At 39.9% G+C, this 65,072-nt stretch overlaps 2 protein-coding genes, 1 long non-coding RNA gene and 1 other non-coding gene across 14 annotated transcripts in view; 1 reads left to right on the top strand and 3 right to left on the bottom strand.

Moving 5' to 3' along the window:
• Positions 1-4,900: 4,900 nt before the first annotated feature.
• On the bottom strand, positions 4,901-60,352 carry GALNT11 (polypeptide N-acetylgalactosaminyltransferase 11). 9 transcript variants are annotated; one of them, XM_034639795.1, is made up of 13 exons: positions 60,159-60,351; positions 36,697-36,743; positions 34,548-34,880; positions 27,390-27,513; positions 25,498-25,664; positions 23,135-23,260; positions 19,138-19,387; positions 13,959-14,076; positions 12,449-12,601; positions 9,401-9,619; positions 8,001-8,105; positions 5,769-6,013; positions 4,901-5,640 (listed from the first exon to the last, which is right to left on the bottom strand). In XM_034639795.1, exons 3-13 carry the CDS (start codon positions 34,840-34,842, stop codon positions 5,598-5,600), a joined length of 1,845 nt encoding a protein of 614 aa, XP_034495686.1. In that variant the 5' UTR covers positions 34,843-34,880; positions 36,697-36,743; positions 60,159-60,351; the 3' UTR covers positions 4,901-5,597. The 9 variants fall into 9 exon arrangements, 6 of the variants coding, with proteins under 6 accessions (XP_034495686.1, XP_034495691.1, XP_034495672.1 ...); XM_034639800.1 differs by lacking the exon at positions 60,159-60,351 and adding an exon at positions 59,812-60,078; XM_034639781.1 differs by lacking the exon at positions 36,697-36,743.
• Positions 8,192-23,162, top strand: LOC117795399. The gene is made up of 3 exons (XR_004619383.1): positions 8,192-8,827; positions 10,077-10,208; positions 22,854-23,162. It is a non-coding gene; the product is annotated as an uncharacterized LOC117795399 (long non-coding RNA).
• LOC117795541 lies at positions 30,855-30,973 on the bottom strand. The gene has a single exon (XR_004619601.1). It is a non-coding gene; the product is annotated as a small nucleolar RNA SNORA15 (small nucleolar RNA).
• A 3,017-nt stretch (positions 60,353-63,369) lies between the features above and the next one.
• The window catches only part of GALNTL5 (polypeptide N-acetylgalactosaminyltransferase like 5), a 59,786-nt gene continuing 58,083 nt past the window's right edge, over positions 63,370-65,072 (bottom strand). For all 3 annotated transcript variants that reach the window (XM_019795554.2, XM_034639746.1, XM_034639752.1), the window contains one exon: positions 63,370-63,663. In XM_019795554.2, coding sequence (XP_019651113.1) covers positions 63,508-63,663 — 156 coding nt within the window. In that variant the 3' untranslated portion in view covers positions 63,370-63,507. The remainder of the gene's footprint in view (positions 63,664-65,072) is intronic.

The following is a 65,072-nucleotide window of genomic DNA, read 5'->3' as shown; positions in this document are numbered from 1 at the left end:
TCCTAGTTCTTATGTTCCATAGATGAGAGAAATCATATGATAATTGTCTTTCTCTGCTTGACTTATTTCACTTAGCATTATCTCCTCCAGTGCCGTCCATGTTGCAGCAAATGTTGAGAATTCGTTCTTTCTGATAGCTGAGTAATATTCCATTGTATATATGGACTCTTTGCTCTTCTAACCACTTCCTCTATTTTCTTTTTTTTTTATAAAGATTTTATTTGACAGAGACAGCCAGCGAGAGAGAACACAAGCAGGGGGAGTGGGAGAGGAAGAAGCAGGCTCATAGTGGAGAAGCCTGATGTGGGGCTCGATCCCAGAACCCGGGACCACGCCCTGAGCCGAAGGCAGATGCTTAATAACTCTGCCACCCAGGCGCCCCAACTCTGCCACCCAGGCGCCCCTCTTTTTCTATTTTCTTAAGGTGGAAGTTTAAGTCCTTGATTTTAAGCTTTTATCCTTTTCTAATAAAGGTGCTTAGTGCTATAAAATTCCAATTACTGCATTAGCTGCATCCTTCAGTCTTTGGTAGGTTGTACTTTCAGTCAGTACAAAATAGCTTTATAACCCTTTGACAACCACAGGATATTGGGAAGTGTGTTATTGGTAGATTTTCAAATTATTTGAAGATCTTCCAGGTATGATATTACTGACTTATATTATTGTTGGTTTCTAATATAATTTGCACAAGTTGGATTTGTATAAATTTATTGAGACTTACTATCCCAGGACATAACCTATCTTGGTAGATGTTTCATGTGTAATTGAAAAGGTGGCATATTCTGTCTGGTCTTGTCAGGTAGAATGTTCCATAACTTAATCATGTCAGATTGGTAGATAGTATTGTCAAGTCTACTATATCCTGATTTTTTTTTTTCTGTCTGCTTATTTCCTCAATTACTGAGAGGTATGTTGAAGTTTTACTATAGTTGTAGATTATGTCTTTCCTGGCAGTTCAGTCGGCTTTTGTGGCACGTACTTTGAAGTTCTGTTATTAGGTATTATTGTAATGTTGGGATTATTTCCTCTTAATTAATGGACTCCTTCACCCCTAGGAAACAACCCTTTCCATCCCTAGTAATGCTCTTTGCTTTGAAATCTTGTGTAATATTAATACAGCTGCCTCAGATGGCTTTTAATTAGTGTCCCACGTGCGTATTTTACCATACGTGCCTTCGTATTTAAAGTGAGTTTCTTGGGACACCTGGGGGGCTCAGTCAGTGAAGTGCCTGCCTTCAGCTCGGGTCACGATCCCAGAGTTCTGGGATCGAGCCTCACTCAGGCTCCCTGCTCAGCGGGAAATCTACTTCTCCCTCTCCCTCTGTCCCCACCCGCGTCCCCCACTTGTGCAGTCTCTCAAAATCTTTAAATGCCATCTTGCTGCTTTCTGTATGTACCATCTGGTCTTTGAAATTGAATGACAAAAGACAAAATAACTGAGAAAGGACTCTATAAAACTGTGTCTCCTCTGAGATGCAATTTTGGTGGAAAAAACTGCCCATTATATTTGGACATCTACAGTATGCAAAGATGATTCCTAAATTTGTATTTATTTTTTTCATTATGGTAAATGTACTCTTTAATCCCCCTCACCTATTTCAGCCATCCCCCCACCCACCTCCTGATAAACAGCTGTTTGTTCTCTGTATTAAGAGTCTGTCCTTGGTTTGTCTTTTTTTTTTTTCCGGCCTTTGCTCATTTGTTTTTAAATTCCACATGAGTGAGATCACGTGATATTTGTCTTTCTGACTTATTTCACTTAGCATTATATTCTCTAGCTCTATAAGTTGTTGCAGATGGCAGGATTTCATTCCTTTTTTATGGATGAATAATTCAGTGTGTGTACATACACACCACATCTTTATTCATCTATTGGTGGACAGCTGGGCTGCTTCCATAGTATGGCAACTGTAAATAATGCAGTAAACATGGGGATAACATGTATCCTTTCAATGTAGTGTTTGTGTATTCTCTGGTAACCAAGAAGTGGAATTACTGCATCATACGGTAATTCTATTTTTAATTTTCTGAGGAACCTCAATACTGTTTTCCACAGTGGCTGTACCAGTTTGCATTCCCACCAACAGTGCACGAGCACATCTTCTCCAACATTTGTTTCCTGTGTTTTTGGTATTAGCTATTCTGTCTCACCGCAGTTTTGATTTGCATTTCATTGATGATGAGTGATGCTGGGCATCTTTTCATGTGTCTGTGGGCCATCTGGATGTCTTCTTAAGAAGAATGTCTGTTTGAGTCTTCTGCCCATTTCTAATTGCATTGTTTTTTGGATGTTGTGTTCTTTATAGATTTTGGATACTAACCCTTTATCGGATATGCCATTTCCAAAAATCTTCTCCCATTCAGTACGCTTTTAGTTTTACTATTTCTTTCGCTGTGCAGAAGCCTTTTATTTTGATGTACTCCCAATAATATATTTTTACTTTTAATTCCCTTGCCTCAGGAAACTGCATCTGCAAAAATGGTACTGTGACCATTGTCAAGGAAATTACTGCCTGTGTTCTCTTCCAAGGATTTTTATGGTTTTAGGTCTCACATTTAGGTCTTTAATCCACTTTGACTTTATTTTTGTGTATTGTGAAGAAAGTGGTTCAATTTCATTCTTTTGCGTAGCTAACCAGTTTGCCCAACACCATTTGTTGAAGAGACTTTTTCCCTTTGTTATATTTATTCCTTCTTTGTTGAAGATTGATTTACCATATAACTGCAGGTTTATTTCTACGTTTTCTATTCTGTTCCATTGATCTATGTGTCTGTTTTTATGCCAGTACCATATTGTTTTAATTACTACCACTTTGTAATACAACTTGAAATCTGGAATTGTGATACCTCCAGTTTTTTCTTTTTCATGACTGTTTTGGCTATTTGGGGTCTTTTATAGTTTCATACAAATTTTAGGACTGTTCTAGTTTTGTGAAAAATGCTTTTGTTAGTTTGATAGGGATTGCATTAAATCTGTAGGTTGCTTTAGGTAGTGCAGACATTTTAACAATATTTGTTCTTCCAATCCACGAGCATGGGATAGCCTTCCACTTCTTTGGTTTATTACTAGGTGTTTTATTGTTTGGGGTGCAATTATAAATGGGATTTTCTTAATTTCACTTTTTGCTGCTTCATTATTAGTGTATAGGAATGCAACAGATCTGTACATTGACTTTGTATCCTGTGACTTTACTGAATTCATTTATCAGTTCTAATGGTTTTTTGGTAATCTGCTGGGTGTCCTATATGTAGTATCGTGTTATCTGCAAATAGTTTTACTTCTTCCTTACCAATTGGGATGCTTTTTATTTCTTTGTTGTCTAACTGCTGCAGCTACAACTTCCAGTACTAATGTCGAATAAAAGTAGTGAGAGTGGACATCCTTGTCTTGTTCCTGACCGTACGGGAAAAGCTCTGTTTTTTACCACTGAGTGTGATGTTAGCTGTGGATTTTTCATATAAGGCCTTTATTAAGGTATGTTCCCTCTAGACCTACTCTGTTGAGGGTTTTTATCATGAATGGATGTTGTACTTTACTTTGTCAAATGCTGTTTTCTTCGTCTACTGAAAGGATCCCATGATTTTTATCCTTTCTCTTACTGATGTGATGTATCATGTTGTTGTTTTGTGAATACCGAACCCCTTGCATCCCAAGAATAAATCCCACTTGATCATGGTGTATGATTTTTCAATGTATTGTTCGGTTTGGTTTGCTAACATTTTGTTGAGGATTTTTTGCATCTACATTCATCAGAGATATTGGCTTATAGTTAGTTCTCTTTTTGTGGTGTCTATCTGGTTGTGGTGTCATGGTGATACTGGCCTCACAGAATGAATTTGGTAGTTCTCCTTTCTCTTCTATTTTTTTTCTGAATAAAAGTTTGAGAATAGGTGTTAACTCGTCTTTAAATGTTTGGTTGAATTTGCCTGTGAAGCTGTCTCATCTGACTTTCATTTTTTGGGAGTTTTTCTGATTACAGATTCAATTTCATGGAGGTTAAATACATCAAGGTAAATAACATGCTACTAAAGAAATGAACGGGTCAACCAAAAAATCACTGAAGAAATAAAAAATTATATGGAACCAAATGAACATGAAAACACAACAGTCCAAAATCCTTGGGATGCAGCAAAAGTGCTTCTAAGAGGGAAGTATAGCAATACAGGCCCACCCCAAGAAGCAAGAAAAATCTCAAACAACCTAACCTTACACCAAAAGGAAATAGAGAAGAACAAACAAAACCCCAAACCCAGCAAAAGGAAATAATAAAGATCAGGGCAGAAATAAAGGATATGGAAACTAAAAAAACAGAAAAGCACAATGAAACCAGGAACTGGTTCTTTGAAAAGATCAACAAAATTGATAAATCTCTAGTCACACTCATTGCGGGGGGGGGGGGGGGGGGGGGGGGGGGGAAGACCCAAATTAACAAAGTCACTAATGAAAGAGGAGAAATAACAACCAATACCACAGAAATACAAACAACTCTAACAGATAACAAAAGCCTATATGCCAACAAATTAGACATCTTAGAAGAAATGGATAAATTCCTAGAAACACATACTGAAGCAGGAGTAGAAAATTTGAACAGACCGATTACCCACAATGAAACTGAATCGGTAATCTAAATTTGTATTTCTGAGCTCTATCTTCTGGGATCCTGACCTTGTACCAGATGCCTATTTAACAAGGCTACCTGGATGACTCATAGGCAGCTTTAGTGGAAACTATCCAAATTCACAGACTTTCAGCACCAAATTCACACAGTTAAACTAAGGAATGGTGCGCTGTGACCTAGCTTACTGGCTCATCAGCTGAACCCAGGTATCCTGCTGACCACGTGATACACAGCGCAGATCACAGACCCCGTCACAGGAAGAGCAGACAAAAAGTCCCACGTAAATCATCAAAAGGACCCTTTATTTGAATGTCGATAGTACCATAATTCATCAAAATAATTTATAATAGTTAACTGCCTCTTAAATATATAATCTTACAAATGAGGCCTTCTGAAGTTAAAAGTAATATGGATTCAGTTTGTTTAAAATTATTTAGGATATAACAGAAGTAAAAAAAATTTGTTTCCTATGAAGTCCTTCTAAAAAAGAAAATCATGACAAGTTCCTGATCAGACAAATGCCATTCTATTATTAAAGGTATTAAAAAGCATAAATAAGTTTGAACAGAAATGTCAATTTCCTGGGTTTGTCCTTCTGTGCAAACCTGACCTTTGCAGAGTTAAAACTGTATTCTAGTTTCTCACCATAAGCAAGAAATTCCTTAGCAGCTCAGAAATAATGTGAATGTCTTGGTAAAACAGGAGCCCTCACTTTCTGATGATCACTCTGTGCTCCAGTCTCTAGTGTACCCGCCGTCTCATCCTCTCAGAAATGGTTCTACTCAGGAAATCAGTTCAGGGATTTTCTTGTACCAGCAACTTCCCAAGCCTCACACCTTACAGAGGCGGTGAACGCCGATGAATTACCCTGCCAGGCACAGCATCCACTTTAACCTTCCAGGTGCCACTGCTGGGAGGAAGAGCCATCACAGATTGCCATCGCAACATAGCCTTTGTGACTCAGCGGATCGACCACTCTCAGGCACTGTCCAACTGACACCTGGTACAGCCGATTACTCTTCTGGAAAACAGGTACCAAGAAAAATATACCAGTTAATTGCTTTAACTTAAAAAACCTGCTGCCAGAATGTGGACAAGAGGCTACAGACACCCAGAAGAGGCACAGACCAGCTCCGATGTTTTACTTACTCGTGGATGCTGCCCACTTGGGACCTCCCGCTACGAGGTAAACTAGGAGTGCGCCCGCCGGGCTCCACCCTTAGCTCCGCCTGCCTCCTCCCCGACAAGCTCCTCACCCCGAAGGTCCACTGCTGGGATCCTCCTGACCCATGGCACTTCATGAGTCGTGGCGGGTCTGACGAGCGAGTCTCTGACATGTCCAGGCAAAGGAGGTTATTTAAAACCAACTCATGCTCTTCATTGTAAATCCAAATCTAAGGAAGAAAATAAAAAATCAAAACTCCTTAGATTTTGAAATTCAGACTGCACCCCAGTCACGTATCTGTGGAAGAAAAATGGGGTCCCGGTACGTGGTCTCACAAAGCAGGGAACGACCACCGGACCTGAGTTACGTGCAGGCAGCATCAGCGCAGCCACCTGAGGATGGAATGAACTGAACAGACACAGGAAAATGAAGTGTGCTCCCAGGACGACACCGCAACAGTGGTTAACCTTTGTTCATTGAGTTTCACCTGACTCAATAACTGACCACACCACTGTAGACATTTTCCAGTTCTAGGATTTCACCATCACACAGTGCTCACCATCCGCAGAAGGCACAACGCCGGGTCTGCGGGCTGGCTTCCTGCGGACAGAAACACACGGGCTGCCCTCATCAGACGTCATCTGCCGTGCAGTGCTGACGTGCAGGATCCTGGGGAAAGTTCTACTCTCCTCCCAGAGCACGACAGCATTTGGGCTGAGATGATTTCATCTGAGGGCCAAGAAGCAGGGTTTTCTTTAGATGTGATCTTTCAGGACAGTCTTCTCTATGGTCTCTCAGATTATTTTCAGGAACAAAGGCCTAAAACTGGCTGAACTGGGACAGGTGCCAGGGATAACTTACTCTCCAAACTGCACCTTCACTAAATCCACAAGAAATATATTTTTGGGGGCGCCTGGGTGGCACAGCGGTTAAAGCGTCTGCCTTCAGCTCAGGGCGTGATCCCGGCGTTCTGGGATCGAGTCCCACATCAGGCTCCTCCACTATGAGCCTGCTTCTTCCTCTCCCACTCCCCCTGCTTGTGTTCCCTCTTGCTGGCTGTCTCTATCTTTGTCAAATAAATAAATAAAATCTTTAAAAAAAAAAAAAAAAAGAAAGAAATATATTTTTGTCTCTGAATTCTTTTACTCACTAGTATTTCTACCTCCAGGCCCAAAATATGTGTGTGCTGTCTCCATTAACATGAAGAATTCTATAAATAGAACTTTCTGCAACGATGCTAATGTTTTACATCTGTGTTGTCCAACATGAGAGCCACGTGTGGCTAGAATGACTGAGGGAATGGTTCATTTATTTCGTTGTAATTAAATTTAAAGAGCTCCATGTGGCTGGTGGTTACAGTATTAGTACAAACCTACTTGATCCCAAACAAATAGGAGTGTAACTCCATCTCCTCAAATTTCTTCCATTTTCTGGAACAAATCTCAGTGAGCTCATCCCACTGTGACCGAAACACCAAAGTGTTCACTGCAGTGTCCACGATCCTGATACCTCTCAGACACAGCACAAAACTCCTTTTAAATCCTATTTTCCAGTGTGGACATCTTCCATCCTTTGCAAGCTCCCCTAGAAATAAATGGTCTTCTGTGAAATTTCAGAGGACACATACGACCTATCCTTTTTAGTCTTGAGTGATGCCATCCCCGGCACTCAAGCAGGAATGATCATCACCTCCTTGTGCCGTGTGTTCACTGCACAGGCTTGAGGCTGCACAGCTAGGGTATTAGACTGCTACCAGATACGAATCCGTTTGAAATTATAGTCCCAAACTAAGTTTTTTGCTTATTTTTAGGTCTACTTTAACACCACTGAAAAGATTACGTGAATGAAATGAACTGATACTCTGTTGTGGTTTCTTCTGATGGACTACTAAGGCTCAGAGATTTTGATTTCAGAGAAAACTCTACGAAAGCTGTTCTCTCCCGCAGAGTTAATGTGCTTGCCGAGGACGGCGCACTCACCTTGCCACTTGTGACCTTCACTGAGCGTTCAGTGCGTGGTGTGTAACTGCAAAGTACAAATAATGCTTCTAACAAACAGCAGTGTGAAAGGGGACAGAAACAGTTGTATCCCGTGATCTCTAGTGTCATTCCCAATTTAAACCATATCATCTAAGGAAAGTCAGATTAAAATCTTCAGGTCTTCCCTTCCCTGAAGGACACTTTCCAAGGTTGGCTGAGCCCAGAGGCATGACTCACCTGACCTGGGTCACTGTAGTCACACGCCTTAAGCACCACCAGGCCTCCTTTCTGACTTGGACGGCCCTGGGCCACCAAACACTTGTCGGTCTGGAGGTGATAGAGCTGTAAAAGGAGAGATTGCTCTTGTCAGAAGATACCTTAGAATGCCAAGTAATGTGAAAATATTACTCCAAAGCTATGAATTTCAAAGGTCATAAAAATATCAGCATGTTTTTATTCCTAATTCTAGCTTCAGTACATAGGGTATCATAACAGACTTCAAGGTCATAGGCAATTTGAACAATACATGCAAGCACTGTCAAGTCGAAATTCTACCTAAAGATACAGGTTTACTAATCTACTACCATAGAGGAGGAAGGAAATTAAAACCTCTCTGCCCTCAAGAACCTTAAAATGAAATCAAGGAAATAAGAATAAAAGGTACAAACCAGACAGTACATAACCGAATGTAATGTACATGTGAAACTGGGATGAACACCAATTAGGAACTGCAAAGGTGAGATGCAGAAAAGCGAGAGAGAGTATCTAGTTTGGTAAAGGATTAGTGGGAGTGTTGAAAGAGCTTAGACGTGCGAGGCAAGAATAATGGAAAGGATTTCCACTAGATGGACAAACCATGGTATGCATTTTTACTTAAAAAGAAAATACCTTGACTCTGTTTTTCATCTCATAAAAAGAAGGGAAAGCTCTATGGAGGAACAGCTGGCATCCTGAAAGATCCTAAGGAGCGCTGCCTTCTTAACACAAAAGCAGAGAAAACTGGGCAACAATCAGAATATCTACACTTTCAGAAAGCAAATTCTAAGAAATGATTCAGAAAAAAGGTATGATTTTATGACTGGACCCCTAAAATTTAAACATGATACAGAATTGTGAAGAAATTCCTTCAGAAACAAAAGGGAAGACCTAGAAAAACGTGGCTGGTCATGGGTTTTCCGGGCAGCCCAGATGACCGCGCGGCCCACCGGGTGTGAGCCGTAAGGCCACGCCACCGTCACTTGCTCTCTGGAGTCGGTTCCCAGGGCTTTGGCCCAACAGCAGAGAGCGGCCCCATTTCTCCTTCTGTTTTCCTTTTGGGAATGGTCTCTGCCAAACTAGTTTTATACTCACTACAGTGCCTTTAGTGGTCTGTTCACACTGATATCCACCCTCCTGGAAACTAGCATGTAACTTACAGAAGTCATGCGCTCTTTACTGCAGGCAGGTGAAGGATGTTATTAACAGTGAAGATATTAACATTTCTAAGGTCTTAATACTTGAGCGGAGGAAGGTCCCACCAAAACAATACAATGGAAGCAAGCTAAAGTCTATCACTAAAATGATACTTTAAGTCTAAAATGTCATTAACTTTATCATACAACTTTTAATGAAACACTTTGATGACAGTATTTCCTTACCCTTCCACGCTGAAGGACTTTGGGGCGTTTTGGCCCTCTATTGATAAAAATGGGTTGCTGGGGTTTGGCGTTGGGCCCAGATATCTGCATCTCTGGGTAAATATTATCCAGATACCATTTAAATGATTTACAACCCAACTTCCTCCTCAATTCAACACGCTCACTGATATTTCCATAGCTTTTGGTCCTCAGGTCAGGTCTTAAGGAAAAATACTGCTCCTGAATTTTAAAAAGAAAAATGAAAAATAAGAGAATAGCTTTTTTGTTTAAAATGATTATCAGCAAAAATATTTTTCATGCCAGTGTTTTCTTGATGTTGCCAAAAAATGTCAACATGAAGTTTTCACACAGGTCCATCATTCACAAGAAGACATCTTAAATCCCCCATCACTGTCTCTCAAATAAATAAATAAAATCTCTAAAAAGAAAAGAAGAGGAGTGCCTGGGTGGGCTCAGCTGCCTAAGCGTCTGCCTTCAGCTCAGGTCAAGATCCCAGGGTCCTGGGATGGAGCCCCATGTCCGGCTCCCTGCTCAGTGGGGAGCCTGCTTCTCCTTCTCCCTTTGCCCCTTCTCGTGTGCTCTCTTTCCCTTTCTCTCTCTCGATCACTCTGTCTCTCAAATAAATAAATAAAATCTTTAAAGACATCTTAAATTCTAAGATACATCCCAATTTCAGAAATGGCGAAACACGTAAAACGTGATCTCAGAACTGATGACACACGCCACGTTTGAGGCTGGCAGTTCTCGGACTCCATCAGGACTCTGGAATCTCAAAGATTACTGAAGACTCCCAGAAGCTTCTGTTTATGTGAGTTGTATCCACTGGTATTTACCATATGAAAAGTTAAAACATTCATTAATTCGTTAAAAATATCTCATTACCTATCAGCATAAACATGCTTCGAACAAGAATGGTGACACTGCTTTACAGTTTCACAAATCTCTTCAATGTCTAGCTAAAAGGAAGTCAGCTGAATTCTCATTTCTGCATTTGACCTGTTACTATTATATTGTTTGGTTAAATATATTTTTAAAAATATGAGTGTATGAAAATATATAGTTTAAAATGGAAGGAACTTTTTTTTGGAAGGAATATTTTAATAGCAGTTTCAGAGGATTATGGCTTTTCTTTTTTGACATATTTTTTAAAGATTTTATTATTTATTTGACAAAGTGAGAGAACACAAGCACAGGAAGCATCAGAGGGAAAGGGAGAAGATGATTCCCCGCTGAGCGGGAGCCCAATGTGGGACTGGATCCCAGGACCCTAGGATCATGACCTGAGCTGAAGCCAGACACTTAACCAAATGAGCCACCCAGGCATCCCTCTTTTTTTGATATTTTACCATCACTCTTATTTTTCATATTCCACACTGTAACCTTTAAATCATATCACTGAGTTTTTTGTACCGATGCATTGCGATCTTCTGCTCTGTCCTGCTCTTTGAGTGGATCTCTACCCATCGAAGATTCGTGCACCTCATGCATTAGTCATTCGGAAAATACTGCTCCCTGGGTTGTGAAGTTCAAATACTGACAAATGTCACTACATAATATAAAAAGTTATATTCATAAATATTCCAAATCTCATCACAAAAGCAGTTAAGTACTGGAAGCCATCAAGCTCAAGGAATGGATTCAAGTTTTCCACTTGCAACATGCTATCAGTTGAAGTGAGAGGCTCAATTGGTTCATTTTTAAGAATGTCTGCCAAATATCCAAATATAAATAACCATGGTTTGTGAGCCATTCTTTTATATAAAAAGTGTTCCACGGAGAAAAGTGACCAGTTCAGCTCACAACTCAAACAACTGCACACGCTCTCCCCTGAAACGAGCACTGTATTTCCGTCTACAGCAAATGGTGCTTTCTGTGCACTTAGCGCGTCTCACAGCACTCGGAGCGCATTGAGATTTAACACAATTATTCCTACAACTCAGCTGCTTTTGCAGCATCAGTGCAGAGTCAACACGGTGAAAATGGCAGATACTGTGTTATCCGGACCACGAAAAGAGCTTTGCCCTGGCAAACCTCCTGAAAGAGTGGCGAGGATTGACGTGGGTCTGTGAACCACTTTCTGAGAGCTCCTGGGAGACTGTGTGACTCAAAGCTGAGGAACACGGAGAATGAGCCTGGAGTCTACAAGAGGGAGAAGGGAGGAGACCTGCAGTGTGGCAGGAGCATGACCACAAGCCCCCACTTCTGCTCCCCGAACAGTGATGTTCTCCCCACAGCACACGGCACACACCTCCACGCCCAGTACCGCACAGTGTGAAGTCACTGCATCTCCCAAAACCTAACAGGGTCTGGTACAGACACTCAAATGCTCGTTTAAAAAAATTAATTGTACACAAATATTCACACAGCATTTCCCATAACTCATGAACGGATAAAATGTGTATTCACATAATGGAATATTATTTGGCAATAAAAAAGAATGAAGTAACGCTACATGGTACAATATGGATGAACCTGAAAGCATCATACTTACTGAGATGGTCACAAAAGACCATGTGTTGCAGGATTCCATTTGTAGGAAATGTCCAGAATAGGCAAACCTAGAGAGTCAGGAGGGAGACTGGTAGTTGCCTAGGCTGTGGGAGATGAGGGGGTGATGGCTGAAGGATATGGAGTTTCTTTTTGGGGTGATAAAATGCCTTGTGAATTATACCTCAATAAAGATGTTACAAAGGAAATAGCAAATTTGGGCACAACAGAAGACAAAGTGGGAAGGAATACTGCATGTGCAGAGTCGAACGGGAAGAAAGGAGCAAAGAGAAGGAGCCACATTCTGTGGGAGTCAGAGGAACAAAGACCCTGAAGAGAGAATTTCTTCTGATGTCGGCTGCATTTCCTTTTATAGAGTAGTCACTTGGAAATTAAAAGAAGGGTCACAACAAAAAATGAGAGGAAAAAGAAATGCAGAAAGGGATGGCCCTAAAGCATAGGTCCCACAGAAGCGTGCCAGAGTGAAAAGACAGGGAACAGAGCCATCTGCAAAGGAGCAACTGCCCAGTGGACGCGCCCAACAGAATCACTTCATCTCACCTTATATTCATCCAGCCAAACGTGCGCCAGCCTCAAGGAGTTGTGGGTCATAGTGTCCTGGCCTTCAGGAGAACCGTATGGTCGCCTTTTTCGGAAAATGTGTCCGACTCTAGAGCAAGGGATGATGAAGAGTTTACCTCCACACATCCAAATCTGGTCAGGAGCAAAATAGGTATTAATAGTTGCCTCACACTGCTATGAAGTCAAAGTATGCATTTTCATGAAATTAATCTTTGTTAATCAAGATTAATCCTCAGGACTTAGGGACAAAGAATGCTTACTAGCTGGTCCTCTAATCTCAGTTTACTGGTACTTTCTTGTAACATGTATATATACAGAAATGATGAAATATACTGAATAACTGTAGATTAAGATTCAAAAGATCCTTGGGGTGCCTGGGTGGCACAGCGGTTAAGCGTCTGCCTTCGGCTCAGGGCGTGATCCCGGCGTTATGGGATCGAGCCCCACATCAGGCTCCTCCACTATGAGCCTGCTTCTTCCTCTCCCACTCCCCCTGCTTGTGTTCCTTCTCTCGCTGGCTGTCTCTATCTCTGTCAAATAAATAAATAAAATCTTAAAAAAAAAAAAAAAAAAGATTCAAAAGATCTTAGTTCTCGTCTAAATTTTGCCCTTGGCCATCTGGGTTACTTTATATGGTTTTTTTTAGTTTTTGTGGGACTCCATTAGCTTATGTCCAAAATAAGACTGAACCAACAATATCTATTCTTTCTTTCAACTTTAAAATTCTAAAGATTATGTAGGAAAAACTACCTTTTAAATTAAAACATTGTGGTCAATACATTGCAAAAATACCAAATGACACATACACAACGGACTGTGGTATTGTGTGGATGGGGGTTCTGCTGTGGAGCCCAGGAGCTGGAAGGTGGGGAGTGAGGACATCTGCTAGCATGGAGAAGTCTGGGTTCTTTCCCTTGCCTCATTCTGTCCTTTGCAAAGACTGTCTTCCACCCCCCCACACACAGTTCCGAGTCCCAGACCCCACCTACAGCACCACCTTTCCAACATTAACAGCTGGAGAGAAGGACTGATTATGAAAGATTAATTCCTTCCTCAGGTTGGAGGGACTTGTATATATAAAGGATTCTGCTAGCTACTTCTGAAAGTGAAATGGGGAGCTATTAATAATTTTCCTGGGAGAACAGGTGTGAACTAGGATGGTCTTAACAATCAGGGAAATCTAATCACCCTAAACATGTATGTCTAGGATTAGCAAATAAGATTAACAAACTGACAACAAAACTCCAGATTAAATGCACATTTAGACATCTGAAGTTATACCAAACTTTTAAATTCTTATAAAATAAGGCTGCTTAAATACTTTCCACACTTTGAATGGATATTATCCACATCAAGGATTATGGTAAAGCAGTATTCATTAAGGACAATTTATTAACAAAGATAATCAAAGACAATTTATAGAAAATATGAGATTGTAGATGAATATTATAGTCTACTACACAAAGTTGATTAAACATGAAAAAATTACCCGAAATGATATTTCTAAGTTTTCTCCTCCCCAGATATCCATGCCACTGTCGTACTGTCCAAGTTCATTGAAATAGTGTCTGTTCATGGCAAACAATCCTCCAGCCATTGTAGGTGACCTAGAAAAGGAAATAATTACTGTACCAATTCTATAGAGCCAATTATCTACCATCTTCGTTTTAAAAAAAATTCAGTGCACCTTTGGAATATCACTAACAAAAACCAGATTAACTATTATGAAACATTTTACCTAACATCAGGGAATGAGCTGGGCCACATAACGGAATTTTCTAGATTGCCAATGATATACTACATATCTGGCAAATGAAGGCTACCTTTCTAAGCATCAAAAGTACTTTTTAAATTATAACACTGTTATCAGAAATGTACCTGATATCAATTAATTCCCTTTGACAGTCTTACAGAACAGTGGAATAAAAACTGGACTCCAGAGCCTACCAAGGGGAGACCACAAACTTTGACTTAGACCAGTGGCTCTCAAATAGGATGATTTTGTCCCCAAGCAAACATTTCATTAATGTCCGGAAACATATTTAGCTATCACAATGGGGTAAGGGGAGGGGGGGTTCCACTGGCAACTGATGGGCTGAAGCCAAGCACACTACTACATATTCTAAAATGCACAAGAGAGCACCCACAACAGAGAAGTATCTGGCCCATAATTCAACACTGCCAAGACTGAGACTGTTAAATGAGAGAATCTGAAGGAGACTGGTCCTCAAAGAGAGACAAGCCCAGCTTCCAGCTTCTCACTTCTTGAAACTGAGTTAAGGCGATGGTGGAGTCTAGCATCCCAAGCTCCCTGCCAGAAGTGAAGCCAGGGAGAAAACACCATCTCAGGTAGGAATGTATTTCCATAGTTTTTCATGACAGTGTCTGCCACCAAACAAAAGTAAATAAGTAACCAAACAAATAACCAGTCAATCAGGAAGATAAATCACATGAAAGAAAAACAAGAGAAACAATCTACAACAGAAACAGATGTGCAGGGGTTTCAGACAACACAGTTATTAGGCAGGGACTTTAAAATAACTGCTCAGTATATGCAAGGATAAAAGACAAGATGCAGGGGCGCCTGGGTGGCACAGCGGTTAAGCGTCTGCCTTCAGCTCAGGGTGTGATCCTGGCGTTCTGGGATCGAGCCCCACATCAGGCTCTTCTGCTGGGAGCCTGCTTCTTTCTCCCACTCCCCCTGCTTGTGTTCCCTCTCTAGCTGGCTGTCTCTATCTCTGTCAAATAAATTAAAAAATCTTAAAAAAAAAAAAAAAGACAAGATGCAAAATCTGGCAGACAGATCTGATCAAAAAAGAAACCAAATTTATGCATATCTGAAAAACCCTTCTGACAGAGACAAGAAATTGAAGCAGCCAATGAGAGAGGCTGCCTTCAAAAATAAGACTGTTGCTGGCTTCTCCCCACAAACAGAGGAAACCAGCGGTTCTTTCATGATACCTTCCAAGTCCCAAGAATCTACTTACCAACCTAGAATGGGTATCAAGTAAGACTGTATTTCAAAGTAATGGTATAAGTAAGATTTTTACAAAAAGGCAGAGAGAAGTAATCACCAGAAGGTCCAGCCAAAGGATACACATTTAAAATGTCTTCTTTAGTCAGAATGAAAATAATCCCAGATGGAAGTTTGCAGATTCAGACAGAATAAAGAAGAACATATAAAGGGGAAAATATGTGGGTAAACCTAGATGAATAATGGCCATATAAAATATGTCTTGTAGGGTTAAAACACACACACACACACACACACTTCAACAATATAATCCAAGGGGAGATAAACTGGAGAATGAACAGTCTCAGATCCCTGCATTGTTTGAAGTACCAAATTATGTTGCAAGAATGTACGCTGTATTCTCTGCGGTAATCACTACAAGTACAGTTTTAAGAACACATAACATCTAATAATGGGGTGGCAGCTGGGAACAGAATAATAAAAAATTCAAACTCAAGACCAAAAGAAATCAAGAGAGGAAGGGGAAAAAAAGAACAGAGAACAGACAGAATACAAACAGTACCACTGTACTCATAAGCACAAAATACAAGTAATACTCAATATAATCAACTAAATTAAAAGGAAGTTTTTCACACTGGTTTAACAACAAATCATAATGCAAAAGTAACTACATGCTCCTTGCAAGGGACACAGAGACTGACAACAAAAGGAAAGTTACACAATGTGAATATTAAAACAAAGCTAGAACAGCCATATTAATATCACTATAATGCAAAAGTTTTACTATTCTGAAAGTCTAGAAGAAATGGTTTCATTCACGAGATTTAATAATAATTCCAAATTTTCAGACATCTATGAAGATAGAAGACAGCCTCAAAATATATGAAGAAAATATATAAAGAACTACAAGGGGAAGCATAATACACAATCGTAGTGGGAAACTTTTAATATACCATATTTAATAACTGATACAAGGTGGAAATTAAAAAACAGAAGTGTAACTACACTCGTCACGGTGCACACTATGGAATGTGCAGAACTGCTGAACTGTCATGCACCTGAAACTAATGTAACACTACATGTCAACTATCCTGCCATGATTTTTTTGAAGAATTAAAAGTATGAAATATATGAATAATAAACTTCACTGAACTGATACAGAATCCCATTTTTAACAATCACAGAAAATACAAATTTTCCAGGCACACAAGGAATATTTACAAAAATTACTCATGTGCTTGGCTATAAAGCAAATCTCACCAATATTCAAAGAATTAAAATCATACAGAATATTTTTTGATCACAGTGTAAATTAAGCTAGGAATAATTACAAAATTCTCATATGTCTGGGAAATAATAATGTACTGCTAAATAGCCTATGGGTCAGAAAAGCTGCCACAGTGAAAATATTTTAAAATAAATGACAAGAAATAGTAGTTTGTGGGATGCAGCTAAAGCCATGATTAGAAGAAAGTTTACCACCTTAAATACATATATTACGAAAAGAAAAAGGATGAAAAATTAAAAAATCTAAACATGCAACTTAGGTTAGCAACCCTGATATCCTAAAAGAGCTCACAGAAGAAGGGGCAGGAAGGTGGGGGAAAGCGGCAGGGGGAGGAAGAGGCGCTAATGTCCTTGCCGCGCAAGGAGGAGGGTCAGGTGGTGCTGTCACAGCCCACGAGTGCAGCCTTCTCCAAGTACCACAGTGAACTAATACCACAACAGAAACACCCACGCTACACCGCCAGCCCAGAGAGAAGACGACAGTGACATAAAGGAACAAAATCTTCACTTTTCCCACAGAAAGGACCTAAAGTCAGTTTGACATTGAAAAGAATATGTTCATCTAGAGGGAAAGAAGCAATGAACAGAAGACCCAAAATAAAAATAGTGGTAAGAATTAGCCTCTGGGGAGAAGGACTGAGAATAGGGAGCAAAGAGGGAGTCAGCCACTCCTCATCCAAAGTTCTATCCTATTTTGTTACTGAATACATGTTTGTGATTAAAAGTCTTAAAAACTAAACGATGAAAACCAAAGCCCACAAAGATGGTGAAACAGGCAAGACCTGGCAGGAGCACGAACACGGAGAGCAGGCAGCGGCCGGGCCACCATCTTCACCTTCTCACAGAGAATACCGCGAACAGTGAAGAAGAAAAAATGGAGGCACTGCTGTCTACCTCCAATCACAGGACATGGGACTGTAGGGACCAGAAACAAAGACAGTCCCCGGATGCAGCCCTGCTTTCCTGAGAGAGGGGAGGGTGGGTCGTGACCCACCCAGGTTCTGACATTGAACTTAGCAGGAACCGCAACAGATTCTCACACAAAGCCTGAGCGAGCAGATGACGGCCCCACTCGGCCAGCAGACCGCATCAGACCCCAGGAACTGGCCGAGGTCTCCCCTCCAAGTCTGGGTCAGATGAAAGGAAGCTGGCAAGTCCCCACAGGCCAGCTGCAGAGCCACCCGAGGTGCTGGGAAAACATCATCTCCTAAAGGTAGAGAGACGCGTGCCCTACAACCAGGCGGTTTCCCTCTTGTAAACTAGAGGCAGGAAGAACAGTGCTGGTAACAGCACCATCTGTGACACTGAACACACAAACCTGAAAACCACCCAACCTCCCCGCCAACAGTAAGCTGGATAAATGAGCTATGATATATTAATAGAACATGATCCTCTCCCACTGCTCTATAAAGTAGAGCCACACACCGTAACACAGATGAATTTTTTAAAGCAATGTTGAGTAAAAGCAACAAGACAAAATGAGTTCAATGGCTTCATTTTATATAAAGTCCAAGAACAGGCAAAACTGAACTATATTGTTTAGAGACGCACACAGAGATGGTTAAACTACAGGAAGGCGAGGAAATGATCAGCAGGTCAGGGTAATGACAGCTCTAGAGGCAGGGGCCATGACCAGGAACAGGTGTGCGGAAGGCATCTGGGTGCTGTGTCTTGACCTGGGTGGTAGCTGCAAAGGTGTTCATATTATAACCATTTATTAAATTGTGTGTGTGTGCGTAATACATATATATGTATGTGTACTTTTCACATATGCTATTTTGTCATAAGTAAAAAAAAAATATATATATATATATATAGATCCAAAAATGTTAAAAAGTAAAAACACACAAACCTCTCTGAAATCCACATGAGAAATTTAAAACAAAAAATAAATATATAAGCAGATCTGTAATATTGAGAATATGGATGAGAACTGAAAACAATTTCTACACAGTGACTTGTAACTGTACGAGGAGGAATCCACCCTAAAAATCCTAATTATAGAAAAGGCTTATATAGCTGTGTTCTTCACAGCACCACTCATACTAGCAAAGAACTGAAGGTAAGTAAATGACAAAAGCAATAAACCACGATCATCAGCATAAAACACAGCACATGGGGTACTCCTACCATATCCTATGCAACAACTATCCCAAGATACTGCTCTCATTTGTCTGCCTTTCTCAGTGATCCATCCTTGAGGACATGAATAATTCCTAATTCACGAATCTTTCCTTAAGAGTTGGCACAGCATATAAAATTCAGTGAGCACTCAAGAATTTCTAATGGACAAATTAAGCCAACAAACACTTCTGCTCCCTGCAAAGAAGGGATTCTCTTTAAAATATTTTTTCTTTTTTGAAGAAATACTGATGGGAATTTTTCAAATCTAGAGGAGAAATCTCACTTTATCGGTGCAGTAGCTCCTTCTGGTCCTCCAAGCTCAGAAAGGGGAACAAGATCCCACTTGAAGTGTAGCCCCCAGTTGAAACCTCCCCGCACGACAGGGGACGAGCTGTAGGCGAGCGTGTCCGCGCTGATAATATCGATGACAGGGCACACCACGGTCCGCTGGTCCTGCTGGATGGCAGCCAGCAAGGGCTGCAGCCACATCACATTGACTTCACAGTGGCTGTCCAGGAACACCAGCACTTCTCCTGAGGAGGCAAGCACTCCATTGAGGTATGGCTGCCAGTTCCGTCAGATGATGTGCTCACATGGCATGAAATACAACCGCTGCCCTTCCAGCCCAGTAATTATTCCATTATTCTACTGCCAATCAGGAAGAGAGGACTTTTAGCCAGGAATTCTGCCTCAAGTGTACTGCTATGACTGAGAAACAAGTACAAATAAATTCAGATTCTCCTCAGTGAAAAGATTCAAAGCCTCACAGGAATAATTCTGTTCCAAATTGGACAGAAAGGTATGGAGTGCAGGGCAAAGACAGTGGCCATTTGTGTGTAGATATTTTTATTACACAAAAGATTTCTAAATTTAGGGGCACCCGGGTGGCACAGTTGGTTAGGCATCTGACTCTTGGTTTCGCCTCAGGTCATGATCTCAGGGTTGAGAATCGCCTCGAGTTGGACTCTGCACTCAGCACGGAGTCTGCTTGAGATTCTCTCTCCCTCTCCCTCCACCCCTCCCCCTTCTCTAAAAAAAATTCTAAATTTAGGATACATTCCCTGCCTTAATAAACAGAGGCTACAGAACATAGTTGTTTTCACTGGTGACTGAGAAACACGACCACATTATCAATCATCACTACAACACAGCAGTTCTCTCAGGAGTGAGAGAACCATGTACCCCTTCCGCCATGCAGGTGACACGGGCTCCCTTCTCCTCTTAAGTCACCATTCAGTGGCCATGTGCTCATTTCTTCTTCTTCCAGTTTCCGCCTTTCCTTCCTAATTCCCCAACCTGGTTGGCTGTAGAGGCTCTCATGAGCCAATGGGATATCTTTCCTTCTAGCTAGTAAAATAAAAATCATAATGATTTTACCCTACATTTTTAACTTCTTCTGATAAATGTAAGAAGTGCTAGTTTCTTTGATAATTCCAAATTTCTTTGATAACTTTATGGTGATTCTTAGCAACTGAGAAACTTAGAATCTCATCATCAGGTAGCATTATTATTGTTCTAAAGGTTTATCCATGAAATGTGTCAATACAGATTTTACATGAATTCCTTAAAAGCACCTATTTTAATAATATGCATCCTACTTCAACTAATGATAGCAGAAATGCCTCGGGCAAGAAAAGTTCTCCACAATGACAGATAAGCTCAATGCCTATAAATGACCTTCGAGGATGTAAAAAGTGTATAGCTCACCAGATGTCCTTTAATACAGAAAGGCAAAATGCCCAGCCTATACACTATTCAACGTGAAGTGAAATCAATTTAATCAAGGTTCCTTTGAGGAGAAAATGTATTCATAGCTTTTCTTAATTCTAAAAATGTTACTTTTTTTGATTTAACTAAAGGAAGTAAGATTACACCTGGTTACGCTGAACCTGACTTCCCCAAAACCGGCTTGCTTTTTTTAATTTTTAAAAATTTATTTACATTCAATTAGCCAACATATAGTACATCAGTTTCAGATGTAGTGGTCAATGATTCATCAGTTGCATATAACACCAGTGCTTATCACACCTTGTGCCTTCCCTAATGCCCATCACCCAGTTACCCCATCCTCCAAACTGCCTCCCCTTCCCCAACCCTCAATTGCTTCTGACAAACCTTAACTATATTTGAACAAGGACCAATAGATCATAAAGAAAAAAAACTAAATACGGTTATCTGAAAAATATAAACTTTCAGTAATAATGTATCTTAACAGTACATTTTGAATGGCATCATCTTGCCATTCCCCAAGATTTTCTCTTTATCTCAACTCAGCCAAGTCATTACGTACTTCTTTGACTAGAATTCTAAAGAAAAAATCAGAGGCCTTGAATTCATTCTACATATGACTATAGACCGGATGCTTATGAATTACTTCAGTTCACTGTGGCTTTAAGAGAAAAGAGGGAAGACAGACTAAAAAATGAAGTCCTGGCTACCCTCAGCAAGTAGGACAGTGGGTATACAGGAGGGGTGGTAGAGAGAGCAGTGCCAGCCACCGTAAACCCTCATGACTGGTTATCTTGAAGCAAGGGGCAGACAGGGAAGATGGGAGATATCACTACAAGCCCCCACACCCCAAGTTCTGTAATTCTCAAATTACCTTCATGATTGTTTTTTGCCATATCCATACACTACCTCCAATATTATATATCTAATATTTTAAAACCAATTCATTAAACTTAAATAAATTTATTTTGAAAGGAAATTATATCAACACCATAAATGAAAAATCAGGATCACTAACCTTACACAGATAACCATAAAAAGAAATACAGTGGATTCAATATCATGTAACTGAGGACTAACCAGATTTTTTTCTGCAAAAGACTAAATCTGATACCTGGGTTTTTTTTTAAGATTTCATTTATTTATTTGAGAGAGAGCGAAAAAGAGAAAGCATGAGTAGGGGTGAGGGGCAGGGGGAGAGGGAGAAGCAGGCTCCCTGCTTACACAGGACTCAATCCCAGGACCCTGGGATCATGACCTGCGCCGAAGGCAGACGCTTAACCAACTGAGCCACCCAGGCGCCCCCTGTTCTTTCTTTTTCAAAGGGGAGATGAATACATGCTGGCAATGTTTTAAAGATATATTTGTAATGGAAACTTTGTCTCTGATGGAATCAGAAGGATTGAGAGAGAATTTTAAAGAAAGTACCTTTATAGTTTTATAAATTTTTTTTTATTTTTTAAATATTTTATTTTTAAAGATTATATTTTTTAAGTAATCTCCACACCCAGCGTGGGGCTTGAACTTAACAACCCAGAGATCAAGAGTCGCACACTCTACCGACTGAGCCAGCCAGGTGGCTCTATAAGTCAATTTTCAGTATTTGTCCATTTATCCAACAAAAAATGATGATGCGTTATCACCAGAGGTATGTATTTGAACTTAAGAATTACTGGCATAATTCAAATCAAACAGTTTGAGTACACATATTTTAAACTTTGTATTAAAAAATTAGTGGGGTGGGGCACCTGGCTGGCTCAGTTGTTAAGTGTCTGCCTTCGGCCCAGGGCGTGATCCCAGGGTTCTGGAATCAAGCCCCACATCAGGCTCCTCTGCTGCGAGCCTGCTTCTTCCTCTCCCACTCCTCCTGCTTGTGTTCCCCCTCTTGCTGGCTGTGTGTGTGTGTGTGTGTGTGTGTGTGTGTGTGTGTGTGTGTGTCTCTCTCTCTCTGTCAAATAAATAAATAAATAGATCTTCAAAAAAAAAAAAAATTAGAGGGGCACCTGGGTGGCTCAATCTGTTGAGGGGCCATCTGACTCCTGTTTTCAGCTCAGGTCATGATTTCACGGTCATGGGACTGAACCCTGTCATCAGGCTCTGTGCTCAGTACGGAGTCGGCTACAGATTCTCTCTCTCCCTTCGCCCTCTGCGCCTACCCCCTGCACACTTGCTCACTCTCTTTCAAATAAATAAACCTTTAAAAAAAATTTAATAGTAAAAAAAATTACAGAAGTTCAGTTACATTTTGTTTTACTCTTCTCCTTATATAAGGAAACAAGATACAGACCTACATGAGGAACAGTAATTCGCAATAAGGGCCACTATGAAAACAGACCAACTTGGACTCTAGAGCTCACCTCCCTGGAATCTGTTTTGGGACAAGGGTGGAGTTATAAAGAAACCCTTCCTGAAGTGAACAAGCCTCATCTCTCCTGCTGACAATGCCCATTTAAGACATCACTTTTCACAGATCTCTGCACAATCAGGAAAGGCTCCAAGGACAAAGCCCTTGTCACTCAACACCCACTGAGAAGAGCAGCAGGAAGTTATACCTGTAGCGTGGGCTGCTCCAATCATCCTTCCTCGAATCAATCCCTCACGCTTTGTGTTTCTTATGACTTTAATTTTTCCAGGGAGATATTTTTGGACATATTCCTCTAGTTCTCCTTTCAAATCATCTGAAAAAAAAAGTCCCATAATAAACCACAGAAGACATATACAAAGACTTTTTTATAGCTACTCTAAGATTGTATCTGGTACTTGCAACAACAAATTACCGAGTAAATATTATAGACTCTTCTGCTGCTTTATTTTTAAAAAATATTATAGCTTATCCTGTAATGAAGAAAAAGTAAAGAAATTAAGGGTAAGAGCTGAAACACTAGCCAAGAAGAATTCTTACCTCACAGACTTATTCGTATTTCCACAGCAACTAGCACAAGGCTTTGCATAAAGAATGTTTGAAGTGAGTATCTTGAGTGAATGAATGTTCAGCTGACTGCATTAAATCAGATTTAAAACCCAAAAAATGAGGTATGTCTTTTGTTTCAAAGTAATTTACTGTTACGCCATTTCAGAATAGTTGTAACAACTTCTATTGCTCCTACCAAGAATTATATCATAACAGCAATAAATATGTCCTTTTAATTTAGTACCTTCCAATGGCACTAAATATTTTTTATAAATTCTAGCTCCTTTAAATTACATAACTTCAAAGATCATATAATTTTTTCCATTGTTAGATAAACCATTGTAAGTTACCATGAATTTTCACTTTAAAAAAAATAGCTACAAACCGAAAAACAAAATACAGATTAAAAAAAAATTCAACACCATAAATTCTATTATTTAGTACTCAGCCAATCTTCTATTTGATCCAGACTCACAATCTTGTTTTTTTTTATAATTATTCATTTTTGAAATTAAGTTTTGTTTTGTATTAACCTTTCTAAATTCTTTCTTGTGCTTTTTCAGTATGTGCAGGTTTAAGCACTTTGTTCCCACTGGGCTAAGTGTACATTTCCTTGCTTTATATATTCAACTGGTAGACCAATTCTGTTGTTGATAACAGGAGCTAATAAACTCTTGAGTAATGAAAAATCTGTACCTGGCACACAGTTTATCATGCACACAGTTTACTAATGTACTTCTGCAGCTTGCTGCAATGAAAAGAGCAGAAGGCTTAGAACTATATGTGGATCAGGGGTCTAATTTCAGCTCCACCACTTAACAGCTACAGGACCTCGAGCAAATTATTTAATATTTCCTCCTCTATAAAATGAGGATTCAACCTATCTCTCATTTAGCTGAGAGCCAAATGAGTAGCATATATAAAGAGCCTTCTGTCCTGTGTGTACATGAAACCATTCTGAGGAAGTCTATGTTAAACTGAAGAAAGGTATATAAAGTGCAAATTTCCAGTTATAACATAAGTAAGTCACAGAGATGAAAAAGTACAGCAGAGGGAATATTGTCAATATACCGTAGTAACACTGTACGGTGACAGATGGTGACTATACTTATTGTAGTGAGCACTAAGTAATGTACAGAACTGTTGAATCAATGTTGTACAACTAAAACAAATCTAACACTGTGTCGATTGTACTTCAATAATAAATTTTTTTTAATGTATAATATATATACTGAATCATAAAACACTGGCATTCAGAGATCATCTAAGAGCTATCACAATGCAATCCACTTTTGTCTGGGGAGAGTCAGTGTAACAGACTCATTAGATAAATATAAGCCCGAGGCATTACACCAAGAAAAAAGCCAAGGTCGAAAGGTTACATACTGTAGGACTCCAGTGATGTAACCATTCTTAAAGGTACAAAATCACAGAGATTAAGGCTCCCAGGGATTGGGGATGGAGTGGGTCAGGGGGTGGATGTGAATATTAAACAGTAGCACGAGGGAGATTTTTGCAGTCACGGAGTCGTCTTTATCCTGATCACAGTGGTGATTACGGGAACGTACACACAGGACAAAATGATACAGAACTGTACACACAATGTACTGACGTCAGATTCCTGGTTTTGATGTTGCACTATAATCATGTCAGATACACCAATGGGGGAAACTAGTGAAGGCCAACAGGACCTCTCTGTAACCCACTGTTACTAATCTACAGTTATTTTGAAATAATTTTTTTTTTAAAAAGGTTAAGCCAAGGGAAAAACCTCAAAGGCCAAACTTAAATAGCACAGTCTGTAAAAAGATCACAAAGCTAATGCTGTTTCCTCAAAATTATCCTCTCATCAACAAACAGATACTTGTTGCTGACTCCACTGCAACTGCGTGGACCAGAGTCCTACACCCGCCATACGTCTGAACTATCAGTTCATGCGGCTGATGGTAATCCTACTGCGACCAACAGCCCAGATCCCACAGTATCGGCTACAACATCCCTTACCGAAGTCACTGTCATCATCCACAAGGATGATTTCATGAAGGAGCTGGGCTGGCGTGCGGTCTAGGACGCTGTGCACTGTACGGAGCAAGGCAGACAAGGCTTCGTTGTAGAAACAGATAACAACGCTAGCGACTGGCAGGTCCACAGGGTACGACTTGTCTTTACATCTGTAAAGACACACGTAAGAAAACGTGACATCTTAAAAGGCTCAAATGTTCACTAAACATTAACTGCCTCCTGCTCAGCCTCTTTCCGACATTATAACAAAAGTTTCTTAAAAAGCATTTAAGAATACATTGTGGTGTTATACTCAAGAGTTTTACAGTTTGTTAATAACTTCTCTCTCCAATACCTGCTACTCTGCTTATTTTTAGATTAACATTTAAAAAATGATTTTTTTTCTCTCTTTGGTACAGAGGTTACATAAAAATGTGTTATTTGTATGAAATCACCAGAAGTTTTTAATGCAGTATTCATAAGCTAATGTTTAGTTTCTTCACAATGAACATTCAAAAGGAAGTAACAGAAATACAAAACTTTATATTTGAAAATTTTATTTCTTGCCCAATAATAGAAAAAGATTTGAGTAAGCTAGGACATAAATCAAGATCATGGAAGAGCTTCTACTGAGTAACTATGTGATAAGGGTTAGGTGGCTTCAAGCAATAATAAAAAATAATATAAATTTTATATTTATAAATTATAAATCATATATAAATATAAATTATTAAATATCTTTATATTTTTATATTTTAAAATGTTTCATATTTATATAAAATATTATTTTATAATGTATATTTATAAATATATAATATATATNTTATGTATTTTATATTTAATAATATTTTATTATTATAAAATAATAAAAATCACTAACTTAAAGAATAAAATCCAGAATTCCATGTTCTTTTGCATGGCATACAAAACGTTCCAACATCTGGGCCCTGGCTACCTCCAGTCTCCTGGCGTTCCTCAACTACGGCCCTAGTGAATGGTTTCAGTGCCTTTCCAAGTACAGTAATGCCTCCATCTGTTCCCCATGCACGGGAGGCCTTCCCTTATCACCCTGGTTTCAGAGTCCCCACGTGACCAGTTCCTACCACAGCCCTCATTCTTTTTTTTTTTTTTTTTTTTTTATTTTTTTTTAATTTATTTATTTGACAGAGACAGAGACAGTCAGCGAGAGAGGGAACACAAGCAGGGGGAGTGGGAGAGGAAGAAGCAGGCTGCTAACGGAGGAGCCTGGTGGGGCTCGATCCCATAACGCTGGGATCACGCCCTGAGCCGAAGGCAGACGCTTAACCACTGTGCCACCCAGGCGCCCCCACAGCCCTCATTCTTGTACTACTGCAATTACCCATTCCCTTATCAATCTCGCCAGTTAGACCCTAAACCCCGTGATCCTAGGGACTATGTCTTACTCTACTTATTTCCAAGACCTTATACAGTGTCTAGAAAGAAAAGGTGTTCAAAAAGTCTGTCGAATGACTGAGTGACCAATCATATGAATGAAAAGCCTTTGAAACAACAAAAATGATGAAGACAGAAAAGTGAAATGAGTAATATTCTTCCACTGATTTTTAATTCCTTTGCCACAAATAAACATTTAAAACAAATTTATGCTCAGAAGTTTATCTAGTTATATGCACTTAATACCTCTTGCCTTTTCCCTATGATTTTAAATTTCAAAAGAGACAGAGCAAGCTCTAGAACTTTGTTAGTACAATCTCAAGCTTCCAGTGTCAGAGGAGTGGAAATCTGTCTTAAGTTTTCTAGTGTCCTGAATAATGAAGCCTAAATGCAACTTATTAACACCATCCTCATGACTTACTATAATGCCACTAAAAGCACTGTCATTAAAACACAGCAGCATAAACTAAGGAGAAACGTACGCAGCATTCCTTGTGTCTGGCACATCCCTGTGGTAGCCCAAGCGGTTACTGATAAGCATGTTGAAGGCATGTTTCTGATAGCCCAAGTCTCTCAATTCCTGATCACGTTCATTAAAAATCATACCTGCAAAAGATTGAAGTTACAGTCAGTATGTTGAATCTGGAAAGGATTGCTACAGTTACTGTTATATTATGATCCTAAGAAAATCTTGACTTTAACCTCTTACAATCAAATAGCCATGTTTCTCAAATCTAGCTTGTCTCCGTTTTCAAAAAACTAAATTGAAGTTAAGAGTCAAATTTTTGTCAGTCTAGCTCAAAAAGCAGGTATACCTTCACCATAAATGATACCTGCTCACTAGGCATAATCTTAAGAATATTTTCAAGAGAAAAACTTACATATGACCAAGAAAAAAAAGATTTTAATGATGATTTTTCCATAAAAGCCATAGATTATAGAACCCATATGGACAACAGGTCCCAACGACAGGCAAGTTTTTATAGGTGCCCTTCCCCTAAAAATGAGATTATTGATAAGCCTTTCTATAAAATGTCTCTGATTTCAGACTTTAATCAGCTTTATAGTCAAGAAAGCCAAGAAATTCCATCAGAGATCCCATCAAAATCACTACAATTTAACATTCTTGCTCTAACATTAAGAAACCTTACCTTTACATAGAAGGATAAGAAGGATAAGAAGGATAATGTCTCTTTTCGCTCTCTTTCCCATATCAAACCTTTAACCTCTGCTCATAGAATGACTCCCTTGTCCCAGCATTTCCCAAAGTCTGGTCACAGAAATCTAATTCCACAGGACATTAACAGATGTTAAAAAGAAAAAAAGGATTTCATGGTCAAACAATTAGGGAAACAATGGATTTTGAAAGTTGAATAGGTTTTGTTTTATTTGGAATGGAAGGACAATCCTGATCCTTTAATAATGTTGACTGTTTACAGATACCCAGGTGTGAGGGGATGGGATACAGAACGCATTGCTTCCACAATTTATTTGACCACAGGTGACTAGAGTCCCCAGATCCACTTTGGGAAACACTAACTCTTAATATGCTTTTTCTATGAGCTTTTAAAGCTGGAGTACATCTTTTTTTTTTTTTTTGACGGAATATTTTTATTACAATTCTCGAAACTTCATTTTAAAGCAATATTTAGTGTCCTTGCATATTCTCTTCTTACTGGCTGTATATTAATGAAAACAGAATTCCCTGTTCTGCTTCTATTATACAGTGTTTTCCATGTATTAAGATACCCCTGAACAGTGACTCTCAATCACCTGAGGATTACTTTCAGTCCTTGTCAATAACCGACAGAATTGTGCTGACATTTTAACTGTTACTAGTTAACTTTTCATGGTTTGAGATTGTAATACAGACTTTTAAAAGGAAATTCTAATACAGTTAACATACAGTGTTGTATTAGTTTGTGTACAATATTCCTTACTCAGTGCTCATCATAAATGTATTCTTAATCCCCTTCACCGATTTCACCCATCCCCACCCACCTCCTGTGACAACCACCAGTTTGTTCTCATTAAGAGTCTGTTTCTTGGTTTGTCTCTTTTCTGTTTCTTAAATTTCACACAAGTGAAATCATATGGTATTTGTCTTTCTCTGACTTATTTCACTTATACCCTCTAGATCCATCCATATTGTTGCAAATGGCAAGATTTTCTTTTTTTTAAGGCTGAATAATATTCCATTGTGTGTATATACACCACATCATCTTTATCCATTTGTCTATCAATGAACACCTGGGTTGCTTCTATAATTCGGCTATTATAATAATGCTTCAATAAACATATGGGTAACATGTATCCTTTCAGTGTAGTGTTTTTGTATTCTTTGGTATACACCAAGAAGTGGAATTAGTGGGGGCACCTGGGTGGCACAGTGGTTAAGCGTCTGCCTTCGGCTCAGGGCGTGATCCCGGCGTTGTGGGATCGAGCCCCAACATCAGGCTCCTCTGCTGTGAGCCTGCTTCTTCCTCTCCCATTCCCCCTGCTTGTGTTCCCTCTCTCGCTGGCTGTCTCTATCTCTGTCAAATAAATAATAAAAAAATCTTAAAAAAAAAAAAAAAAAAAAAGAAGTGGAATTAGTGGATCATATGGTAATTCTACTTTTAATTTTTTGAGGAACTTCCATACTGTTTTCCACACTGGCTGAACCAGTGCATGAGGGTTCCTTTTTCTCCACATCCTCACCAACAATTGTTTCTTGTGTTTTTGAGGTTAGCCTGACAGGCGTGAAGTGACAGCTCATTGTGGTTTTGATTTGCATTTCCCTGATGATGAGTGATGCTGAACATCTATTCGTGAGTCTGTTGGCCATCTGGATGTCTTCTTTGGAGAAATGTCTGTTCATATCTTCTGTCCTTTTTAAAATTACATTATTTGGGTTTTTTGGTGTGGAGTACATCCTTTTTTAAATACAAAAGAATGATGGTCTATTAACATTTTATAAGAGGATGCAAACTCCATGAGAGCAGAGACTTTGATCATGTTCAAAACATAAAATAAAAACTGCCTGATACCCAGCACCTAGGATGGTGCCTTGCACAAACTAGATTCTCAATAAATACTCCTTGATTCAATAAATCAAAGGACTAGCTTATACTGGATACTGAAAGGATTATTTTCTAATCTATATCTCTTGATGAAAAATAATTCCATATTAAAAGATCACTTCATGTCCACTGATAGGTGAATGGATAAAGTGTAGTACACACACAGAAATATTATTCAGCCATGAAAGAAGGGAAATCCTGCCATTGTGACAACATGGATGGACCCTGAGGGCATTATGCTATGTGAAATAGAGAAAGACAAATACTGTAATACTGTATGGTCTCACTTATATGTGGAATCTAAAAAAACGAGAACTCCTAGAGATAGAGAACAGATGTGGTTTCCAGAGGCGAGGTGGGGAGAGGTGCAGACTGGGTGAAGTCTGGTTACAAGGTACAAAAGTTCTGGGGATGTAAGGAACAGCATGGTGACGGTGGGTAGTAATACTGCATTGTATTATTTGAAAGGGGCTAAGAGTAGATCTTAGAAGTTCTCACCACAAGAAAAAGATATTTTTAACTATGTGAGGTGATCAATTTTAACTTATTGTAGTAATCATTTCACAATATATACTTATATGAAGTCATTATGTTATATACCTTAAACTAATACAATGTTATATATGTCAACTTTATCTCAATAAAACTGGGGGGGGGGGAATCACTTTAGCTTACTTTTGTCCTTCCCCTGCTCATATAAAATCACAGCCAATTTACTACCATGCCAGAGGAGCTATGTTTTTTAACTTAAAAATTTTTTTTCAGTTATGACCACAGCAATTTTAATACCACATTTGAAAGTAAGATACGCAACGTATCAAATAGCAAAATGATTCAGTTAAACTAGTACTTGGAAGCTCCTGCAAGCTTAATATTAGTTCATTTATTCGTATCCACTTTAGAAAACGATAAGCTATGGAAGAACTCCCCACACCATCATAGGCATTTGCATGGTGTCTGGCTGTGTAAACTATGGATAAAAAGAACACGGTATTCAGCCACGCCTCAGAGGAGCTAGTTCAAGTTCTTTTATAATTAACTGCAGATTAAATTAGAAAATCTATTTTTAATTTTAAATTTATTGTTGATAATCTTTCTAAAATGTACAAGTTCTTCCCCCTGACTGTTTAATGATAATGCCCTATTCAACAATCACCATACTTTATTACTATATTAATTTATATTAATTCCTTCTAAATCACGTATTCTTTACAGAAGTTGAGTAGGTTTTTCATTTTTGTCATTGTGGTAAAGGTACATAACATACAGTTTACCTTCAGTGACACTGAGCACATTTATAACGTGGCACAGCCAGCATATCCAGTTGCAGCTACTCTCACCCCCCAAATGAAACTCCATACCCATTAAAGCAACCCCCCTCCCCCCTCCCCAGCCCCCTTAGTCACTAATCTGCTTCTAGTCTCCATGCATCTGCCTACTCCAGACATTGAAATGTCTAGAAATGAATGAAATCACACAGTATTTGACCTTTTGTCCTGCTTCTTTCACGTATCATAACATTTTCAAGGTTCCTCCTTGTTACAGCATGTGTTGGAACTTCATTCCTTTCTTTGCCTGAATAAATCCCTGTATGGAAAGACATTTTGCTCATCCTTTCATCAACTGATGGACCTTTGGGTTCTCTCCACCTTGTTCATTGAGAATAGTGCTGCTATGAACACTCGTATACAAATTTTTGTTTGAACGTCTGTCTGCAATTCTTTTGGGTATATACCCAGGAGTGGAATTGCTGGATCATATGGTAACTCTAACTTACTGAGGAACCAGCAAAGAATGAAGGTTCCAGTTTCTCTGTATCCTGGCCAACACCTGTTGTTTTCCTTTTTAAAAAATTGTAATCATCCTAGCAAGTGTAAAATAGTATCTCACTGTGGTTCTGATTTGCATTTCCGTAATAACTATGCTGAACATCTTATGTGCTTGTTCGTCTCTGGAGAAATGTCTATCAGATTCTTCGCCCATTTTTAAATTGGGCTATTTCTCTTTTTATTGTTGAACTGTAGTTCTTTATATATTCTGGATAACAGACCCCCATTAGAGACAGGATGCGCAAACATTTTCTCCCATTCTGTGGGTTGTCTTTTTTCACTTTCCCGTCTTCTTTGATGTACAGAAGTTTTTAATTTCAATGAAGTCCAATTTATTTTTTTTGTTCTGTTACTTGTACTTTTGGTGTCATGTAAGAAATCACTACCGGGGCACCTGGGTGGCACAGCGGTTAAGCGTCTGCCTTCAGCTCAGGGCGTGATCCCGGCGTTATGGGATCAAGCCCCACGTCAGGCTCCTCCGCTGTGAGCCTGCTTCTTCCTCTCCCACTCCCCCTGCTTGTGTTCCCTCTCTCGCTGGCTGTCTCTCTCTCTGTCGAATAAATAAATAAAAAAATCTTTAAAAAAAAAAAAAAAAGAAAAGAAATCACTACCAAACCCGAGGTCAAGAAGATTTATCTCTAGGATTTTTAAGGGTTTTATGGTTTTAGCTTTTATATTTAGGTCCTCAATTCATTTTGAGTTAATTTTTACATATAAGGGTTCAACTTCACTCCTCTATATGTGGATATCTATTTATCCCAACAGCATTTGTTGAAGAGACTATTTTTCCCCCATTAAATAGTCTTGCCATATTTTTGAAAAATTAAGTGGCCAGAAATGTCACAGGTTTGTTTCTACCCACTGATATATATGTCTGTCCTTAGGCCAATATATCACAACTCTTTTGATTACTGTAGCTTTGTAGAGTTTTGAAATTGGGAAGTGTGAGCCTTTCACCTCCGTACTTTTCCTAGATTGTTTTGCTTATGCAGAGCCCCTTGCAATTCCACATTAATTTTAGAATCAGCCTTTCCATCTTTTCAACAAAGGTCATTGGTATTTTGATAAGGTTTGCACTGAATTTATGGATTGCTTTGGGTAGTACTAGTACCCTAACAGTATTTAGTATTCCAATCCATGAACCTAACATGTCTTTCCATTAATTTTGGTCTACTTTTCTTTCTTTCAGCAGTTTTGTAGTTTCCAGTGTACAAATCTCACACCTCCTTGGTTAAATTTATTAAGTATTTTATTCCATTTGATACTATTGTAAATGGAACTGTTCTCTTAGCTTTATTTTCAGACTGTTCGTTGCTAATGTACAGAAATACAATTGGTTTTTGTGTGTTGATCTTGTGCCCTGCAACTTAGTTGAATTCATTTATTAGCTATAACAGATTTTTTGTCTGTTATAAAGCATTTCGTTTTTCAGTGAGTTTGTCACACTTCGAATATCTACAATTTTCTCTTTACTTTCAAAGGCAAATACAAGGTCCATTAAAAATAGTAAGCTCAACGTTACTTCTTTATACAAGTTTTTTTTTACCAAAGTAAGATTAAATAAAGCTAGAAATTCTATTGTTTTTAAAGCATCTAAATAAAAGTAAATTGAGGTATTAGCTTCCATTTCCTCATATAATTTTCAACTCCGTGTATTAGAAAATCATTAAGTCCTAGAAACTGATTTTATTTCTTTGAAACTATTAACATTTCCTTTATATTTTATGGATCTTTCAATCTCTAAAAATCTCTTTTACTCCTAAATTACTTATAATTTGAGATTTCTAGGACAAGATTAAAGATCTTTCTAAGTTTTAAGGATAACCAAAATGGCTCATTTATCCCTTAAAGTACAATTTGGTAAAAACAGGATTCTAAAATTATAGTACACAAAAAATATATAGATTCTTGCTTCCAAACTGAGAATGTAATTTTTTGAAGAAAAGTTTCCCTTTTATACTAAAATTTTATAAACTCCTATATTTAATATACGCTAGCATCTTAACAATTCTTTTTTTTTTTTAAGATTTTATTTATTTATTTGACAGAGATAGAGACAGGCAGCTAGAGTGGGAACACAAGCAGGGGGAGTGGGAGAGGAAGAAGCAGGCTCCCAGCAGAGGAGCCTGATGTGGGGCTCGATCCCAGAACACCGGGATCACGCCCTGAGCCGAAGGCAGACGCTTAACCGCTGTGCCACCCGGGCGCCCCAACAATTCTTCTAAGTAGAAATCTTATTAGATGTAATTTCAGCTTACCTCTAAACCTAATAGTGTATGATCTGTTTTAATTAACTCTGCCTTTCCAAATATGTTATATATAGTCAAGTGAGCTTTTGACCACCTCTTTCCCTTATTATAAATAATGCTAACAATTAAAATCTTCCCCTATAGGTTCCATTTTCCTTCTTTCTTTTTTCTTTTCTTTCCTTTCCTTTTCCTTCCTTCCTTCTTGCTTCCTTCCTTCCTCTCTCTCTCTCTCTCTCTCTCTCTTTCTATTCTGGACCTTATTACTTTCTCCCAAGTCCTCATAAAATATTGAAATCAGAAATGGATAAACTAGAATATAACAACTCCCCACTGAATCTGCAAAATCCTAGAATCTCAGCTAGTTCATTAACAAAATAAACTGGAGGGGGAAAATGACCCATTTCTAATCCCCTGAGCAACAAGTGATTTAAAGAATAAATGAATTTAAACTTCCAATGATTAAATACTCTGAAATGCTACCAGAAGTGCAATACACTTACCCAATTCAGACGAGAATTTCATGTTGCCTTTTTCTGGATCTTCAACATGACTATCTATCATATCATCAATTCTGTTTACTTTGAACTGTGACTCTAACACTCGACTTGGCCCTCGAGTGAAACGGGGATAAAATTTTTTGGGAAATGGTCCATGGGGCCCGGACCCCTTGATGGGCACATTCTTAAGCGGCTGAGTCACTTCACTGAAGTTGAAATAAATAAAAAGCAAAACCGTCCAGGTCGCAGATGTGAAAAGGCATCCATAACAGAAATATCGAACTGTGACACTTCCCATTATAGACCTAGCATAGCTGAAGGGCCATCTTCAATCTCCTGAAAGAGAAGGACAGCTGTGTTAGACCCTTCGGGACACCTGTAAATCATCCACCAAGTTCACCGTCACTGTTTTCCACACAACCAAGCAGAACTTCTCAGCTATTTATTTAGGACCCCTAGGCATACCGTTAACAAAGACTCAAATAAAATAAGATATACGGATAGTGAATTTAAAAAAAAAAGGATTCAACTATTAAAACCACAGGCCAATGTGTTAGTGCTTGGAAAACCAACGGCAGCAAAATAGCTGACTTCTTCATTTGCCCATGTTAATGGTTATTTTACCTTTGCTCTGGATTGCTTTCGGTTTGGTAATTTTTTTTCAGATTCTGGCTTTTCATGAATACAAGTACCCCATGTATCATGACAGTCTATCTAAAGTCCGGATTTCCACTGTAAAATTAGAGGACTCTTTCAACCCAAGGATCTTAAATTAAAATCTGTTATTAAAAATAAGCAACCTGAAGAAAACAGTTCTACTTTCCAATCAAAGATTAAACCTTCCCTAATGCCTACTCTAGATTCAACAGTTACAGTTTAAATTTATAACTGAGAGTAGAGATAAGGTTAAGGAATCTAGAGCTTTGATAATAAGCTTCTTAGGGAACTCAGATGCACAGCCAGATTTGGGAACCAATGGTATAATGAAAAGACAAGATTAAATTCTAATCCCATTCTATCACATAATGGCTATGCAACTTTAGACAAATTACCAAATTTTCTTAGCCTCACTTTCATCAACTGTATTCCCAGTTAATAATACTGTCTATCTTGCTGGATACTTAAAATTAAGTGAAATACTCAGAATAAGATATGTAAAGTATCAAGTACAATGATTAACACACAAAACACGGTGATTTGCACTGGATCAAGAGAACCCCCACAAACTCCGTGGCTAGCTTTTGTTTCATTTGTTCACTGTATTCCCTCACTTAGCACAATGAATGGTACATAAAACCTGTTGAACGATATCTATAGAATGAAAGAATACAACACAAATTCAACGCTAATTTTCCTCCTTCTCATTAGGTCTAAACTTAATATATAATAGGAATATTATACATGACCATCTGTTCCTTACAATGACCCACAAGTCCCTACCTAATCTGGAATTACCTCTCTGATCATATCTTCCATTACTTCCCTCCTCATTCATTCCATTCTAGACACGGGTCTCTTTATGGGTCACCAAATGTGTCAATCATACTCCCACTGAGGGATTATCCATTGGTTCTTCCTTCTGCCTAGAATACTTTTCATTCCAGCTAACTTCACCTCTGTTGAATCTTTGCTCAAACAGCACCCTCTAAGTTTCTACACTACCATATTTAAAACTACAACTCAACCACCAAACACTAGCACTTCTGATTTTCCCTGCTTTGTGCAACTTCCACCTTCCTACATACTACATAATTACTTATTATTTCTTGTCCATCCCCCCTGCTAGAATGTAAGCTTCATTAGAGCAAGAGCTTTTGTTCATTTCCTGTAGTATCCCGAATTTACAACAATGCCTGGAATGTAGCAAACATTTAATAAATATTCATGGCAGTTAATGAATCAATTACTGTAATACAGTTATCAATATGTTAAAAAAATGTTGGGTATTTATAAGCAAATGTATTCCTGTCACATTCGAGCCAAGCAGTACCTTATGCTATACAAAAAGATCATGACCACCTTATTTCAATAATATGAAACAGAACAACAATCATAGTTAATATTCGAAAAGGTACAAAAAACAAAAGGCTCTCATTGACCAATATCACAAATTAAATAAAGGTCTTTTTGATAAAAACAGGAGACTACTTTCCATTTTGTCCACTGCATGCTCTTAGGTTCCCTCTTGGCTGCCAGGACCTATGGGCGAAATGAAAAGGTTTTCTCAAGACCTCACCCATAGGATCTGACCAACTCTGCCCAGATTTTTCCCGGAATACCCCTCCCAATCCTAACCACAAAAGCCCAAACATCAAGAGTCCTTGCTTCCTGAACTGTAAAACGTTTTAACTCTCAACAATTCTATCAGGTAGATATTATTTTCCTCAAGCTATAATTCTTTAGAGAACATTTTTTACATAGTCAATCCTTATACTAAATTATGGAATCTATAAAAATGAGAGGAATTTATAAAATCAGATCATTTATTTTAGATAATTAGCCATAATAGTCTTCAGAAACAAAGACACTATCAGTTTTTAGACAGGTCAAGAAGTTATTAACAAATATGAATAAAGAACACAGCAATTAGATACCTGTTATTTAAAAAATAACAGGCTCTTAACTACTTAAGAAGTTAAAACATGCAAACAAAAACCAAAAGATGATATTTTAATCTAATCTATGCTAACAAAGAACAATAAAGTTTTTCTGCTTTGTGCTGTTTGCTATTCCTTCTATAGGCAATTACCCATGGCTTCAATATCCAAGGCTGAAAGCCTTTAAAAGGAGGAGGGTCAAAGCAAACATTTAATTTAAGGTTAGTTAATACAAAACAACTAGTGAACAAATTCTTTCAATCATAAACTTCAGCAGTTAATAAAGCCAAAACTTCAGCAGTTAGATGTCAATGTAATACATTTTTCAAAAGTTAAATGAATAAAAGTCTAACCAGCTGTGTACAGGAATTTCCAGTGAGACCACGCAGTCATGGTCTGGCAGCTGCTGAGGGACAGGTGCCTTGTAAGCAGAGGGTCAGGGTTTCACCAAGGGAGAAGCAGCAGTCTGGGGAGAAGTACATGTAATGTGCTCATTAGAATGAGAGGCCACAGATGTAAGCCAGGCAAGGAGAAATGTGAGGATGTGGAAGAATGAGAGGCAGGATGAAATCGGTACGGGGCCAATGGACTTGAGGTGGCTCGAGTGGCTCACTGTGGCTGAGTAATTCCTGGAGTTACACTAGCAGAAGGAGTAACAAGGAAAGAATGAATGTGGCGGTTGGAAAATGAGATGCCAACATTCACATCTTGGAGGTACAGTTAATGATAGAGGAATCCTTTCCATATGCATAAACTAGAGATATCCCAATAAATAATGTGCCTATTGTGTAAGCATGACTATACATACCACAAGCACACCCCCCCCCCAAGAAGACAGGGGTCATGTCTGTCTTTTCAAACCCATTACGTTTACCAAGCACAGTGTCCAGTATTAAAAATTAACAAGTACTTGTTTGTGTAATTAGAAATGACGCAAAGTGTACTTCTGTTCCAGAAGAGGTTACAGGACCTTGATTCTGTGCAATGTAAAAACCTTGGAGTATGATATGTGAGATGAGCACAGCCTGGGAATAAATGTCCATTGTTAAAGGAGGAGGTGAAGGAGCAGAAGACTGCTAGCCAGTTTAAATAATTTCATTAGACACTGTCATTATTAAGCAAAATATTCAGCATGCCAGCAAAAGTCCCAATTCTTCCATTCTCAGTCTAAGATTTCTTAATGATAAATTTGCAATCACTGCATACTTTATAAAACAAGAGACAGCTTCATATAATTCCATGCACATCAATTTGAAAACCTGGAATAACTTTTAAGGAAAATACAACTTACTCAAATTAACCCCAGTCCCAACAGAGATGTAAACAGACCAATCATCACAGAAGAAATAACATTGTTAAGAGTTCCTCAAAGCAACAACAAAACCAAACCACCAGGCAGAGAGTGTTTCTCAAGGGAATTCTACTAGTCCTTCAAAGATCTAATAATCGTAATACTACTTAAGCCACTAAAGAGCATAAATAATAATAAATCTTCCAAATCTGTTTTATAAAATGAGTAGACACTGATCTCAAAATCTAACAAAAACTGAACCTCCCCAAAACACCCATCTTGTTTATGAATATCAATCTTATGAATTTAAAAAAATCTTAAGAATAAATACTAAGCACAAACTTAACAAGCAATGTCTTAAACATGTATGAGGAAAACTGTAAGACACTCCTGAAAGCCCCAAAAGAAGACTTAATCACATGAAAAGATGCACCTTACTCTTGAATAGAGAAACCCCAAATCCTAAATCAGTTCTCCTTAAGATAACTTATATGTTACATAATCATATCAAAAATACTAACAGATTTTTTTTTTCTGGAGCTAAACAAGTTGATTATATAGTTCTTTTGGGAAAGAATGAACAAGCAGGGAATAGGCAGGCAAAACCTGAAAAACAAGTACAAGCAGGGCTGAGCCCTATTGGATAATAAACTCCAGGGTTTTTCTACCTAACCAGCACAGCGAGACACATGCACAGACTAAAAACCAATGAGGCAGGATGAGAAACTGAGAAACGGACCCAATTACATTTAGAAATTTAGTATAAATGATTATAGATAATATCACATGCCAGTGAAGAAATGAATGACTTTTGCTAACTGGTTTTGGGACAACTGTTTAGCACCATATGTTGAAGGATACAGTAGGGTCCACTCCTCACACCATTCAGCTAGACATATCTGATATGAATTTGATATTTAAATACAGATGGAAAAAATAAACAATTAAAAAATGGGCAGAAGATATGAACAGACACAGGCCATCCAGAGAAAACTAGGTGTTACATATAACACCCAGCGCTCATCACTTCAAGAGCCCTCCGTAATGCCCATCACCCAATTACCAGCAACCCTATTTGTTTCCTATAGTTAAGAGTCTTATGGTTTGTCTCCCTCTCTGATTTCGTCTTGTTTTTCTCTCCCTTCCCCTATGTTCATCTGTTTTGTTTCTTAAATTCCACATGAGTGAAATCATATGGTATCTATCTTTCTCTGGCTGCTTTTGCTTAGCATAATACCCTCTGGTTCCAACCACATCACGGCAAATGGCAAGATTTCATCTTTTTGATAGCTGAGTAATATTCCACTGTCTATATGTAACACTCTTCTTTATCCATTCACCTGTCTATGAACATCTGGGCTCTTTCCATATTTTGGTTATTGTGGACATTGCTGCTATGAACAGTGGGGTGCATGTGCCCCCTTTGAATCATTATGTTTGTATCCTTTGGATAAATACCTAGTGGTGCACTTGCTGGGTCATAGGATAGTTCTATTTTTAACTTTTTGAGGAACCACCATACTGTTTTGAGTGGCTCCATCAGTCTGCATTTCCACCAACAGTATAAGAAGGTTCCCCTTTCTCCACATCCTCACCACCATCTGTTGTTTCCTGAGTTGTTAATTTTAGCCATTCTGACTGGTGTGAGATGGTTTCTCATTGTGGTTCTGATTTGTATTTCCTTGAGGCCAAGTGATGCTGAACACTTTTTCAAGTTTCTGTTGGCCATCTGTATGTCCTCTTTGGAGAAATGTCTGTTCGTGTTTTCTGCCCATTTCTTGACTACATTTTTTGCTTTTTTAGATGTTCAGTTTGATAAGTTCTTTATAGATTTTGGATACTAGCCCTTTATCTGGTAAGACATTTGCAAACATATTCTCCCATTTCTAGGTTGCTTTTAGTTTTGTTGACCATTTCCTTTGCTGTGCAGAAGCTTTTTATCTTGATGAAGTCCCAGTAGTTCATTCTTGCTTTTATTTCCCTTGCCTTTGGAGACGCGTCTAGCAAGAAGTTGCTGCAGCCAAGGTGGGAGAGGTTGCTGCCTGTGTTCTCCCCTAGGATTCTGATGGATTCCTGTTTCACATTTAAGTCTTTCAGCCATTTTGAGTCTATTTTTGTATGTGGTGTAAGATAGTGGTCCAGTATCATTCTTCTGCATGTGACTGTCCAATTTTCCCAACACCACTTGTTGAAGAGACGGTCTTTTTTCCACTGGATATTCTTTCCTGCTTTGTCAAAGATTAGTTGACCATAGAGTTGAGGGTCCGTTTCTGAGTTCTCTAGTCTGTTTCATTGATCTATGTGTCTGTTTTTGTGCCAATACTGTCTTAATGATCACAGCTTCAAGTCTGGAATTGTGATGCCACCAGCTTTGGTTTTCTTTTTCAACATTCCTTTGGCTATTCGGGGTCTTTTCTGGTTCCATACAAATTTTAGGATTGTTTGTTCCAGCTCTGTGAAAAATGCTGATGGTATTTTGATAGGGATTCCACTGGATGTGTAGATTGGTTTGGGTAGCATAGACATTTTAACAATATTTGTTCTTCCAGTCCATGAGCATGGAGTGCTTTTCCATTTCTTTATGTCTTCCTCAATTTCTTTCCTAAGTGTTCTACAGTTTTCAGAGTATAGATCCTTTACCTCTTTGGCTAGGTTTATTCCTAGTTATCTTGTGGTTTTTGGTGTAATTGTAAATGGGATCAATTCCTTGAAGAAACAGACTCTTTTTTTATTAATATTTTTTATTATATTATGTTAGTCACCATACAGTACATCCCTGGTTTCTGATGTAAAGTTCCATGATTCATTACTTGCGTATAACACCCAGTGCACCATGCAATATGTGCCCTCCTTAATACCCATCACGCCTATCCCATTCCCCCACTCCCCTCCCCTCTGACGCCCTCAGTTTGTTTCCCAGAGTCCATAGTCCCTCATGGTTCATTCCCCCTTCTGTTTACTCCCCCCCTTTCTTCTTCCCTTGAAGAAACAGACTCTTAACAATAGAGAACACACTGATGGTTGCCAGAGGGGTGGTGGGTGGGGGATGGGTGAAATAGGTGATGGGGATTAGGAAGTGCACTTATGGTGACCAGTGAATAATGTACAGAATTGAATTACTATACTGTACACTGAAAACTAATATAACACTATATGTTAACTATACTGGAATTAAAATAAAAAACTTAAAAAAATATGGAAGATGACACCATACAAGTAACAGAAGAAAACAAAAGTAAATTCCTCTATTATCTGGAAGTAGGCAAAACTTTTCTAGCTATAACTGAAAATCCAGAAACAATCCTGGAAAAGATAGATAAACTAGGTTATACAAGAACAAACAAAACTGAGGGTAGCAAAAGACACTAGAAGAAAAATAAAATGGCAAATGAGAAAAAAGAAAAACATACGTGCACCTTTTAAAAAAAGGTATTATCTCAGTATTAGATATCTAGTGCTTTATAACAAATTACCACAAAAACAGCACATATTATCTCACAATTTTTTTTTAAGATTTTATTTATTTATTTGACAGAGAGCCAGCGAGAGAGGGAACACAAGCAGGGGTAGTGGGAGAGGAAGAAGGAGGCTCCCAGCGGAGCAGGGAGCCCGATCCAGGGCTTGATCCCAGGACCCTGGGACCACACCCTAAGCCGAAGACAGATGCTTAACGACTGAGCCACCCAGGCGCCCCTATCTCACAATTTCTAAGCAGCAAGCATCAGAGCACAGCTTAACCGGATCCTCTACTCAGGGTCCGGCAAGTCTTCAAGCTAATTGTCAGCCAAACTCCATTCTCACCTGGAGGCTTGATTTCCAAAAAACTGCTCCCAAACTCAACAAGTTGTTGGTAGAATTCCTTTCCTTGTGGATCTATGACAAAGGGGCCTTGTCAGTTGGAGGCCACCCTCAGACCCAAGCAGTTATCGCCAGTTCCTTGCCAGGTGGGCATCACCACAGTCCCTAACTTCACCAAACTGACAATGAGGAGTCTCCTCCAGTCTGCTGAAGATGGAGTCTTTTTTCCTTCCCCCCGCCCAAGATTTTATATATATATTTATTTATTTAATGAGAACGTGTGTGCGCATGGGAAGGCAAAGGAAGAGGGAGAGAAAGAATCTCAAGCAGACTGCACTAAGCATGAAGCCCAATGCAGGGCTCAATCCCACAACCTTGAGGTCATGACCTGAGCTGAAATCGAGTCAGATGCTCAACCAACTGAGCCACCCAGGTGCCCCAAGACGGGGTCTTATATAATATAGTCATAAGAGTGACATCCCATTATCTTTGCTATATAAACTAAGCTAATCAAGAAACTGACATTCTATCATTTTTGCCATATGCTGTTGGTTAAAAGCAAGGCCTAGGTCCCACTCTCACTCACGGAGAATTAATTACACAAAGTGAGGGCAGAAGATGGCAGGAAATCACTGCAGATCACCTTCAGTCTTGTCAGCCACAATGAAAAAGGACCAACACCCCTTCAGACCATTCACAGAAACAGAAATACAGCTGGTTCTTAATCCTGTGAAAAAAATGCTGAACCTTGCTATGATAAGGGAAAATAAACAAAATAAGCTGTCACCGAGATACAATTTCCCACCTGTTGGATTTATAAAAATCCAAAAGCTTGTCTACATAGTCTGACAGTGAGGATGTGGAGAAAGTCTCACATGTGGTATAGGGCAATCTGGCAACTTCTACTAAAATTACATACGCATTTACCCCCCTTTGACCTAGCAATATGACTCCTAGAAATCTATACCACAGAGGGAAAAAGTAGGAAACAATGTATGCACAAGGCTATTCACTACAAGACTATTTGTAATAAGAAAGAGGATGGAATCAATCCAATTGTCTACTGATGAAGGACTGGTTGAACAAATTAAGAAACACCCATATAAATATGCAGCTGTAAAAAGCAAAGAGAAATGTCTCTACATATTACTATGGTTTTATCGCTACATATGTTGCCAGGTAAAAAAAAGTAAGATGGAGAAGAGTATATATAGAATGCTACATACAAAGATATCTATATTCATACACATAACTGCTTATATTATAAAACAAAGGATGTTTAAGCAAAGGCAGGACAAAGCATAATACTGAGTTGGTTTCTAGAATTCTCCCATAAACCATTAAAAAAAAAGTTGAAGCCAATTAGGAGAGGGAGGAAACAGAATGGAGGGGCAGGACTAAAAGACCGACTTCATATTCATAGGTGGAAAGCAGCCCTGCACTGCTATGCAATTCAGGAAACTAGAAAGATATGCATACAAAATATGCAAGTTAACAATTTAAGCACATGTATGCTTTTTAGTCCACTCAAAAACTGACTGATATTGCTACTGTTAGCATCTACTGTTGTTATATCAAAAATGCTATCTGGCAAACTACATAGACAAAGGTCCAAAATCTCAAGAAATCTCACTCAATTTAAACTCCATCAGGGTGCCTGGGTGGCTCAGTTGGTTCAGTGTCCTACTCTTGGTTTCGGCTCAGGTCACAATCTCAGAGTCATGAGATCAGCCCTGCATCAGGCTCTGTGTTTGCTGCAGTCCGTTTGAGATTCTCTTCTTCTCCCTGCCCCTCCTTCCTCTTTGCGCGTGCATGCTCTCAAATCAAATCAAATCAAATCAAAACAAAACAAAACAAAACAAAATAAAAACAAAACTCCATCATCACTATCAATTACAGTGAAGGGTATTTCTCAACAGCACAATTGTCTGAGCTAAGAAAACCCATTTTGAGAGGCTATCCATAGTCATTATTACTTCTATTAAGAAAGTACACAGTACACACCAGCTACTAAATTATGTTCCATAGTAGTTAAATTATGTAAAGTCCACTAAGACAATGCCTGTTACACAATGTCACTCTACAGATGATAATTTAAACCATTCATCTTCCAGTCATAGCCTATTAAATGTACTAAATAATACATTTTTCTTCTGAAAATCATTAAAAACAATCCTCAAGAAAAGGCTAACAATGGGAACACAGTAGAGTTCTATATGTTAGACACCATCAAGGTAGTGGAGATTAATATTTTAAGCTCTGCCATTATGCTAAAAAAAAAATCAAAATACGGATAGGCAAAAAGTAAAAAAAAAAAAAAAAAAAAAAACCCCCCCNAAAAAAAAAAAAAAAAAAACACCCACCTGAAAGCTCACCACTGCTAATGTTTTGCTATATATTCTACTACTTATTTTTAATCTTTCATACTATCTAAAATGTTACACTGTTATTGGCAATTATGGAAAAATAAACCATAGAATCAGCTAAGTGGTATCACAGATAATTTTCTGTTGACTTTCCTTTATTTAAAACATTTTCTATAAAGAATATGTATTTCTTTAATAATCAAGGCAAAAAAAATTTTTTTAACATTTTATTTAATTATTTATGAGAGAGAGAGAGAGAGCAAGTACAAGCGGGGGGGGAGTGGGAGGCAGAGGGAGAAACAGGCTCCCCACTGACCCTGGGATCATCTGAACCAAAGGCAGATGCTTAACCAACTGAGCCCCCCAAGCATCCCAAGGTAAAAAATTTCTTAACCTTACTTAAAAATATAAGAACAACTTTGGAAAGGATTAAATATTTTAAGGCTTTGAATGAAATACAGCCTTTCTTTTAACCTCAGAAGCAAAGGAGATTTTAGAGCCTATTTTAATTCCATTAATTTGTCAAAAACTTGAGAATAAAATTTGGATAGTGAACAAGTATTCTAAAAACACAATCTGAAAAACTTTTTCCTCCACAAATCACTGTCTGAATTCGTCTGCCCAATGTCCAACTTCTGGTACTACAGGAGAAATGAGACCATACCACCTAACTCACACACAGTACAGCTTTCATTTTTCTTCAATGCAAAATTTTCATAATGTTTAATGAAGTTTAAAATGTCTCTTTTTTAAAAGATTTTTATTTGAGAGAGAGCACCCACATGCATGAGCAGGGGGAGGGGCAGAAGCTGAGCACCTGACTTGGTGCAATCTCAGGACCCTGAGATCACGATGTAAGGCCAAAATCAGATGCTCAACCGAATGAACCATCCAGGTACCCCTAAAATGTCTATCACTGAATGATAAGGATTTACCCTTCCATAGTTTCTGGCTATTTTCTCGTTGGTCTATTTTACATTCCAAGTTGTCAAACAGCAAACATTTGTTAGCTTTTTCAATAAAAGAGACACATTCATATTTTAAGTGAGCTACAGTCATGTGAGTACAAATGCTGATTTACAACAGTGCCCTTCCCACAGACCCCTGTGAAATTACCAGGTGATGACAACACAAAAAAATTTTTTTCTCATTCCTTACCTACCTGAAAGACTAAAAGAAAACACTGCCACCAACGTATTTCATAACTACAAGTAAGGAGATTACTGAATTAGTAAAGGTTCAGAGCAAATTCCAGACATCATATGCTTTCCCGGGAAAAATCCTCTGACATCCCTCAAACATCTATGAATCTCCTCCCTATAACAAAATCAAAAGGAACATTAACAGATGCATGTAGTGTCTATATACTATACCTCAAATGCAGAGGAAAACCACATGGTAATACTGATGGGAATTTAATGCTAATTAAATTAAATGCAAATTTAATTAAACACTGAAGAAAAGGAAACTGAAAGAACAGCTAACAGAACAAAGCACGTAAAGCAATCTTGGGACACCTACTTGGTCAGTGAAAACGGACTGGTAGAGGCTGACCATTACGCTTAAATATCCTCCCTGATCTAAATGCTCAAGTAGAAAGTAGCAGCTCTCCCTGGTCAAGGCCTGGGGAAGACAAAAGGGAGAAAGTGACCATAGCCACATGAGGGGCTTACACAACACACATATACTTCAAGGAATCATTACATTCAAGATCTTTCTAACTATATATTCTACTGTATATAGTTATAGTTTATTACGATCTCTCATATTTTAATGAATTCATTTCTGACCCCATGTGTCTGATCAAGATCAATGGGCACAGTCAGGAAATGCCCTTACAGCAGCCTTTTCTCAGTCCCAACAGAAAGAGTTGGTAGGATGTCAATGCAGGGGCCATAAAATCAAATGCAGTCAAAAACCAGGCAGATAAATGGGTGTATCAGCCGGGGAGGAAACAAGAGAGTGGCAGGGTGAGTCCTGCAACTAAAGAAATTCAAATTGAAAAACTACAAAAGTTCAATCAGCCTCCAGACTGCAACTCCTGTAGGTTTATATAGTCAAACTGTCTCTCTTTGCAGATGACATGATACTCTATATGGAAAACCCAAAGGAATCCACTCCCAAACTATTAGAAGTTATAGAACAATTCAGTAAGGTGGCAGGATACAAAATCAATGCCCAGAAATCAGTTGCATTTCTATACACGAATAACGAGACTGAAGAAAGAGAAATTAGGGAATCCATCCCATTTACAATAACACCAAAAACCATGCGTTACCTTGGAATTAACTTAACCAGAGACGTAAAGGACCTATATGCTAGAAACTATAGATCACTTTTGAAAGATATTGAGGAAGACATAAAAAGATGGAAAAATATTCCATGCTCATGGATTGGAAGAATTAACATAGTTAAAATGTCCATACTACCCAGAGCAATCTACACTTTCAATGCTATCCCGATCAAAATACCGAGGACATTTTTCAAAGAACTGGAACAAATAGTCCTTAAATTTGTATGGAACCAGAAAAGGCCCCGAATCTCCAAGGAACTGTTGAAAAGGAAAAACAAAGCTGGGGGCATCACAATGCCGGATTTCGAGCTGTACTACAAAGCTGTGATCACAAAGACAGCATGGTACTGGCACAAAAACAGACACATCGACCAATGGAACAGAATAGAGAACCCAGAAATGGACCCTCGGCTCTTTGGGCAACTAATCTTTGATAAAGCAGGAAAAAACATCCGGTGGAAAAAAGACAGTCTCTTCAATAAATGGTGCTGGGAAAATTGGACAGCTACATGCAAAAGAATGAAACTTGACCACTCTCTCACACCATACACAAAAATAAACTCCAAATGGATGAAAGACCTCAATGTGAGACAGGAATCCATCAAAATTCTAGAGGAGAACATAGGCAACAACTTCTATGACATCGGCCAGAGCAACCTTTTTCACGACACATCTCCAAAGGCAAGAGAAATAAAAGATAAAATGAACTTATGGGACTTTATCAGGATAAAGAGCTTCTGCACAGCCAAGGAAACAGTCAAAAAAACTAAGAGACAGCCCACGGAATGGGAGAATATATTTGCAAAGGACACCACAGATAAAGGACTGGTATCCAAGATCTACAAAGAACTTCTCAAACTCAATACACGAGAAACAAATAAACAAATCATAAAATGGGCAGAAGATATGAACAGACACTTTTCCAATGAAGACATACAAATGGCTAACAGACACATGAAAAAATGTTCAAAATCATTAGCCATCAGGGAAATTCAAATCAAAACCACACTGAGATACCACCTTACGCCAGTTAGAATGGCAAAGATAGACAAGGCAAGAAACAACAATTGTTGGAGAGGATGTGGAGAAAGGGGATCCCTCCTACATTGTTGGTGGGAATGCAAGTTGGTACAGCCACTCTGGAAAACAGTGTGGAGGTCCCTTAAAAAGTTAAAAATTGAACTACCCTATGACCCAGCCATTGCACTACTGGGTGTTTACCCCAAAGATACAGACGTAGTAAAGAGAAGGGCCATATGCACCCCAATGTTCATAGCTGCATTGTCCACAATAGCCAAATCATGGAAGGAGCCGAGATGCCCTTCAACAGATGACTGGATTAAGAAGCTGTGGTCCATATATACAATGGAATATTACTCAGCTATCAGAAAGAACGAATTCTCAACATTTGCTGCAACATGGACGGCACTGGAGGAGATAATGCTAAGTGAAATAAGTCAAGCAGAGAAAGACAATTATCATATGATTTCTCTCATCTATGGAACATAAGAACTAGGAGGATCGGTAGGGGAAGAAAGGGATAAAGAAAAGGGGGGTAATCAGAGGGGGGAATGAAACATGAGAGACTATGGACTGTGAGAGGCAAACTGAGGACTTCAGAGGGGAGGGGGTGGGGGAAGGGGATAGCCTGGTGATGGGTAGTAGGGAGGGCACGTATTGCATGGTGCACTGGGTGTTATACGCAACTAATGAAGCATCAAACTTTACATCGGAATCTGGGGATGTACTGTATGGTGATTAACACAATATAATAAAATAAAATTAAAAAAAAAAAAGAACGAATACAGAGGAACCATTTACGGCCCCCACAATTACAAAAACTGTTATTTCTTTTTCCCCTTCTGCCCATAAAAAGGAGAATTAAACCCAAAGTACATCAGATGAAGAAGAAATTAGTGAACAGGAAAAAGGACGGTCACTAAAATAAGTGTTCTGAGATACCAAATAACTAAGGAACTAGAATGGCTTTAAACACACCCAATATAAACAAGCATCTGTATATCCACAATCCACATGGCCTTCTACAGCCGGCTTTGTCCCAGGACCAAGGGGGTACGAGCAGAGCTGACTCCCCTTAAACCACGGCTGCTGAGTGTGTTACTCGCTAGCGTGTCAGGAGTCTCCCAGAGCAGACGGCACTGACGAAGTGGCTTACCTACACGGGTCAAGTATGCAAATCAAAACTAACAAAAAAGAAAATACTAGTCCTGAGTGTAAAACAGAGAGAGGGAGAGAAAAACAGCCTTATCTTTTTCTTCTTGGTCTTAGAGAAATTAAGGAAGGAGAGGAACTGAGATTTGAATCCCAGTCGTCTGATGTCAGACCTATGTCCTTTAAGCATTTTGTTGTACCACCTGGCAAGGAAGAGGCCAGTGATTTCCTGCTTGCCATCCTTTAAAAAATAGAAGTCATCCAGTAACTTTTTTAAACATAAATTTATGCTTCCCACAAGATTAAAGATATGGAAAACCCCTGCCCTCGGGGTTACCTAAAATGACCGTATGTCCGGGTGCTGTGATAAGTACTAGTTCCCCCTTGTTCTCCAAAAAAAGACCTCACTGGCACCCCAAGCACACTTCTGTTCCTGAGGTGAGTATGCCCTTCACCTGTGAGAGGCTTGCTGACTAGCTGTCCAGGGGAGACAGGGTAGGAACTACCTGTGACCATGACCCAGGAGGGCTAGGGAGAGGCGCTGTCCCCTAAGTACCCACTCTGCCTGAAATCTCTGCATTACAGAATAATTTAAGTCTGGAAAGCTTTTCTTGTCTTCCGTATTTTCTTATCTCAATGGATTTCAATCCAAATAGCAGTCGTATCTTTTTTCTAATCAAAATATTTGGAACCCCAGCATAAATTACACAAGCGTGATAAAAGACCATGTAATTCTTCATGTGAGAAAAACATTAATCCTCAGCAGAATAACGAAAACTGCTAAAACTGGAAAGGGGGGGAGGGAAGAGAGACGGAGGTTGGAGAGCAGGCAGGCAGCTAGCAAACAGCCTCACTCTAAGGAAAATGATCCCTAGACTACCACCTACAAGTGGAAAACTTTTTTAAAAAACACCTTATCCTCCATTTAGGATCTGTTATTCCATGGATATCTTTGTCAGTTTTCGAAGTTCTCAGCCATCTTCTCTTCAAGTATTATCCTACTCCCTTCTCTCTCCTCTCCTTCTAGGATTCCAATCAAGCATACATTGCACTCTGTCACTACATCCTATGTATTTCTTAGCTCTCTTCAGTGTTTTCCAGACTCTTCCTTTCTCATACTTCATTCAAGGAAGTTTCTTCTGATCATTCAGTTCACTACTTTTCTAATCTGCTATTAATCCAATGAATCCTCAATTTTGGTTATTGTATTTAGATCTAGTACTTAGCTGTCTTTTTCAAATCTGTTCTGTCCCTTTGCTCTGATTCCTTGCTCAGATGTTTAAGTTCAGCTTCTATCTCCATAAACATCCTAAACAGTGTTTTACAGTCTCACTGTCTAAAGTGGCTGCCTCTACCGCCTGTTGCCTGTGTGAGTTCTTGTTCAGGTTGTCTCCTGGTGCACCTGATTACACTGATCTGATTGTGTGGACACTGAAAAATCATCTCAGAAACAACTTGAGACCTAAAATGTTATCTTCCTCTAGAGAGCATCTTCATTGGCTTCTGTTAGGTACCAATCATCACCAGCAATCTGAGATAGGAGATATACTAAACTCCCTAAATGACACAGCAGAATTTCATTTCAGGCAAGCTCCTGTATACTCCCAGTCTACCTGTATTCAAGCCTACGTGCCTTTCAAGATTCCAACATTACCCATGGTTGGCTCAGCAGGATTCTCACCCATGGCAAATCCTGGACTCCGACTTCTGTTCCCCTATCCTGTGAGTCTGTCGACACACTGCTCAGCCTTTCAAAATAGCAAATATCAGGGACAAGAGCAGTGCAAGCAAGGTGTTCACCTCTCTGGATTTCTATTATCTCCCAAACCTCAATCCAGTAATTCTTTACTATCTTGTGAATTCTCTGATGCTTTTCAGAACTGACTGATTTCAACTAGGTTCTCCAGTCTGCCATTACCAGAAGCGCAAGGCCAGGGTCATTTTCTAAACTACTGCTTTTGTATTTCAAAGTGAACCAGCCAGGTATCACCAAAAAGAGAACATCAGAAAATCATGTGACAGGATCTTGAGCATTTTCCAGAAACTCATTTTTGAATGCAATCTACCACCTCAAGATCAAGAGGTTTAGAAAGCTGACAAACCTGCTAATCAACTGGACAGATGGCCAATTTCTACCCCAGCTCATCGTGTTGGATCAAGCTAAGGGAAATCAGTATAGCAGACACTGTCATTTGCACATCCTCTCAAGTCTTACCATCCTGCACAGTCCTGACTTCCAGCTGCCAGCATCTACATCTCTGGCCCCTGGACCCATTTGCCCATGTGCAGTGCAGGCCCAAAAGTATTTGGGAATATGCACCTTCCTAGCAGCAGCCTTCAACAACAGACTGGTAAAAATACTCCAGCTCCCTTACACGCTTGCCCTGGATGCTAACTCTGACACCTGTATTCTACGCTGGCTTTCAGAGTTCCCCAGTGTGAGTAAGCTTTAGGGGCCTACAGTAGAAAATGGCTTGAAATCCATACCCTTTCTAGCTTTCTCTCCTATCTCTCTCACTTCTTCATTCTCCTATTGCTGTGTCCTAAAATTACCTCACAGATAAACAAGGTAAACTGAACTTTTTATCTCAGGATTCTGAAGAAACCCAAACTAATAAAATCAGGTTTCAAAAGAAAAGAAATAGGTTGACAAATTCTTATATGTACTAGTTTTTTATTTTTAAGTAGAAAATTTAATAAAGATAGGGGCTATATAGCTTTTGTTGACTATAAAGTGCAAAATAACGCATATGAAAAATTTTTCTGAAAAGTTGCAAGGTATTTTTATAGTTGCAAGAAAAGAACTTTGAAAGTGATAAGCTTTTCTAAGGAAAGCAAAAGCTATCGGACAGTATAGCTTGAAATCATTATTAATCAAGTGACATGAAATATCAAATTTAGCCTGCATGATCAAATCTAGACACAATACCACAGTCCTAGATCTGCATAGAGTTCACTGAAGATGGTAACAAGTCATAAACCCTAAGTCAAAAAAAAAAAATAGGAGTAACTTCTTCCAGAAGTTATGAGAAGAGCTTATAAGCCATCACTCCCATCCTTACAACAAGAAAAAACTGGACAAACTGAAAATCAGTGATACTTTTAGAACATCAGAGAACTGAGATTACAAGGCAAACTACCACGCAAAACCTAGAGACACACAGCTGGTATCCTCTTACCTGGAGCAGAAGCTGCTAGAGCCACAAACTGGTGCTGCAGCCTGTGTGACCTGGCAGGAGAGTGAGAAACTCTGGGGAAGCAGTCGAGGTGGAGGGGGCTCCCACACTTCTGTGGGCTTTACCTTTAGGAACCCTAACAGGTCCCCACCATGAAGGTGGAGATAAAGATCCTGTCTGACTCAGACTGGGAAGGGAAGAGTAATCACTGTGAAACACCCCAGGCAGGACCCTCTCCAAGGCAAAGGCATTTGCTCCTGGGGAAAAGACACTGCCCGAGCTTCTCCTAGTTGGGAAAGGGCACTCCTCCCACTCCTCTACTCCACCCCGTGCTGCCCTTCCAGGCAAACCTAAGACGAAAAGATAATCAGCAAAGGTCATGGCTTCCCAGGAAACAGACTGGGAATTCCGCAGCTACAGAAGGGAGTAGGTTGCAGTGGGGAAAAAGCTACACCATGGCAAACACCTGTGATGGTCGTAACTGCAGAACTCTCACCCTCCCTCATACTTGACCACCACACCAACAGGCTCCATGTATAATAAAGGCGGGTTGCAGCTCAAATAGCTGCAAGACACAGGCTCTCTGGGGAAGGGTACTCAGAAAATTCCAAAGTCAAGAGGACAGATAAAAACAAGGGCACAGAAGAATGTGAGGCCTCTGGCATCTGTAGCTACAGCAAAACATTAAAACACAGCCAAACCCCTAGCTAGATCACCATAAATCCACACACTAAAGCTATATTTAGTTCCTGAAGTTCCTATTACCTGATACAACATGTCAGGTTTTCAACAACAACATTAAAAATACAAGGCATACCAAAAAGCAAGAGAAAACAGGGCCTGAAGAGACAAAACAATCACTGGAACCAGACTTAGATGACACAGATTTGGGGATCATCAAACAGAGAATTTAAAATATCTAGGGGTGCCTGGGTGGCTCAGTCAGACAAGGATCTGACTCTTGATTTCAGCTCAGGTCATGATCTCAGGGGTGTGAGATCAAGCCCACACTAGGCTCCATGCTGGGCATGGAGCCTGCTTAAGATTCTCTTTCTCCCTCTCCCTGTGCTCCCCCTGCCAACAAATGAATAAATAAATAAATATCTTTAATTAATATGTTAAGAACACTAATTGAAAAAAAAGACAACATGCAAGAACACATGAAAAATACAAATAGGGAGATGGAATTCTAAGAAAGAATCCAAAGACATGGCTAAAAAATCCAGAACACTGTTAACAGCAGTGAAGAACACCTTCCATGGGCTCATCAGTGGTCTTTACACAGCTGAAGAAAAAAACAGTGAGCCTGAATATAGGTCACTTCCCAAACTGAAATGCAAAGAGGAAAAAAAGGGAAAATGGGGCGCCTGAGTGGCACAGCGGTTGGGCGTCTGCCTTCGGCTCAGGGCGTGATCCCGGTGTTGTGGGATCGAGCCCCACATGAGGCTCCTCTGCTGTGAGCCTGCCTCTTCCTCTCCCACTCCCCCTGCTTGTGTTCCCTCTCTCGCTGGCTGTCTCTGTCAGATAAATAAATAAAATCTTCAAAAAAAAAAAAAAGGGAAAAACAGTACATCCAAAAATTGTGGGCAATTTCAGAAAGTATAACATATAAGTATCAGAATATCAGAAGGAGAAGAAAGAAATATCTGAAATAACAATGGTCAAGAACTCTCCAAAATTAGTAAGAGAACCCAAAGCAGAATAAATATCCGCCCCAAACTTTCACCTAGGTACACCATAATCAGAAAATCAAAAGACAAAAATCTTGAAAGAAGCCACAGGGAGGGAAAAACTTTACCTGCAGGGGAAGAAGGGTAAGAATTACAGTGGGATGTTCCTCAGAAATCATGCAAGCCAAGAGATAGGCTGAAACAGTTTAAGTACAAAAAAAAAAAAATCCGCCCACCTTAGAATTCTATACCCACTGACATCATCCTTTAAAAGTTAAGAAGAAATACCTTCTTGAACAAAAACTAAGGAATTCATCACCAGTAGACCTGCCCTGCCAGAAATGTTAAAAGAAGTTCTTCAAGCAGAAGGAAAATGACATAGGTAAGAAACCTGGATCTACATAAAGAACGTCAGAGAAGAAAAAAATGAGAATTTTATTTTTCTTATTCTTAATTGATCTAAAAGAAATTGTTCAAAGTAACATAAATCACAATATACTGAATGATCATAGCATACTGGTAGTGAATGAATGACAACAATGTCACAGGAATGGGAGGGAAAAATTGGGATGGTCTTTATTAATAAGGTACCTGTACAAGATGTTTAGCAATATACGGTCATGTGAAGGCAGATTCAAAGTAATTAGTTTAAAATGTATACTGTAAACTGTAGGGCAACCACCAAAAATCTCTTTACAAGAAGTGTAACTGATACGTTATGTGGAGGTAAAATAATGGTTCCCCAGCACAGCCACATCCCAGGAATTAAGATTGCTGATCACCTGACCTTAAAATAAAGAGATTATTTTGGATTATCTGGGTGAACCCAGTGTAATCTCTGGATCCTTAAATGTGCAAAAGGACAATCAGAATGATGCAATGTAAGAGGAGGAACTCAGCTGTTGCTGGCTTTCAAAATGGAGGAAAAAGGCCATAAACCAACAACTGTGCGTGGTGTGCTGAGAAGCGGGGCTGGTGTACTGAATTAAGAATGAAGAGGCATAACCAACCACACAGGGGGCGGGGCAGCAGGTCACCTCCTTAGCACCTGAGCTCCCACTTTGGGGACGTGAAACCTCCAGCATCCTTTGGATTGGCAGCGCAATTTCAATATACCCACACGAAGGAAGCAGGGTCACAAGATTTATCACTTGAAGCTCCCAGAAGCAGGGGGATAGGGAGTGCAATGAGCTGGGGAAAGGGCAGTCCTACATCCCAGGTTACCAGGGAGCAGGAAATAAGAGAGCAGGGTAGCAAGCAGCTATTACTTATAAGGTGGTTGGGGCAGAGGTCACTAACTTTTCCCAGCTTCGCTTAAAGTGGTTATTTTAAAAGGTGCCCTGGGAAACACTCCCCCTGCTTGTGTTTCCTCTCTCACTGGCTGTCTCTCTGTCAAACAAAAAAATAAAATCTTTAAAAAAAAAAAAAAAAGGTGCCCTGGGAAAGACAAAGCAGGAACTTATGGCAGGCATCCTAAACTCAAGTCCTTACCTGAATGTGCAGACTCTGGGTCTGAGTAGGATTATCCTAAATGTAAAATGCCTAGGCAGCAACTCAGAAACACAAATTTTTCCCTAAAAGGTGCTTTTCTCAAAAGTTGTTTTTCTCATCAAAATTGACCCCATCTAGGCAATCTTTAGCGAAAATCATAGGCATTAGCTGGACAGTGGAGATATTAAAAGCCACTGAAATGATTTTGGTCACCCAATGAGTGAAACATCTGAGCAAAGCAAGAACACCAATCAGCAATATCAACAAACAAAAGTTCAAAATCCTGTCCGTCACTGTTATCCCCAATTACTGGGGTCCAGCCAAGAAAATAAAAGCCCTTGGATAAAGGTTAAATTGGTATTTGATTAAAACCCTTGGGTGAGATTATGGAATATCTGTACCTGTTTAGCCTTACTGATTTGTTGTACACCCAGGGCAGTGGCGACTAGCCTGGTCCAGCTGAGGGGCAGCGGCAGACCGACTCCTAATGTCATGGGGATAAACACCACATGCACTTTGGACATGAGGGGGCAGGAAGAGAGGCAGACTGGAGGTCCTGTTCAGTAATTTTTTAGGGGTAGTCCCAGGGAGATTAAAGGACATTGGTATAAACAGACAGGACTGCCTGGGGGCTGGCATGTGTTAGGGGCTAAAGGAAAGAGAAGTACACAAATGCGTGACTGCTCCAAGGCACTGGACCCACAGAGGACACAACTGCTTGATCAGGGAAGCTGAAATAAGTTGGGGTTCTTCCTGGATGGCTAGGCCACGAGGCCCAAAACTGTGGGGATTATGTTCCTTGGGAGGAGGTGTAGGTCATGTTCATCTATGTGGTGTTGTTCCCTGGGCAGATATGGAGGATTATAAAGGGCATGTGGGGGCTCTAGCCAGATGCCACATACTGCATTGCAAAGTGGCCCGCATGGGAGCAGCTGAACATCACAGAGTGGCCAGGTAAGCTGCAGGGACATGTGAGGTACCTTTGTTGAGCAAATGGGACAGGGTCGATAAAGCACTGTCACAGGTGGTGGAGCCATCCCTGAGGGGTGGCTCTACCAGGTAGGGGAATTGAGGGGCAGGGGATCTAACAGGGTTGTACAGATCTAGGATGCCCTGATTAAGGTTTGTTTGCACCACTGGGGGCATTTACTGGTATCACAAATTTTCAATAAATTTGACAGGGGGTCCCCAGAGGCACACCTTGCAAATGACTGAGTGGTGCTCTCCTCTGAGGCATAGGAGGTCTCCACCCGTGAAGAGTAAAGGTTGGGGACACACATGAAGCCTTGTTTTAAAGAAAATTTAGTTGTATATTCCCAACAATTTAATGTCTGGCCCTGAATCACCAGAGACGAGTATGAACTGCATAAGCTTATCAGCCAATGAGGGTTAAAATTAGGGCAATGTAATGGCCAGTTCCCAGAGGTCAGGATGTCGGTAGCCAATTGGGCAGGGCTTGGGGGGTCTTTAAACATTTATGCCATTGGTCCCATTTAAGACAGAGGTCTTGAATCACCCAGCTAGTACCCACACCTGGTGGTATTTTGGGCACTGTCCTCCCACTCTGGGGTGGAACTGCTATCTAATTATGAGAAAAACATCAGACAAATCCCAACTGACAAACATTTTACAAAATACCTGACAAGTACTCTAAAAACTGTCAAGGTCATCAAAAACAGAGGAAGTCTGAGAAACTGTCAGAGCCAGGAAGAGCCTAAGGAGACAAGATGACTAAATGCAATGTGGTATTCTGGATGGGACCTTTAGTTTTTACCTAATGTCCTTAGAACAGGGAAAAAAGAAACAAACAAAGGAAACCTGAATAAACTCTGGGTGTCAGTTAATAATAATGTATTGGTTCATTAATTGTGATAAACGTACCATACTAATGCCGGTTGTTAATAACAGGAGAAACTTGGCATGGTATCTGTAAGAATTCTCAGTACTACTTTGCAATTTTCAGTAAATCTAAAACTATTCTAAAATAAAATTTATTTTAAAAACAGACTAGAGGAGTGCCTGGGTGGCTCAGCTGGTTAAGTGTCTGACTCTTGGTTTCAGCTCAGGTCATGATCTCAGGGTTGTGAGACTGAGCCCTGCGCGGGGCTCCGAGCGCAGTGGGGAGGCACCTTGAGATTCTCTCTCTCCCTCTCTCTGCCCTGCCCCCCTGCCCCTGCTCATGCCCATGCACACACACATTCTCTCTAGAATAAATAAAATCTTTAAAAACAAAACAAAACGAGAAAAACTAGAAATCAGAATGAGCTTATTTTATACAGCTAAAATAATCTAACCCTATACCTGAGATTTGCTTCAAATTAACCAATAGGAGGGAAAACAGGTGGGTTATAGACGAAAAAAGACTGTATGAAGAACTTGAAGAAAATTTCCTTTAGAAGCTGATATTTAAGCTTGGTTTTAAAAAGTAAGACTTTAATGGCCAAATACTAAAATATTTCGAGGAGAAAGTTCAAGTCTTGGAAAATTGCAACATGTATTTGTTTTCAGTTTTCCAAACAGAATATCAAGTGGAATGACTGGCTATAATGAACAGATTGGCTGATTAAGACTAGTGGAAGGTAATTACTTTTGAGGACAGGATGGGGCTCTGAACCTCAGGATGAGAATTAACTAGTTCTGCATGCAAAAAAAAAAAAAAAAAGCTAACTAATGTCTTTAAGCATATTTGTCTTAGGGAGAAAATTCTAGAAGCAGTGTATAAAATTATTTGGGACAGAGGGAAAAAATCTAGCTTGAAATTCAAATCTAAGCCTCAGAGCAATGTTAAAAATAAACACCAAAATTTTAGTTCAAGTTCCATGGAAATAATAGAAGCGGGTTTAAGTAATGGATAGGGAGCAAGCCATGAACCTCTGGGGACATGCACATATAAAAATATGGTGGAAAAGGAAGTACTAATAAAGGACATGAGAAGGATCACAAAATCGAGACCCTCAAGAGGGTGTACTGACCAGCGACATGAGGTGTCACAAAGATTTAGAGGTCAAGTCAGCATGAGTTAAGGTGGGGCCATCAGATTTAGCCATCGCAAGGCATGCAGGTCTTAAGAAAGCAGTTTTAAAAATGTGAAGGATTTGTCAGTTCCTCAAAAAGTCAAATATACCATACGACCCAGCAATTCCACTCCTACTTATACACCCCAAGGAATCAAAAACAGATACATGTAACCTCATGTTCACAGCAGCACTATGCACAGTAGCCAAAAGGTGGAACGACCCAGCACCCGTGAAGAGATGAACCAATAAACAAATTGTGATACAGCCAAAAAATGAAAATATCATTCAGCTAAAAAAAGGAATGAAGTCTAATAGATGCTCAACATGTATGAAATTTGAAAACAATACATGAAATAAGCCCGACACAAAAAGACAATTATATGATTTCACTTGCATGAGGTACCTAGAGCAGTCAAATTCAGAGAGACAGAAAGGGTCTGGGAGAAGGGGGAAATGGAAAGCTATTGCTTAATGGTTCCAGATTTTCTGCTTGGAGTGATTAAAATGTTTTGGAAATAGTGGGACGGTGACACAATACTCTGAAAGTACTTACTGCAGGTGAATTGTGCCTTAAAAACGATTAAAATGATAAATTTCATGTTGTGTGTATTTTGCAATTAAAAATAGAGTTTAAAGTAAACAAAAAACTAAAGAGAACCCAAATTGCACGGAACAAACAGCACAGAAATTGTCAAGAGAAGCTGTGAAAACTGTGGGTTATTCTTTCACCACTTTTAACTTGAAAAGCTTAACTAATACATACTGAGAGTGGAGAGAGATTTTCTTTTTTCTGTTTTTCTTAAGGCAGAGTAATTTCGACATACAAATTTCTGGATAAATGGGAAGAAGTGAGTGGAGTAAAACAAACACACTTTAAAGTAGGGTCTAAACCTGTGATTTGGGGGAAGACAGTGAACAGTAATACTATGAAAAGGACAAAGTTATAATTTCATTTTATATTTGGAAAACCGACCAACCAAACAACTGGTTTCATAATACTAATCAAAAAAGGAACGCTGACCCAAATGTTCTTTGATGGTAAAAATAAACTATTCTATCATGAGCATATTAATATTCTTCAAAGGATGAAGTCTCTTAGAACTGGAGGACAGGGACTTGGTATTTTTAGATTTATCCAAACGCCATGAAATTTAAGAAGGTGGGAAATTATACACGACAAATAACCCAATTTCTCCAACAAGTATATTGCAAACGAAAAGAGAAACCAGAGGGACATCAACCGAATGCCATGTGTAAACACAAGTTGTTGAGCCTTCCCGGGAAATGCGAGCTGCCTGGATATTGTGCGGGCGGGGGAAGGACCGGGGTGGGGGGGACCGGGGGAGGGTGCATCATTCACTCCTCTCTAGCGTTCACGTTTGACATCTTCCGTTACCATTTCTGCCGCACCACTTCCTTTTCTTGGCAAACCGAGCTGCAGGGCTCCGGCCCTCGTTCCGGAAAACAGCAGCTGGAGCCCCGGGCCCACGGCTCCGCGACCTCCGCAGCCCCCGCCCACAGGGGCGCGCCTGGCCCCGCGGGCGGTTCCTCCGTCAACACCCAGTCCCCGGGGGCCGTGCTCGCGCCGTCTGACACTGCAGCCAGGCGCCAGGGGCCGGGCGCAGCCGTCACCCCACAGTATCTCGGGGCCGCGCGCCGGAGCCGCTCACTTGAGGAGCTGAGGGGACGACGGAGGCCGCGCGGGCTCAGACGCCGCCGCGCCAAGCAGTGCGCGCTACTCACCCCGACGCCGGCAGCGCAGGATCCCGGCCTTCTGGGACTCGGGCCGCGGCATGTTCCCTCCTGCCACAGCCCGGATCCGAGCCGCATTAGCCACAGCGGGCGGAGCTGCCCGGGAACAAACACTGCACCCGGCGCGGTGGCGGCCGCGGGCGCGCCGCAGTCTCGGAGCGAGCGCGCGTGCCCTTGGGGCCACGTGACGGAAAGCCCCACCCCCGCCCCCGCGCGCGGGTGACGTCACCGTTCGCGCCTGGGGTGGGCGCCTCGGTGCGCTGGCAGGGGTCGGAGCGCTCACGAGACTCCCGGTTTGGCAGTGGCCCTGAGGGTCTGTGACGGGTGCTTGCGTTTTTTTCTCGTATAAAAAAAGGCCTCGTTAAGGACAAGCGGGCTTGTATATATTAAAAGATGTGCAGCTTCAGCTTTGCTGAAAGAAATGTGGGTTCCAGTGTGAAGGCTTTGCGGTGTACCTCTCAGAGACGCGTGGAAAAACCTCAGGCTGGTGGTCAGGTGCAGAAGTGAGGCATCCCGAGGAACAGCGGCTACAGCCAGCCGCGTGAGCGTCCGCTGGGGGCTAGAACTGCTGAATCGGAGGCCCCTTGCCACACCTGCCTAGTCATCGCAATCAGCTTTCAAGATCTGTAGGCGATTCGCACACAAACTGAAATCCCTGTGCTAGGGAACAGTCAGTGCCGAGAGCTTCCACTGCTACACCTGCTCCCGACCCTTGATAGCATCCGTATTTAAATGTTTGCCGTTCTGATGGGTCTGGAACGGAATTTTTTTCTAGCTGTTATTTTAAACGGGTTTATATGCTATTCCATCAGATTAATGTATAATGGTATAATTCTAGCAATTGAGGTTTGGTTTAGCTCCAGTTTTACTGTTACGAAGAATGACACTAAAATTTTAGCTCTTTGCAGCCTAACGTTGTGGTTAAGCCCAGAGTCTTTGAGCTGATTCTGCTACTATATGGGCTGTGTTAGTTTGTCCCCAGATAAAGTTACCAGATGAAATACAGGATGGCCTGAAATTTGAATTTCAGAGAAACAACAATTTTGTGGTATATTTTCCGTGGAATATGTGAAATATACTTTCAACAAAATACTGCTTATTCAAAGTTCAAATTTCAAAGACAGAGCTATCCTGTATTTTTGTTTGCTAAAACTGGCAATCCCAACCCCGGACAAATTCTAACTTTGGTTTTCTCATCTATGAAATGGCAATAACAATAGGCCCTATCTTATGTGTGGTTGAACGGAGATAATCAAGACAGACAGAGTACTTACCACGGCCTATGAAACATAATGAGAGCTCAATTTCATGTGGGTGTGTCTTAGGCTACAATCCGAGAAGTATGCTTTAATTAGAGAACTCCCAGGCTTACTTTAAGTCTTGTCTGAACATTTGATCATACCAAAAACTGTGTTTTGAGAAAAGCTTTGAGTGGGTTAGCAGATAGTTCTCAACTAGCTCCAAAACAAATCAGATTGTTTCCACATGAAACAGGAAATTACCACATATAGGCTACTATGGATTTCCTTTCAGTCACACCAATACTTGGATGTTTATTCTGATTTCTATTCTAGAGTCAATATTCAAAAGAAGCTGTTTAAGCAACATACTACATCATTTCTAAGACTTACCCATATTGTTATCTGGTACCTGAACCAACAATTAGATTAAAAAACAAAGACTTAAAGGGGTGCCTGGGTGGCTCAGTCTGTTGAGTGCCTGACTCTTGGATTCAGCTCAGGTCATGATCTCAGGGTCTAGATCAACCCCTGTGTCGGGCTCCCCACTATGCAGGAAGTCTACTTGAGATTCTCTCCCTCTCCTTCTGCCCCTCTCCCCCCATGCCTACACGCATGCCCACTCCCTCTAAGGAAGAAAAAAAAGGAAACTAAGACCTAATATTAGGCTCATGGCTCTAAGAACATTTGTCTTTTGGGGCGCCTGGGTGGCACAGCGGTTAAGCGTCTGCCTTCGGCTCAGGGCGTGATCCCGGCATTATGGGATCGAGCCCCATATCAGGCTCCTCAGCTATGAGCCTGCTTCTTCCTCTCCCACTCCCCCTGCTTGTGTTCCCTCTCTCGCTGTGTCTATCTCTATCAAATAAATAAATAAAATCTTTAAAAAAAAAAAAAGAACATTTGTCTTTTTCTTTTGGCAAAGCTAATGTTTACAACATCCTCCTTTATGCCTACCAAAGAAAAAAATCATTCTCAAATTCCAAAACTAGAAAAAAGTTATTTCAAAATGATGCTTTATTTACAGTAGAATGCTTTTTTCCTTCTGCTACAGATTTGTTTTGTATTTTACACTAATTTTAATAGATTCATGGGTTTATTATAATCATTTTTTATTACTTTCTAGAAGCAGGTAAGGTATAAATATGGGCCAAGAATATAATCATAATGTGGTGCTTATTTTGTGTTGCCAGATTGACTTTTTAAAGGCTCAATCACGTTACCCTGGCCACCTGTAACATATGAGCCCAGGTTTTCCCCATGTCATTCTAACAATAGATTCTAGAGAGTATTTTGCTAAATACATAAATCTAACAATAGATTCTATAGAGTAATTTGCTAAATACATATGTATAAAGAGATTGTGTAAACTGTATACATCTTAAACATTGTATAAAATGTATAAACTCAGCTTAACGACTGAGCCACCCAGGCACCCCGAAAAGTACTTTAGACATTTGGGAGTGTGTTCACACAGGGTAGATAGGGAATTTAGCTACATCTTCCCCAGTCCCGGCTAAACAGTTCTTAGAAGACAGATTAACAACAGAGCACACAAACCAAGAAGTGTCAGGAGAGCTGTAGGCCACAGCCATAGGAGGGGAGAAATATGAACAAGGCAAAATCAGAAACAGGGAAGAGGGACTGTCTCCAAGTGACAAAAGGACTGATAGGTACCAACCAAGGCTGTGAATGTCTTTCTGAGAAGGCCACCATGCCAGGTCACCTGCATGGAGTGGAATGGAGTTGACAAAGGTGCCAAGAGTGGAGCATTCCCTGTGGTCTAACGGGACCAAGTGAGTTTGGCAAATAACGAAGAGAATACGCTTTACCTCACTCAATTGTATGATAGTCTTAACTGTGTGACCGTGTATATGTCTAATGTTCAAGGTTTTGCCACCCCAGAAATTTAGTGGCATGTGTAACAAAGTGTTAAGAACTACTGTTAAAGGAAGACAAAAAGGCACTCTTGTTCTACAGCACTCTGCTTGTATTTCTTACTGCGTGTCACGTGATTTCATGATGTTCCAAACTTGCACTCTTCTCTGTGTTGAAGACCTGGGGGATGTTTAGCCCTTCATAAATGAAAATGATTTGTTTCCTTTTCATTGGCTGCCCTCAGATGTCTCTAGTTCTGGGAAGACATTATCCAAATACCACTGAAATGATTTGCAACCCAATCGTTTCCTCAATTCAACACGCTCACTAATGTTTCCGTAGGCAACAGATTTCAGACCAGGTTGTCGTAAAAAAAACTGCTCCTAAATGGAAACAGAGAGTCATTTCATTAAACCAAACAAGTCATATCTAACGTAGTATATATTTCCATCACCTGAACTAAAAAAAAAAAAAAAAAGACCTTCCAATTCTATCCATAGAGTGAGGGAAGAGATACACGTGGTACCTGGGATTCACTTGCCCCACACGTATTCACAGACTGTGCCATGACAAACCACGGCACAGGTGCTGTAGAGAGATCCAGGGAGGGAACCAGGGACCCAGGTGCTGCTTCTTAGGAGCCCAAGAATCACAGCCAGCTTTTGTGATATATCCCCTTGCTCCTGCTCTCTCAATACTCAAGGACAAAACCCTCACTCCCTGGTCCCAATCAACACTTCCATGGTTTCAGAAATGGGGGGTGGGTAGTGGCTAAGCACAAATTGACTCTGGGGGAAGACAGCCTGGGTTCACATTCTTGCTTTGCTATTTATTATGTGACCTCTGCCCCTGCCCTCATGAGGTTGTTGTGAGGACTGAACACTCTAATATGTGCAGAGCACTGGGGAAACAAAGGCTGGCGTGTGGTGTCATGTCAGTTCTGGCCATTATTATCACCACACCCAGTTTGTCTGTTAGACACTCTGATTTAAGATAGTATTAAGTATGAATGTCCAATGGATTCAATCTGCCCCACATTAAAAGAGAGATTCTAAATAGACTGAAGCTTCCTTTTAAAGAACCGTTGTATTTTCATCTGTGTTTCCCAGTGCCCAGAATATGGTAATATTGTTGAACAAGAGAAGGAACTTGCTTCTCCAAGCTAGTGTATTATGGGCATGCCATGTTGGATTCTCCCTGGGACCCCGGACCGTTGTAGGTCTTCGCCATCATGTCTTGCCACTTGCAGGGGATGGGCCTGAGGGTGGGAGAGGGGTGTTGTCATTTGGGAGCAAAGGCAGAGAGGACCTTAGACAACATTTTGTGCGAAGCCCTCTCTTGTCTAATGTAACTTATTACATTTTCCGGTGTGCCGGGTCATACAATCCATTGATTTTATGCTGAACATTATATGCTTTTTAAGTTAGATGGACCTTTTTGTCACTATATCCTCTATGAAATTCAGTTAACTACTCAGTCCTAGCTGTGTTCAAGTCGGCTGCTTAAGTCTGGGGCCAGAAAAAATCAGCAAGTGTAAAAATAAGCTCAAGATCTCTCATAGATAAATGCAATATAAAATAATAATTTCTAACCTGTAAGATTAGAATACAAAGTTTAATTAAAACCAGAGTTGGGGGGCGCCTGGGTGGCACAGCAGTTAAGCGTCTGCCTTTGGCTCAGGGCGTGATCCCGGCGTTATGGGATCGAGTCCCACATCAGGCTCCTCCGCTGGGAGCCTGCTTCTTCCTCTCCCACTCCCCCTACTTGTGTTCCCTCTCTCGCTGGCTGTCTC

Source organism: Ailuropoda melanoleuca, chromosome 1, assembly GCF_002007445.2.
Source record: "Ailuropoda melanoleuca isolate Jingjing chromosome 1, ASM200744v2, whole genome shotgun sequence".
NCBI lineage: Eukaryota > Metazoa > Chordata > Mammalia > Carnivora > Ursidae > Ailuropoda > Ailuropoda melanoleuca.
This window is presented reverse-complemented; position numbering and strand designations above follow the sequence as displayed.

Bases quoted from the DNA above. Each gene is read 5' to 3' on its own strand.
- GALNT11 (XM_034639795.1), bottom strand. From the start codon at position 34,842: ATGGGAAGTGTCACAGTTCGATATTTCTGTTATGGATGCCTTTTCACA. The intron at 25,665-27,389 runs GTACGTTTCTCC...GTGTCTTTACAG, and splicing joins CCAGACACAAGGAATGCTGC to ATGTAAAGACAAGTCGTACC. The intron at 19,388-23,134 runs GTATAACTTCCT...TTGCCTCCTCAG, and splicing joins TGGAGCAGCCCACGCTACAG to GAGAAGTGCTGGTGTTCCTG.